Source organism: Schistocerca cancellata, chromosome 3 (genome assembly GCF_023864275.1).
Source record: "Schistocerca cancellata isolate TAMUIC-IGC-003103 chromosome 3, iqSchCanc2.1, whole genome shotgun sequence".
Classification (NCBI taxonomy): domain Eukaryota; kingdom Metazoa; phylum Arthropoda; class Insecta; order Orthoptera; family Acrididae; genus Schistocerca; species Schistocerca cancellata.
The window spans coordinates 514,473,319-514,545,407 of record NC_064628.1 but is presented as its reverse complement, the minus strand read 5'-3'; positions in this window follow the sequence as shown (position 1 = coordinate 514,545,407).

Sequence of the window (72,089 nt, the reverse complement as noted above, 5' to 3'; positions counted from 1 at the left end):
CACTAACGTCGATTTGCAGTAGGGATTTGGAACATGTACTGTATTCGAACATTATGAAGTACCTCGAAGAAAACGATTTATTGACACATAGTCAGCACGGATTCAGAAAATATCGTTCTTGCGAAACACAACTAGCTCTTTATACTCATGAAGTAATGAGTGCAGTCGACAGGGGATGTCAAATTGACTACATATTTTTAGATTTCCAGAAGGCTTTCGACACCGTTCCACACAAGCGTCTTCTAACCAAACTGTGTGCCCACGGAGTAACGCCTCAGTTGTGCGACTGGATTCGTGATTTCCTGTCAGCAAGGGCACAGTTCGTGGTAATAGACGGAAAGTCATCGAGTAAAACAGAAGTAATATCCGGCGTTCCACAAGGAAGTGTTATAGACCCTCTATTGTTCCTGATCTATATTAACGACATAGGAGACAATCTGAGTAGCCGTCTTAGATTGTTTGCAGATGATACTGTCATTTACCGTCTTGTAAAGTCATCAGATGACCAAAACGATTTTCCAAAATGATTTAGATAAGATATCTGTATGGTGCGAAAAAAAGCAGTTGACCCTGCGTAAAGAAAAGTGTTAAGTTATTCATATGAGTACTAAAAGAAATTCACTAAATTTCGATTACACGATAAGTCATACAAATCTGAAGGCTGTAAATTCAACTAAATACTTCGGGAATACAATTACAAATAACCTAAATTTGAACCATCATATAGATAATGTGGGTAGAGCAAACCAAAGACTGCGATTCATTGGCAGAACTCTTAGGAGGTGCAACAGGTCTACTAAAGAGACTGCTTACACCACTCTTGTCCGCCCTATTCTGGAGTATTGCTGCGCGGAGAGGGATCTGCATCAAGTAGGACTGACGGGTGACATCGAAAAAGTACAAAGAAGGGCATCTCGTTTTGTACTATCGCGAGATAGGGGAGATTGTGCCACAGACATGGTACATGAATTGGAGTGGCAATCATTAAAACGAAGGCGTTTTTTGTTGCGACGGGATCTTATCATGAAATTTCAATCACCAGTTTTCTCCTCCGATTGTGAAAACATTCTGTTGGCACCCACCTACATAGGGAGAAATAATCATCACGATAAAATAAGAGAAATCAGGGCTCGCACAGAAAAATTAAGTGCTCGTTTTTCCAGCGCGTCTTTCGAGAATGGAACGGTAGACAGACAGTTTGAAGGAGGTTCATTGAACCCTCTGCCAGGCACTTTATTCTGAATAGCAAAGTATTCACGTAGATGTAGATGTAGATAAATTGGATTGAATTGAATGTAACTGAAGGAAGGTAAGTAGACAAGTTCAGACTGGTTACTACCTGCTGGGAGAAAAACATATTTATGCAGTCAACAGGTAAATATTGGCATCCATTGTCAAACGTACAGGTGTTGACCTCCAGGTCAAACAAACACCTTTTTCCCTGGCTAAGTACAGCAGACACATTTGGACCTGTATAAGGGAGAAAAATCCTTGGGTGGCATAATGTCCTTTGTTCCAGAACTAGTGTGGGGGCTAGGTAATCATAAGAGACGATGGCTTTTGTCCTAGAACCACAGGCTCAGACTGGAAGTAGAAAAACATCTTTTCTCTAACAGGAATGCTTAGACCTGTTGGGAAAACAAGCATCCTTTGTCTTAGGTGATTGAAATAAGAACTCAGGAAATCTAGCAACAGCGGAAGCATGTGCTCGTATTACAGGTCATTCATCTTGGATTCCAGCAGACCAATGAGCCATCGTCGATTTGTGTATTTCCGTCGATTTATAGTAAGGACAACAGTCCTACTTCCGCAGAGAGGTCATGGAAGCAGGGGAAAGACCATGTGGCACTATAGAGCAGTTATTCAGATAAGCCTGACAGAACAGACACCACACATATACATAGCAATATCTGTAAGCATAGGTGGCTCACAGTAATTTCAGTGTGGATGCACTCTATATTCGAACTCTTTTGGTATTCAGCCAAAAGCTGCGAGGAAAGGGCTTAATGGAGAGTGGACGCTGCTAACTTGTGACAAGTAGAGAATATTATGTCAGATGGGAAGCGTGTCTGGATGGCAAAGGTGGTTAAGGCGACCGCTCGTGTAAATCGGGAAATCTGGGTTCGAGTCCCAATTCTGCAAGATTTTCACTTGTCGTTGTTGAACTTATTTCAGTGCTCAGTTGCGAACAATGTCTTCATTTCTCTTAAAATCTCTCTTAATGGGTGCTATACAACTTACAGGACAGTTTACTTAAAACAGTTGCATAACGTTGTCTTCTTTTTAAATTTATGCAGTTGGAGTTGTGCTTAAAACTTGTTATAGTATAATTGCAAAAATGAATTTTTCCTAACGTGGCAGTGTGATCGTGTGTTCATCCTTGGGACGGACTGCTTGGTGAAGGATATGATTTTTATCAAGGGTACTCATCTGTCATTTATAATTTTTATTTTTTATAATTAGCCTTGAGACACTCACTCTTTTTCTTGCTGGCGTACATGTTAGCTTCATTTTATTAAACAACAAGACATTCACTTTCCAAATGATGGATATTACAAATTTTTGGTTCTTTTTGTAAACTTCATTCACTCCTATTGACTTAAAAATTGAGTATTAATTTTCTTACTCATTTTCTCACTGGTAGCTTCGATTCAGTCATTCTTTTTCATTCTTCCTTAAAGCAAGAGTTATCGTTGTTTCACTTCAAAGCAATTTGTTTACAATTTAATTGATATATTTTTTACATATATGTATGTACTATCATGAGTGTTTTACTATATTGACCTTGTTTTAAACTAATATATATATATATATATATATATATATATATATATATATATATATATATATATATATATACACTTTAAAATATGGTAAATATAGTAAAACACACATGAAAGTTCACAGCTATGCAATAACATAATATCATAAAAACATGAAGAGTTAAGATATTTATAACACAAAATTCGACTTTACATGCAGAATTCTCATTTTATGACACTGTGCATCAAAATATTGTGTATACATCTGTAAATAGTGATACAAAAATGGTGTAATCAAACATTAAATCCTACACATGTTCTGCTTATATGATTTAGTTGAAGCAAATTTAAACAAAATTAATTTTTTCATTACATATTCAAAATAGTCAAGTTTTTAACGAAACTATCAGCCATTGACTTTACACTTGTGGATATATTATATTATAATAGTGTTTATTTTTTATGGTGAAGACCTAAAGGTCGGTCTCTGTTACACAAATTTAAGACATACAACATTTTATTCATTCATCACCAAATTGTCTCTGAAAGAAAATGCATAGGAAATACTATCGTAGGTTTGAGGCACTTCATTGGTTCGTCATACAATATCGATATAGTAACTAGTTTGGTAAGAGAGGTACGGAATTAGCTTCTGAGTTCAGGTTCACCATTTCACCATTACCAGAATAATCTGAAATGGTACACATTAAAATTAGCTTAACGAGAAAGCGTACTGGTCAAAATGCAAGGCTGTTTTCAATATAAAGTTTCTCCCTGTTGTCTCTGTAGCACGCATATATGAAATCGTTAGTTAAGGTGTTCATAGTACTGGTTACCATAACGTATCTTACAAGTCCTTAGTATGATCAGACCTGGTCATATTTTATTGTTGCAACAATAATGTAATGTCTTTTCTTTCTTCATCTGAATCATGTGATTCATCGAAATTGAGTGGTTTATTTACTCACCTGACATCCTGTATTGCTGTATTGTCATTATTGTTTATCCATGAGAAACAGGACGCCTCCTGGACTCACTCAACAAAACGTTCCTCTCTGTCCACAAGGCTCTGTAGTGTTTTCCTCTCTCACATCACATTGTGAATCGTGAATATGTTTGTGGTTGATTCAGTGTTCATTACACATAAAACAAGCACATTCAGCACATGGACAACACAATGGCTCGCTGACAGTATCTACATGCAAACCCATATGACGTCATCATTTTGTCTGGATGAGTTAACAACCACAGGTACTGTGGCACCTGCTACAGGTGACTGACCTGCTGAACTAGTTTCACAGGGAGTGCATGACACCAAATCTCTGCTGGGCAATAACGCATCTATTTACTCGTTCTTCGTGCCCTCTGTCTCATTCAGTCTGCAGCTTTTTTGTGTCTTCCTCCAACGGGTGACTGGTGTGACATGAAACAGTAAGACAGTGCATACTTTAATGTCACGCCTTAGAAAACACAAACACCTCTTTGTTGCTATCATTATTTCTTTAACATCGTTACAAATGAACATCCGGAAGTTTATGTACGAATTTATCATTACTCATTACTGTTCACAGCATTTCGAACTTTACTAAATATTTTCATTTTAACATTATTTCAACTTTTATAACATATGTGTAATTCTTTAATTATAATGTTGTGAGGTAGTGGCCGAGTTGTGGCGCCCAGGAAATAATCGAAGTTCCGAGTTGGCGTGGCCGCACGGGCCGCACAGCAAGCAGGGACCCGGCAGTGGCCACGTGGTGCCGAACGTTAGCTGAGCCACAGGGGTAGCCCCAGCGCGTGGTCCAGCGAGCACGTGGCTGGCAATTCCTTGTGTCGATGAAAGAGACTTGTATGCCGGAAGAGCCAAAGGTGGCGGACTTTGCGAAACCGTAATGGCAGACATTTCATAGTTCGTATAGAAATTAATAGTAGCCAGATGAATCATGATACCTCAAAAAGAAACATGTACATTACTATTATCTGCACGGTGATTCTGATGGTGTAATAAGATTTTTAATATCTTTGTTAGTTTAAAGCTTAATATTTGACTGTAAATTATACAAGTAGCACCCAGCAACGAATTTCCAAAATCCAAACGGTTCATCCTATTTTGACGATCGACGTGTCTTTAGAGCTATTAGTCTAAACCTAAATTGGTATAAATTACAGGCATGTAACTTGAATAGTACATGAGTTATTGGAGGTCAAAGTGGCTGATTGCTATCGATCGCGTCAGACTATAAGTACTCCACAGTTACACGAGAAAACGCTAGCAGAATGCTTATAAATATATTTAATCGTCTATATCTTTGTTTATATCCGATATATACTATTCACGAAGAAATTGGTCAAATATTTATTGTGTTTTAGAAAGCACAGAGACATTAGGCTACTGGCCTACCTTTGTTTCTATTCCTTTGATATATGTTTGTAGTCCAGCCGTAGGAATATTTATTTAATTTCAAGCTATTTAAATGTAAATCCAGTATTTCGAATGTGTTTCAAAATGTTTGTGAGTGTGCATTGACTAGGAGCCATGATGGAAGCACTATCATAGCACTCGTTACTAAGGGAGGCAGCTACCAAAGTGAATGAAGGGGGAGTTCTGAAGAGTGCGGTGCGAGGGACAGTCGCACAGGACACGAAGAAGCGCTGGACGCGACGGCGCGATGGATGCACGGTCACCAGAGAGACTAGTAGAGTGTGGAGTTTTGTGCATTGTCATGGAGGACAGAAATATTTCGGAGTGCCGACCTGTGCTCTTGTGTGATTTCCGTGGCTTCTGCAGTGAAGAATTAGTATGCGTTCAGAAGTGAACATCTTGCGAGCTATGTTGTTGTTCATAACTAATTATGTGAAGTAGGAATCTATTGTTTCCCTGTTATTCAACTTATATTTTATTTAACTGCTGGACCATCGACACCAATAAGTGTTTTGCAGAAATATACCGCATTCTCAAAAGTATTTCTACTATCATACTCATCATTTAAAGTCGTTAAGATAGTATCTGCAGATTTATTTAATTGCTAACTTCCATTTACAAATTTCTGTATTAATTCGCAATTGCTGAGTGATAAGAACCTCCGACCATTCGATTCATGTGTGTATTCACATTCTATACTGTAGACTCAGTAGTATTTGGCTTGTAATGCGTATCCCATCCCCTAGACACTGAAACCAGCCAATTTTAATATTTCAACTTTGAGTCGGCGGGTACGTAGTTGAGTGCCACCAACTTCATTTCATTTCATTTCATTTATCATTTAGAAAGCCCGCAATGTGACTTTAGATTCTTTCAAAACTCTTCTTTCCACTGTTGGAATGAAATGAAAAGAGCATATGGCATCGTTGACCGGGAGGCCCCATTCGGCGAGTTTGGCCGCCAAGTGCTAGTCTTATTTCAGTCGACGCCACATTGGCGACTTGTGCGCCGGTGATGAGTATGAAATGATGAGGAAAACACAACACCCAGTCCCCGAGCGGAGTAAATCTCCAACCTAGCTGGGAATCGAACCCGGGCTCGCTTGCATAGGAGTCGTGCGTGTTTCCACCCAGCTAAGCAGGTTGACCTTTCCTCTGTTAGTTTTACACAACAACAGTAAAATCAGAACTTCGTTTCTACTATTTAAAGTTTTCAAATTCATCGTTTCGTTTATGAATTCACATAACGATAACTGCATCAATACTTCATTTTGATTTTTATTTTAGTTGGGAACTTAGGTGAAGTTTATAAGGTCCCGTAAATCCTCAGTTTGCTAGTTTCACACGATTATCTATATTTACATGCACTACTGGTTATCCCAGAGAAGTCTGTTGATCGCTTGTAGACAACTGCCTATTACCTACGCACTTGCGTTGGCTTATATCCGTAAACCTATATTTACTACGTCCATCCTACACATTCTACAACCTTAGTATTTTACTCTTCTTGTCTTATCATTTTCTATTCTTCATCCGATGAGTTAGATATTCCCTTCTTCCATCACTTTCGGTCGCGTGAATTCTGTTTCTGTTTTATGGTGGATTCTCTAAATTGAGGTGATCGTTTTCCTGAAACATAAGGATTTGCATAACATGGTTCTTTACTCATACCCGAAAATTACGACACAAAGTTCTATTGCACTATACATTATTATCTTTGGCGGTTCACTGTTACCTTATATTTTCTCTCATCGTCACCATTGATTATACTGTTCGACATTTCACAATGGTTTGTGGTCTCTTTATCTTTGTTTTATGACCCATTATTATCTTACTCCTTTTTTCATCCTATGTCATGTCAGGTCCACCCTTTCTTCATCTCTTATTGTTTTTTTTTCGTCGTGGTCTTCTTACAAATGTTCAGCTATCAGCCCTGTCAACAGTACATGGTGATATACAAAAAATTACAGCACCATACTCTCATCAGACTAGCAAATTCTCGTGTTAAGTGAGCATATTGTTTTTAATCATCAGCTATGTTCTCTCATTGCAGGGTCGTTCTCGTCTGCTATCCTCAGACTCTCACCATCTCAGTGCTGCATAACACCTTTCTCACATAAACCCTAATCATAGAGCTGCATGTCGTTCTGCTCAGTGATTTTTCACAGCTGGCGAACATATAAAAAATAACTTTCAACGAATATGCATACCTTCATCAAAGCGAAACTGCATTCAATGATCCATTTAATGTTCCTATTCTTGGTATCTCTTACACCACCTTTCTGACTTCTTCTGATGACAGGTGGACTTGTTCTAGGTGAAAACTCTCCTTAACAACTTCATGACTCCCTTACATTTGCATGGGATTTCTTCATATTATTAATGTATCTTGTTACGACATACTTGAGACTCGATGTTAAGTATCTGTTAGTTCCTATAAAACTTCTCACTCCTTGAACATCTTGACTAGCGACTTCGTCGAGTTTACAATTTATGACCTCGTGAAGAATTGTTTTCCGCAAAATATATAAACTAAGCTGAACATCCTGCTGAGATATCTGCTCTTATGGTTCGTCTTCGCAATCGTAGAGATAATTTGTCGCCTTCAGTAAGCTTAATATCTGTTATTGCTCCTTTTCGAATATCTTTCATCTTCTCAGCTTGTGAACTCATTCATTCTTTTTTTAAATTAGTATTACAATTATTCAATATTCAGACCCACCTGTTTCTCCCATAGTTTGGCAATATGATAACATTTCCTATAAGTGGCCACACTAATGTTCATGATCTTACTGAAATTCCCAGCACGTACTGACTGTCTAGTTACCTTCATTAAATATGTTACTCCACAGATCGTCTTCACAATCACTATCGGGTTCCTCTTTGTTGTTCTTCTACTTCTTCTCTGTCCCTGTGAGTAGCACAGCCGAACATTTTCTAGCGTTCGAAACATCCTCATCTTCGCTCGCTTCCTCTTCCTGTTCTGGTACTTTTAACAGTGCAACTACGAATCCTCTAAAATTAAAAATATCGATTGTTAGACAAGTCACTTTTACTGCATTACACTCTACATATTCCGTCTCTTCCAATTACGATTCGCTGGTCCACATATCTTACCATTCTTTGTCGTCTTCACAATCCTCTACATTATGTATTTCATTATTTTATTTATTTAACCTTATTAGATTAGGATCTGCAGGCGTTCTCTCACATCAGACCAGGGTTTCACACACGCAGTACCTTTTCTACATCTTAGTTACCTAAGACATAAGAATAATATTAATATGACAAATAGTAATGAAATGATTTGAGTGTCTGTAGACAGTGTGAATGAATAGTACTGTCTAAGAATTATATAAGGTTAATATTGGCAGTACTTCTGCTACTGCTATCTCCAATAATAATAATAATAATAATAATAATGGCAGACATGAAAGAATATATGGTGTAAAAAATAAATATTTTCTGATAAATCGAGTCCTGGGGTATGGAAATTTAAGGAGACTGCACCGGCTAAGAACACAAGGATATGCGGAAAATGTGGTTGGTAAGAAAGATGCACAGATGTAATGAGTGCATCAGGTACAGTAGTAGTCGTTATTATTGCTTATGTTGTTAATTGCTTTTGGAACAGGAGGTGTTACTCAGTTTTGTAATTGAGTGAGGGAGTTTATTCCAGAATAGGGTTTCTGCTGCTGAAAAGTACTTGGAGAAAGTGGGACAGAGAGGACTTCGCGCTGATGGGAACAGGTCTTCCGGCCGTGTTGTTCAGACAAAAGTGTTAAGGTTGAGGAGAGATATGAGGGACAATGTACGTTCATAAGACACAATAGAGGAAACAAAATGTATGGAAAGATCAGTAGTTGCCTTTGTGCAGCCAGGATAGTTGTGCATTTGATGGTGAAATATGGTCAAAGATTCGAATTTCACAGATATATCAAACACAGGCGTCCATAACGTTACAGGTGCTGTGAGCTTTCTGGGTAAAGTCCTTGCAGGATAAAAACACTGTAATCAGTGATTGGAAGTATAAATGTTTGTACAAGTTTTTTTCAGGTCAAGAGGGAAGACCTTTTTAAATTTTTGTAGGACAGGGAGATATTCTGATGCTTTCTTGCGCGTTGCTGAATACAATTTAGATTTTCAACTATTTTTACTCACAGACTCTTTTCTGAGGGAGATAAGTTGATATTTGTCCCATTTAGGATTAAAGTTGGTAGGAGCTCCCAATATTTCAGGCTAATAAACCTACAAGGAACAACCAGTACCGTCTGGGTTTACTCCCTTTGATCTAAGCTGGAATCAGATCTGGTGGCGAATCACATGTTTGTACTCCTTACAATCTTTTTCTTCTTAGTGACTTACCATGCTTATTGCTTCTCTCAGCTGTTCCTCTTCTTTCCCTAACTTCGTTCCTTTTTCAGCGACAACCGGACCTAATTAGTCAATCTTCCTTCTCACAATGCTTTTGCGTCATCTATGAAACATAACCTTTTTGTTCTGGAAATTCACCATTGCACACTTCTCCTCAAGTGCAGCACTATGTAATAATACTCAAGAAAATCCAGTCATAATATGACTTTTATTGTCAAATTCTTTGCAGCTACGAAATTCACACTAAATGCATGTGACTGGCACTCAGAATCTGCTTTTGCGTACACCCTATCTCTGTATATTGTCTGTTTACTGTACCTCATATTTTCAAACCCTGAATTTTAAACAAAGGCCACTTATTTTCTCTCTCACATGACTCTCAAGACTTCCTTGTGTATTACTTGGCTTCCTGAATCTAATACATGGTGGGGCAAATAAAAGTGGCCCAGCGAACAGGGTTCCGGGGTTCAGAGAAACAGGGTACAAAGAAATACAATACTACCCTGACTCTATCAGATGTTACAAGTGACCACCATTCACCTCTTCGCACTTTTGGGCTCTGGTCAGCAAGTTGCTGAAGGCGGATCGAAGATGGTCTGCTGGAATTGCCCTGATCTCAACCGAAATGTTCTGCTGCAGTTCTTATAGACTATGAGGGTTGTTGCATTACGTCTTAGACTTGAGGGTTCCTAACACGAAGTAATCGCGCACTGACAGATTAGACGACTTAGGCGGCCATTACGACCGCGACCAGACTGGCTTGGGTTACAACTCTGTCGGGCGTGAACACTGTGTAAATATGCCGGCTGTATCTGTTGGCATTTACTCCATCCTGCTGGAAGTAACAATAGGTTTCGAAATGTTGGCAACGAAGCGCGCCGAAGTTAGCCTCTGATGAAAGAAGATGGGACCAATAATGCAGCATGCAGATACTGCAAACCAAACCCCAACCTTCTGACCATGCAGTGGTGTTTTGTAGAAGTTATGCTGATTCTGCACTGCCCAGAACCTGTGATTCTGTGAGTTGACATAACCACTCAGGTGAAACCAGGCTTAATCAGACATAAAGAACAGATCTATTTAGCGCATGCGTGACCCCTCGGAAGCAAGTAGCTCCACGAAGCCGACGACCTCTGGTGGCGAACTTGCTGCCATTTACTGGTCAAACAGCGATCGAAGTGTCTGTCCTCTCTGTTGCTGAGGTAACCGCTGCAGATAACTGTGTAGACCACCCGCTGGACGGTGGTGTAAGTGTGGTTGCGTGTAGCCGCGACAGAGAATCGATCATATACTAAAATTCATACAGGGGCAGTCTAATGATTGTACAAAAACACAAAATCTACTACAGCCATACGGGAAACACAGTAACGGCCTGTGATTATATGGAAAAACTGGACAGGTGCGAGTAGGTCTTGCACACTGAGGGTTCATTACAAACGTAATTACGTATATAGACGGTCTATGAATTCCGAGAATCGAGAATCTCAAGCATTTTGCTGGGGATTCCGACATTTTAGAGACTGTTTCAATGTCAAGTTTGATAACAAATGGAAAAAGATGTATTTTTCATGTGATATAATTACAGATTCACAATTTTCGTATTTTTTCCTTTATTTTTACAGTGAAACACTGCTAGTTGCCTATTATCTGATTGTAGACCAATTGGAGTATTCCATAGGTTTTGATGAGGAAGTTTTCGAATAAATGTCCGTATCGTTTGATTCCATTGACATAGCAGCTTCAATTTCTTACGCAGCCAAAGGACCGTAGGCCTTAGTATGTGACATAAATGTCAGCTTGGTACGTCTTCCTGTTCCTGAAAAACATGGTTTTTAACAGTCGGACAGACAGACAATAAAGTGATCAAATAAGGGTTCCATTTTTACCGACAGAGGCACGGAACCCTAATAAAACACTTTGGTTATTATCTTAAATTCATCGTACTCGGCATCACACCTTATATTTATTGTAGGTGACGAGAGATTTACCGCCATACTCAAATGAAATGAAAATTCTGAGGTTCGGATGAATCGCTGCTAAGTATCAATTTTGTCCGATATTTGTTAAGTCCAGTTTTTTAAGGTGTATCACACGGTGGCTAAACATATTTCTGACATCTCCGCTAACATTTCTGTTTTAATGTTAATTTTAGACAAGTAAAAACGCATATCTTCAGCTTTCACTCTTACGAGCCAAAGCAATACATATGCTGAGAACTGTTTTAATTTAAATTTCCATTGTGTGAGTTGTGTGGAATTCGCTCTACAGACTGCAGTGAGAAAATTTTCGATTAGAAAGCGCAAGTATGATTGAATGCGAACTATCTGCACTGAAACGTGAGAAGTATCACGGTAGTTTTCAGCCCTGAACGGTGTTTTCTGGACGGGCAGATCGATCTGCTTTCAAGTGGTTTTTGTCAGTCGGGAGGCCGACGTCAGACCTGCTTGTGGCAGATAACAGTGGACGAGAGATAACGCTTGAACCTGATCCGACACGGTAAGCAGGAGGGGAAAAGTAGCGCTGCTACACTGCGGAATAGCAAAATTGTCTGCCAACGAGGTAAGCGAATGCCTACTTGCATTGTTCTGAAGAAGAAGAAGAAAAGCAGCATTTCTAATCTGTAAGATGTACACAGCTCGTTAAGTAAGATGTATAATAAATACACTATCTGACGAAAAGTATCCGGTCACCTCTATGTAGTGTGTAATTGTCGACTATTTATGTCACGAGTGGTGGATTCCCTGATATGAAAGGCGGCTGGAAGTATTGTGTTGTCAGTAGTGAAACTGTAACAGCGGAATGGATCGGTCACGAGAGCTCAGTGACTTCGAATGTGGACTAGTCATTGGATGACACCTGACTAACAAATGCATTAGGAACATTTCAACCCTTCTATAGCTACCCAAGTCGACTGTTGGTTATGTGACAGTGAAGTGGAAATGCGAAGGGGCAACCACAGCTAAAGACATCATTTACTGACGGACAGTAATCCTTGCCCAACACTAATTTCCAAGTTTCATCACTGCAGTATACTACACTGTTATTACACTCATTATCAGCAAAATTAGAAAACTTGCTCTTGGGGAGAGAGAGAGAGAGAGAGAGAGAGAGAGAGAGAGAGAGAAAGGGGGGGAGGCGAAAGGCTGAAGGAGAGAGGGGGGGGAGGGGAGAGCGAAGAGAGCTTCTATGCACATGGAGAGTAACATTCAGGTTATCACGTGAGTAAGGTGTCGATCAACGAGCTGACAGTACTATTACGATTCGCACCGGGCATGGGGGGCTTTCCATCCTAGGTTGTGTAGGCACTATCATTTTTATCAGCCACCACGTTAAGAACGGATCGTGAATGCTTCGAAATGACGAAAACCGCCACTAGGAGAGTCAACTTTGTGTGCAACAACATGACGCCAGATGTCGTTGTCGCTTACGGCGACATCTAACACTGTTCACAGGGCAGAGCGGGGCACAAGTAAGCCGAAGCAACCGGGACATCGTGTCGAAGGCCCAGACAGTAACCAGCCCCTTTCGCTCGAATGAAAGAAACAGAAAGAAACAAGGAAAAATTAAGGTGAAAAGAAAAAAATGGAAAAATTGGTAAAATCAGTCAGCAAATGAAGTAGTCCCATGTATTGAAATATTCATCTATATCTAAACGACCATTTTGTATTTTACACTGAAATTCCTGGCTGAGGGTTCTTCGAACCACCTTCAGACTATTTCTCTACCGTTCCACTACCTAACAGCGCAGGGGAAAAATGAACTCTTAAATCTTTCTTATTTTATTATGATGATCATTGCTCCCTATGTATGTTGACGACATTAAAATATTTTCACAATCAGAATAGTAAGCAGGTGATTGAAATTTCGTCGCAAGCTCTCGCCGCAACGAAAAACGCCTTTGTTTTAATGATTGCTATCCCAGCTCACTTAGCATAACCTTGACACTCTCTCCCCTATCTCGCGATAGTACAAAACAAGCTGCCCTTCTTCGAACTTTATCGACGACCTTCCTCAATCCTACCTGTTAACCGTCCCATATAACACAGTAATACTCTAGCCGAGGACGCATAAGCGTAGTGTAGGCAGTCTTCTTAGTAGACCCGTTGCATCTTCCAAGCGATCTGCCAATGAAACATAGTCTTTCGTTTGACTTCCCTTCAATATTATCTTTGGTATCGTTCCAGTTAAAATTGATCGTATGTGTAATTCCTAGATATTTACTCGAACTATTTAATATAGTTATTATTGTTTAATTACTTAAAAATATTCTTTATTTTATTTAATATTTTATAAATAAATATTCTGTATGTCTGCTTTTATTTTATTTATTGTTTTAATTGGTTTAGCTTAGTTTTACATCTACATCTACATTTATACACCGCAAGCCACCCAACGGTGTGTGGCGGAGGGCACTTTACGTGCCACTGTCATTACCTCCCTTTTCTGTTCCAGTCGCGTATGGTTCGCGGGAAGAACGACTGCCGGAAAGCCTCAGTGCGCGCTCGAATCTCTCTAATTTTACATTCGTGATCTCCTCGGGAGGTATAAGTAGGGGGAAGCAATATATTCGATACCTCATCCAGAAACGCAACCTCTCGAAACCTGGCGAGCAAGCTACACCGCGATGCAGAGCGCCTCTTTTGCAGAATCTGCCACTTGAGTTTGCTAAACATCTCCGTAACGCTATCACAGTTACCAAATAACCCTGTGACGAAACGCGCCGCTCTTCTTTGGATCTTCTCTATCTCCTCCGTCAACCCGATCTGGTACGGATCCCACACTGATGAGCAATACTCAAGTATAGGTCGAACGAGTGTTTTGTAAGCCACCTCCTTTGTTGATGGACTACATTTTCTAAGGACTCTCCCAATGAATCTCAACATGGTACCCGCCTTACCAACAATTAATTTTATATGATCGTTCCACTTCAAATCATTCCGCACGCATACTCCCAGATATTTTACAGAAGTATTTGCTACCAGTGTTTGTTCCGCTATCATATAATCATACAATAAAGGATCCTTCTTTCTATGTATTCGCAATACATTACATTTGTCTATGTTAAGAGTCGGTTGCCACTCTCTGCACCAAGTGCCCATCCGCTGCAGATCTTCCTGCATTTCGCTACAATTTTCTAATGCTGTAACTTCTCTGTATACTACAGCATCATCCGCGAAAAGCCGCATGGAACTTCCAACACTATCTACTAGATCATTTGTATATATTGTGAAAAGCAATGGTCGCATAACATTCCCCTGTGGCACGCCAGTGGTTACCTTAACGTCTGTAGACGTCTCTCCATTGACAACAACATGCTGTGTTCTGTTTGCTAAAAACTCTTCAATCCAGCCACACAGCTGGTCTGATATTCCGTAGGCTCTTACTTTGTTTATCAGGCGACAGTGCGGAACTGTATCGAACGCCTTCCGGAAGTCAAGGAAAATAGCATCTACCTGGGAGCCTGTATCTAATATTTTCTGGGTCTCATGAACAAATAAAGCGAGTTGGGTCTCACACGATCGCTGTTTCCGGAATCCATGTTGATTCCTACAGAGTAGATTCTGGGTTTCCAAAAACGACATGATACTCGAGCAAAAAACATATTCTAAAATTCTACAACAGATCGATGTCAGGGATATAGGTCTATAGTTTTGCACATCTGCTCGACGACCCTTCTTGAAGACTGGGACTACCTGTGCTCTTTTCTAATCATTTGGAACTTTCCGTTCCTCTAGAGACTTGCGGTACACGGCTGTTAGAAGGGGGGCAAGTTCTTTCGCGTACTCTGTGTACAATCGAACTGGTATCCCGTCAGGTCCAGTGGACTTTCCTCTGTTGAGTGATTCCAGTTGCTTTTCTATTCCTTGGACACTTATTTCGATGTCAGCCATTTTTTCGTTTGTGCGAGGATTTGGAGAAGGAACTGGAGTGCGGTCTTCCTCTGGAAAAAGGTGTTTAGTATTTCAGCTTTACGCGTGTCATCCTCTGTTTCAATGCCATCATCATCCCGGAGTGTCTGGATATGCTGTTTCGAGCCACTTACTGATTTAACGTAAGACCAGAAATTCCTAGGATTTTCTGTCAAGTCGGTACACAGAATTTTACTTTCGAATTCACTGAACGCTTCACGCATAGCCCTCCTTACGCTAACTTTGACATCGTTTAGCTTCTGTTTGTCTGACAGGTTTTGTCTGGAGTGAAGCTCTCTTTGCTTTCGCAGTAGTTTCCTAACTTTGTTGTTGAACCACGGTGGGTTTTTTCCCGTCCCTCACAGTTTTACTCGGCACGTACGTGTCTAAAACGCATTTTACGATTGCCTTGAACTTTTTCCATAAACACTCAACATTGTCAGTGTCGGAACAGAAATTTGCGTTTTGATCTGTTAGGTAGTCTGAAATCTGCCTTCTATCACTCTTGCTAAACAGATAAACCTTCCTCCCTTTTTTTATATTCCTATTAACTTCCATATTCAGGGATGCTGTAACGGCCTTATGATCACTGATTCCCTGTTCTGCACTTACAGAGTCGAAAAGTTCGGGTCTGTTTGTTATCAGTAGGTTCAAGATGTTATCTCCACGAGTCGGTTCTCTGTTTAATTGCTCGAGGTAATTTTCGGATGGTGCACTCAGTATAATGTCACTCGATGCTCTGTTCCTACCATCCGTCCTAAACATCTGAGTGTCCCAGTCTATATCTGGTAAATTGAAATCTCCACCTAAGACTATAACATGCTGAGAAAATTTATGTGAAATGTATTCCAAATTTTCTCTCAGTTGTTCTGCCACTAATGCTGCTGAGTCGGGAAATTGGTAAAAGGAGCCAATTATTTACTTAGCTCGGTTGTTGAGTGTAACCTCCACCCATAATAATTCACAGGAACTATCCACTTCTACTTCACTACAGGATGAACTACTACTAACAGCGACAAACACGCCACCACCGGTTGCATGCAATCTATCCTTTCTACACACCGTCTGTGCCTTTGTAAAAATTTCGGCAGAATTTATCTCTGGCTTCAGCCAGCTTTCTGTACTTATAACGATTTCAGCTTCGGTGCTTTCTATCAGCGCTTGAAGTTCCGGTACTTTACCAATGCAGCTTCGACAGTTTACAATTACAATACCGACTGCTGCTTGGTCCCCGCATGTCCTGACTTTGCCCCGCACTCTTTGAGGCTGTTGCCCTTTCTGTGCTTGCCCGAGGCCATCTAACCTAAAAAACCGCCCACTCCACGCCACACAACCCCTGCTATCCGTGTAGCCGCTTGCTGCGTGTAGTGGACTCCTGACCCATCCAGCGGAACCCGAAACCCCACCACCCTATGGCGCAAGTTCCTTATCTCGTTTTATCTTTTCTCTCCTGAAAACCTGGAAAATATAAATAATTCGTTTTAAATACCACAGGAGTGCAAGAGATGTATTCCGCAGTGGTGGCCTCGCGGAAATTCCTCTTCGTTATCTGCTAGACATGGAATCTTTAAAGCCTTTACTCGATACGCCGGTCGTTCGGCACAACCGTGTGTTATGTTGTTTGCTGAATCTGGTTGATAGATGCAGCAATTTAGCAAGCTAAAGTTTATTAATTCGGAGATAATCTGTCGACGAATTCTGACCGTGGAAAAAGCCGTTCGCACTATAGCTCCAAACTTCACCTCCAAGCCATTTACATCTCGTAATATCTGTACCTTGATAATTAACGAATTTCGGTTTGGAGATATACACACCTTGAATACTGGATTTTATTTTGTGCAAAAAAACTATTTGAACATTTACTATATACCGTAATGGCGTCTCATAACAATACAGTCTCTCCATTTCCTTCACAAAGAGTCCCTAAAACAAAATCTTTGGTTCGGTAAGACACAGAGATGAGTTCATAGCACGGAACGTAAGATTCTCGCAGTCGGTATATGCCATTCACCACAGTATCAATTCGTCTTTAAGAACAGCAGAGCGACTGTAACACTCCTTTGAAAATTGCCGAATACAATCCGTCGTAACTTGATGTCTTTCTGTTGATTACCATGTACTACGGCCCCTGACATGAAATCACGAATCCGGTCGCAAAACTGAAGCGATTGTCACGTTATTTGATTTGAAGTCTCTCGTGAAGAACAGTGTCAAACGCCTTCTGGAAATCTAAAAAGAGCGGAATCAATCTGAGAAATCTAAAAAGAGCGGAATCAATCTGAGATTCCCTGCCGATAGAGCTCATTACTTCAAGCGAATAAAGAGCTCGTTGTGTTTCACAAGAACAATGCTGTCTCAGTCCACGCTTAATGTGAGTCAATAGACAGTTACCTTCGAGGTAATTCATAATATTCGATCACAGTTTATATTAAAAAATCCTACTGCAAATCAACGTTAGTAATACGGGTCTAGTAATTCAACGGATTACTCCTTTTTTCTTGTGTATTGGGTGACCGACCTATGCAGCTTTCAGTGCTTTGGTACGGACCTTTCATAGAGTGAGCGGTTGTATAAGATTGCCAAGTATGGAGTTATTATATCAGCATACTCCGAAAGTAACGTTATTGGTAAGCTATCTGGACCGGCAGACTTGCCTTTTAGTAAATGCTTTGCGATGCTGCCATCTTTGCGGTGAGGCATCAGCTGATGGTGGGACACTGCTGAATGTTGGTGATTTTAGGGAGCTCCCTTTCCAACACTGCTTGACATGCATGAAGGTAGCTGGATCTCGAAATCCAACAATGACCTTGTCAATGTGGCACTGCATTGTCCTATCCCTGAAAGCACCAGCCAAATAGTAGTCTAGTGCGGCCGCGTGTTGGTGAACAAGATGGGCTGCTACCGCTACACCCGGAATCAGGCGATGCAATGCTGACAGTCCACCCGGCTACATCTAGGCTAGTAATGGTAGGCTGACAGCACTGGATGAGATGATGCACACCTGTCTGAGGACAAACCTCGCAATAGTGGCAATACAATGGTGGCGTTGAGTAATTCTGAAACACACTCATCACAACAGTCTATAAGTGTCACAACAAATTTTACACACACACACACACACACACATTAGTATATTTAGTCAGCTACTTACTAAAATACTCTGTCTTGTCTGGAGGTGATAGTGCTGACACCGAGAATATAGGCTTGGGACAGTAGCCGGATGGCACCAGATGCGGTGAGACAGGCGTCGACCGCACTATCCTACTACCTCTAGGCCATTGTGACAGGCATCACTGACGCTCTAATGAATGGTCGAGCCACAGTTTTGTAAGTCTACCTTTGTAAACAGTACACATCGCACAAAGGTGGCAATACTAGGTGGCCATCGTCAAATAATGCTGAAACAAATCCATCACAGCTATCTATAAGTATCTTGTATTATTACACACACACACACACACACACACACACACACACACACACACATACAGGGTTATTACAAATGATTGAAGCGATTTCACAGCTCTGCAATAACTTTATTATTTGAGATATTTTCACAATGCTTTGCACACACATACAAAAACTCAAAAAGTTTTTTTAGGCATTCACAAATGTTCGATATGTGCCCCTTTAGTGATTCGGCAGACATCAAGCCGATAATCAAGTTCCTCCCACACACGGCGCTCACTGCAGGCCGACCCGTTGATTTCCCCTTACAGAGGCATCCAGAAGCTTTAAACTGCGCATACCATCGCCGAATGGAGTTAGCAGTTGGTGGATCTTTGTTGAACTTCGTCCTGAAGTGTCGTTGCACTGTTATGACTGACTGATGTGAGTGCATTTCAAGCACGACATGCGCTTTCTCGGCTCCTGACGCCATTTTGTCTCACTGCGCTCTCGAGCGCTCTGGCGGCAGAAACCTGAAGTGCGGCTTCAGCCGAACAAAACTTTATGAGTTTTTCTACATATCTGTAGTGTGTCGTGACCATATGTCAATGAATGGAGCTACAGTGAATTTATGAAATCGCTTCAATCATATATATATATATATATATATATATATATATATATATATATATATACGCGCGCGCACAGTAACTACTATTTATGTGCGAATTCCTCCTCTTGCAGTAACTCTGCAGCATCGAGAAGGGGTGATGGTGGCTTCCCATCATCCTCAAAGAGGGAGCACTGAACAAGCGCCATCGACACTAGTCTGCACAGAAAGTGGCATTACTGATCATGCTATTATGAGAGGGGGCCATTCAGAGACGATTAGACACAGCAAATGCTTGTGGTTACGGGTGCATGCATACTGTGGGATAAATCATCAGGCAAACTAATGTGCTCATATGAATCTAGCACAGCACTGACGTTCTTGTTTTTCGTTCGAGTGAGAGGCGAATGAAGTTCGAGTGTGAAGCCTCGTATGCTCTTATCACTAAATACACGCTATTCGTGGGAGCGATAGTGGGTTTTGGTTCACACATTCTTATTCAAAATCTAACACGTTAGAGCGTACTGTAGAGTGGTATGACATGCGTGCTGCCGATACAGCTTAGTTGCGTCACATATGATGGAGACAGCTCGTCATATTCTTCAAGAGGAGCGGAGATAAGTTAAATACTTATTTGAAGCCTGTGAATAAGGGAGTGAAAATAGGAGGTGAATAAATAAATGCCAAGTTTTTTTTTAAAAAAACGCAACGCTTTTATCTATTAGTAATCCACTTCACTAATGGTTGTATAATTTCTGAAGTGTTCATAAACCTATGTTGTTCGTATCTCTTCTTCAACATCTTGAGAATAGTACATCATTGTGTTTCCAGATTCTGGACAGACATAGATTTACAAATTTCTTGAAACTACGACATTTTCTCACGGCTTTTGACCTAAGCTATGCTCTCTCTATGATAATACGTCTGGAACGATGACACCATATCTTCATACATCACTCCTTCAACATCCCAACGATTTGCGTGGTAAAATCATGTCAATCACGCCGCTATTTTTCGACTTTTTTAGCACGCCGCACTCAATTACATGGCTTGGGTGAAGCAATAACTGCTTAGTGCTTGTCCAGTGTCAGAGAATGCAATGAACACAAAATCTTCAAAAACAAATTTTCCGCACTCATTCTAAAATTCTTGTGTGTCTGTAATGATCTTCACACTTTCAGGCATTGTTGTGCAATGGTTTGCATGCTGTGTAATATCTCTACATTCATAATTCACGTTGCACAATTCCTTAAGAGGCGAGTAGTTTATGAGATAGAAGTGTAGGTTTATTGCATACACTGCAGTGCCTGCAGGGAAGTTTTACGATGATTCAAATTCAAAAAATACATCCACAGCTCCAGTCTTCACTGCCTCACATTGAACGATCTATCTATCACCTCTACGGATGATAATTCCTTAAAAGTCTGTGGCTTCGTGTGGATCTGAAACAATCGTCACTCTCGTAACACTATGTGTAACATCTTTCGTACATGTCGTACAACAGTCCATAGGCCTTTCTGTTCCAGTCAAGCTGTAAACTGTTGTATGGAAAAAAACAGATATTAGATAAACTCTAGCATTGGTTACGTTATAGTTGTAGAATACCCTCGATTCGTTTTCGAGATACTGTTTGCAGTATCAGAATAATAAAATGAAACGTTTCTAGCTGAACGGGTCTTAATACTCTGTGCTTGGTGAGATGCTTGTTGAAAGATTGAATATGAAAATAGCTCCCATGAACAGCAAGTTAATGGCAGTTGGACTCGGAAATTCAGTACACATAGAAGTTTCAGATTTTCTTCATTTGATAGGGATAAGTTCAGTACTTATCATATCAATTTATACAGCACAGTTCTATGCGCCTCTTGTACTTGCATGGACTGTGCGAGTTACTATCAATAGCACTGCAATTTAATCAGCCTCCTGCTTAGCTTTCATACTAACGCGATTACCATCTTCAAACAAACCGATTAACATCTTGAGTGGAACGCACACACTGAAGGTGTTATCTATCGATCTGCCCACGAACCATCCAGCGTTTTGTAGGGCATTCATATAAGATGTCGAAGCAGAGACGAATGTCTTCGGAGACTACGTGATACCAACATTTATGGTATGGTTGATTTATTACATTACGTGTAAGGTGCGATGCTGATGATTTTACGAAAGCGTTCTTAGGTGTAAATATCCTTGCCAAATATATAGGAAGCTCTTGCTTGGTGTGTCTATCCATCTTGATGTTGAATAATAATTCGTATCTCATTAATATTACTGAACGTTGCTGAGGCAAACAGCTTGTGGGGAAAATATTCCTGGCTAAAGGTTCTGAAACCTCTCTCCGTTTGAGAGGAGGACGTACAAGGGTTGTATGATACCTTGGAGATGGTGGACTTGGACAGATGAGTCCAGAAGCGGAAAGTTCCTGGACAATTTCTAGCTAAAAGAATTATTTAACAATCACGGTATACACAGCTTGTTACTGAGAAATAGAATCTCTTAACAATCTTGATGGATAAATAGCTTACCGGCACTAACCTAACTAAAAATACACAAAAACCTTTACAATACAGATTATCTAAAGGGCTGTCAGCCACATGAAAATACAAAATGGAATTGTGGATCAAAATACTTAGGAAACTGAAAGGACAGAACTCAACGTATACAACCAATAGTTAATTTATAGAGACAGTACGGGATAAATGCTAACTCCAAATGTTGGGCAGGTGTCTGCTTTTAAAATATAACTAGCAAATTTCAAATGGCTTACAAGCACTAGCCCGCATAGAAACGGTTTTCATTTTACTATTCAGCTATCGGTTTGTTGCGCTTTTGCAACCAATTATTTCCTATGAGCGTTCGTTGATTAAAAAAAAAAAACACAGCATAAGTAGAAGTAACTCAAAATCTTGAGCAATAGACAGCTCTTGAAAATTAGATCAGCAAAAAGTAAACAGTTCAAGTAAATAGTTCATGTGTACCAGATCACACAAAAACAATTAGATTTCTTAGTCAGATACAAGACTGTTGCCCATTTGCAAACAATTAAGTCCTATGAGAACTAGCTCATTTAAGAATACACAGAACAAATAGATTTTGCTCAGGTTCTCAGGTGGAATCCCCCTCTTGAAAATTACACTAGCTACAACCAAACAACTCACGCGTGTAGCGCACTCTAGCACAGTTAAGTTTGTTATTCAGACACTGGGTTGTTGCCCATTTGCAATCAGTTAATTACGACAAGTACTAGCTGATTTCAAAGAACACAGCATAAGTAGGAGTTACTCAAAATATCTGGCGGTAGCCCATTCTTGAAAATTATATTAGCGACACGTAAACAGCCCATGGACACTAGCCCACTCAAACATAGTTAGTACTCAGTTTTTAATGTTGATGAGCAAGTCACACAATCTTTTTACAGGAACACTCCGCCATTTGACTTTTTTACTGTTTATTTAAGTACAACCCAGGCCTTTTATGCCATTTTCAACTATTTGCTAAAAGCAAAAATTGCCTTGCTTGTTATTTTTGTCACCGAATTCAGACTTAACTACAGTCCATACTGTCGCTAAGAACTTCCAGCATGCTGGAGTTGCCTGGTGTATAGGTACATAAGGAAAGGCCCCAACACGCTAGGATAAAAGTTAAAAACCAATGACAATAAACACTAGCGCGGCCACTGTAAGCGTCGGCAAAGATGTATTTTGCTGCGGCGGAAGGCGAATGACAAATGATGGAAATTTTGTTCGATTTGGTAGAAGTCTCTGTCTTTAGTTCCCGTAGGGAGAAGACGTATTCTTGTGAGAAGTGTGTAGTACACATTGTGTTATCTGAATAATAATTTTTATGAAAATGTGAGAGTTCTTTTTAGTGCAAAACCACGAACATTTTTTTATTTCTTCCACGCATTATGCTAACGTTATGTCACTTGTCACTGCAGCTGCCTGCATCCGAAAAGGAAGTCCGATAAAAATCAGCATTGCATTCACGGTCAAAAATGAGAAGTAATTATAGCGGAAGAAGATATATATATATATATATATATATATATATAATCTACGTAAGTTGACACTACTACTGAGTTACAGTGTACAAGAGTTGTAAATTAGGACCGAAAGATAATCCATTCGATTCAATTCATTCACTTCAAAATTTATAAAAATCAAATTTGATATTATTGTAATAAATTTATTTATGGCATTGTATGAAATTTTTTTCATGTACTAATTATATTTAAATTTTCATGTGCAACATCACGACTGGGAGAAAAATAATCAGAACCAAAAATTCTTGTGAATAAAGTAACCAATTCAAAAAGGAATCAAAAGTGAAACCGGAATTTAAGGAAAATTTTGAAAATGAGCTGTTTGTTTCATTGCAGCAAAGGTAACACGCTACGCAACCGCTTGCTTAGCTATGTTTGGTAGCGTCCTGCGTTGTAATTAGACATCCTTTCCCTTAATTTTCCTTTCCTAAATGTACTGTAGAGAATTTTTCAGGAATTTTCACGTAATGATTAACTAGAGAAAAGTTTGACGTTTTTGTGTCATAACATTTCGTGCGTCATAGAAGTAGCGAATTAATGCTTGACGACACTTAAATCGTATTTTTCAATTTCCAAAAATAATATATTTCATTTTCCTATTTTTCAAAATTTTAATTGCAATATTCAGTCACAATGGTACAAAAATCAGTTTCCATTATTGTTGACAATGGCGAAAACGCAATGAGCCAAGATGCCGTACAATTGCAAGACAGAACATCTGAAGTACCAGCGCTATATCTTCCACACTCAGAAGTATTAAGTAGTTCAGAAATGAACATAACCGAAGTAACAAGTGTTAGTGAGCTTTCACAGAGCTCTAATTTTGATGATACGTTGATGACAATAGATGAAACTACATCATGTATCTCCGCGAGCAACACTCTGCTCTCACAGGAAAACATAGAAAGCGAAGATAACATGATTTTTGACGACACTTTACTGTCACCCATCATACGAAATCCAAATGTTAATTTGAAGTGTACAGTCGACATAAATTATATTGAAAAGCACAGTTGTTAACAACCAAAGTACATTTGATACCAACCAAAATAGCGCACTTGCCGCGATACTTCAAAAACTCGATAGCTTGAGCACCGAAATAAAAAATACAACCATCAATTTGCGTACAGACATAAATACAAAATTTGACAGTTTGTCGCAAAACCTTACCATAGTCACACAAGATATAAACAACATAAAGCAAGAGCAGAAACAAGTTTTAAAAGATTTTCAGGATACAGTCATACAACAGATCAGTGATTTGACTAAGAATTTTCACGAGGAAATGAACGTAAAATTTAAAGACATGGAGAAACAGCTAAAGCAAGATGTACTTTCCGAAGTATACAATGACATTACGGAAATAAAAGAGAAATTAGACACTCTTAACGAGCAGACTGATACAGTAGAGCAGCAAATAAACGCGATTAAAAACACATAAACAAACCTGGAATCCACACAAACACAATTAACTTCCATAGTAAAGAATATCACTACCATAGTGAACAAACTGCATAAGGATTACGAAAATATACCAACAGCAATTGAAGAACTTACTTTAAAGACAGCATCACTTGAAATCGAATCAGTCTCTTCAAAAAAGAAAAGAGACAAAATTAGTGAAAATTTATCTGATGTAATTTCACAAGCTGAAACAGGTACTTTGGACAAAACCAGCACTGTAGCGAAAACAGCAGTGAATGAATGCAGATTAATCACTGATATAGTTGAAAAAGGTATTCAGCAAAAAGGAAATGACATTAACGACAAAGTAAACACCAATTTGCAAGCTACAGAGCAGAGGATACGCAACTACTTAGGTGAAAGTGTTACAGAGAGACAAGTTGTACACATAAACAAAGTGCCATCCACAGCAAACCAAAGTAATGTATGCACACAGATCATTGCAAATCCTACATACAATGCCAGTAATAACAATAAGTTTACATGGCATAACACCAGTACCTATGAGAAATGCAAATAATTATGACAGCTGTGTAAACACAGCACAAAATGCAAACAGAATGTCCACTATATTTGCTGACGAAGGTCTATTAAGACACCGTCAATTTCCAACGCTTACGAGTGAAGGTAAGAGGATGAATCCTGTTGTAGTTATTGCTGCTTTTCGACATGTGTTTCCTAGAAATTAAACGGAAGCACAGAAGATCAGGTTTGTTTTTGGGTACACGCAAGGCGATGTACTTTTGTGGGCAACCGAGGTAGCCGAGCGTTGTACCGCATATTTTCTATTTGAACGGGCATTTCTTGACAAATACTGGTCAGAAGCCGTATAGGAGAGACATAGGCGAGAGGTTTTCAACCCCGCTCCTTTTAATAGAAAATATACTAGTTTGCGAGGGTATTTTGAGAAGTATCTCATCAAAACGCGTTATTGGACGAATCCTGTTTCTCATGTTGATGTTTTAAAAATTTTAAAAAGTCGTTTGCCATCACACATTCGTGAAAAATTAGTTTCCACATCTGAGCACGACACAGAATATTTTCTATCCATTTTAGATTCAATCGACCAATATATGAGGAGAGAGTAACAACAAATAGATCGTCAGACAGCCAAGCACCACAAAAACATAATTCGAATAGTCAATACAAAAAGCCAGACATGAACATATAGCAAGGTTGGTACGCACAACTGCAAGGATATATTAACCGCGGTAATGGCTACGGAAATGGAAATGACAAGAGCAAAAGATTTAAACGAAACTTTCCGCATAACAGAAACGATTACCAACCACAAGTTAATTTCAATCCCTCGTCACAAAATTATGCACCGCGTGTAAATAAAAACAGTCAGCCGCACCAATGGCTGGCGTGCAGCAACAACAATAACATGCCACACGTCGTACCGCAGCCAACCTGTGCCCAACAAAATCACAATACGACATCATTTCACAACAGCAATATGAACACTCGAGAAATGATTAGAAAGAATGAAAGTGCAAGTGAATAAATATATAAACAAATAAAAATGAAATATGAAAAACGTCTGCGAACGAATGTGATGACCGAGTATATGAGTGGCCTGTGGGTTATGAAACACAATTAGTTTTTAAATTAGTTATACGTTTTTTATATTGCAGCGACCAGTGCATCGACATGGCGCAGAAGAAGAGATTTACGACGGGTATTAAAGGTACCAAATGAAAAAACCGGCCGCACCTCAAAGAAATGATTTAGTTATTAGTATGTCTACGTGTATATTTTGGTTATCAAGCAAATGAAGACTAAGAATATACATCATTGCAGTCGAACTACAAATCATTTACCCGTATCTACTGAATACAAAGTACACATAAACACGGAGGCATGTGACCTCAAATAAAACTAGTCAATTCCTATCGTGTCACATGTCAATATAAACGACTGCATTTCCACGTAATTGTAAAGAGATAAGCACGAGGTAATGCAAAAATTTCTGCGTTTCGAGAACAAAGCTACACGTAAGCAAATATAAGCAATGCTATCGTAAAAAAAGTGATAGTACCTGAGTAAATCGTTAATGCGTTTCGTTTCCATGAAAAAGGAGTTCCTTGATGAGTGATTTTCTCTATTCCTTCCTAGGAAAATATTAAACTCTCATAACTGATGTATGCATGACTGCAATGGAAAATGTAGATGCATAAAATGTATATATAGTAACACAATGTAATGATATAAAATTAATGTGATTCTTCAGTTTCTCCACTCCACTGTACTGCAGTACATCAGCGCACCTGATGATGGCAGCGTGGTCGATTGCCGAAGTATTGCGTCCCATGCAAACTCATACCAGGCTGTTCACCTGAGATTTATTTCGTCGAGATATAAATAAGTTATATGTATTTGTGTACGAAGGAATTTTGAAGTTAACAAACTGTATTATCCAGTAATTACAATTGAAGAAGGAATTTTTTAATGTTTTACTATTTAAGAATTTTCTACGTCTAGTACAAATAATGGATGGAATGTCGGCCTTAGATGTAAGGCATTGTAATATGCAGTGTTATGTCAAAATGTTTATGTGCATTTTAATTAAATACCGAGCCATATGTATAAGATGAACTTGAAAAACTAACAAATTGTAAAAAAAAAAAAAATCCCTGGAAGACTAAAACGATTCTCACGACGAAGTGAACAACGAAATATATAGTGGTATCCAAACGCGTGTGCAATAGTGCAACGACACAATTTTGGTAATGTTAGGCTACGCAATGTGTGATATGTTAATCAGCAAACTACAATTGTGTAAGAATCACTTACCTTGACGTCGGGTGTTGATGTGCAGTATTCACTCCACTGAAAATGTAGTATGACGGAGAAGATTTCTTCCCGGGCCATATCAAAGGTGAATTATCTTCCACAGCATCGGCTCTTGAAGAACAAACGCACATGCACCGCACTCACAATGGAAAACAACGCCACAGCAAATTATTCGACGGATATTACGACACTTAGTGTGAAAATGACACTAAAAGCGCGAGTGGAAACGCGAACGACCGTACAGAATAATACGGGGAATACTAACGGCTCTTGCCCAGCCAACAAATATTTTTGTGCACATGTGCAGAGTCTGGCAATGTTGCCGAAAAGACAAGTAGCCACTCTTGCAGCACTCTCATGTAAATACTTATTAATGAATTATCATTCCGTGTGTGAGAGTTCTTTTTAAAGTGTTTTTTTTCTCCCATTGTGCTAACGTCATGTCATTGTGGCTACCTGCATCTGAAGAGGAAGTCCGATAAAAATCAGCATTGTATTCACGGTCAAAAATGAGAAGTACTTAAGTTGCAAATCTGTACTTTTCAATCATTCAATGACTGGTTTTGGGCCAACATCCATTTTAAAATTGTCATAACTAAGTCGAAAATGCCATTTCCAAAGATATCAAAAATGTTCTATGCATATTTTTGACATCTACGGAAATGCCATTTTCGACTTTTTTATGATGATTTGAAAATGAGTCTTGCCCTGAAACTAGTCAATGAATGAATAAAAAATAAAAATTTGCAACTGGACTGGTTTTACGTTCTATATCTGCCCTTATTTTATTTTTTGCCTTATAATGAATTGATTATTTGCTGTTTGTTTTAAAGCTTTCAAAGCTTTTGTAAAAAAATAATTGTATAGTTCTTAACATACTTACTATATCAGGTTCTTTGTTGTACTTTAGCTGATTGTGTAGCTTCCTTTTCCTCTCACTGAAAACTTTTGTTCCTAGTATGATCCATCTTATCTTACTTGATGTTTGATAGCAGTATGACCACAGAGGGGAAGTTCCATAAAATACTTCAAGAAAACTGTTTAAGAATGTACTAAAGTTTTCATTTGTTGAATCAGCATCCCCGAGAGACCACTTAACTTTACTCAGTTTCTTGCAGAATATTTCAATATTTGTTTTATTGAAAATTCTTGTGATGTAAGTTTTTCTTGCAATGTATTTATAAGTTTTTGACTGTGAGACAAACAAGACTGAATGATCAGAAAGTCCTAAGTCTAGAAAGAATTATGTACGTTATCAAAGTAGTAATTTGTGAGATTGTTATCAATACATGTTGCTGAGTGAATATTTTCTCTGGTGAACTCCGAAAAATTTACAGTAGTTTAAAATTAGCTTTTTAATTGAACCAATAAATTTAGTTGATTGTTTATTGTCATTAGCAGTGTTTATACTGAAATTAGCTGCTATTACAATTTTCTTCTTCTTTTCTTTCTTTAGTTTATTTGCCCAGCACTGGAATTTAGAGAGGAATGATGTGAGTAACACACTTTCTGGAATTCTATTTAATTGAAATGACTGACATGTTAAGGCCTTCAAGCTCTATGCAAATGCTTTCGAATGTAGAATCTTCATTTCAACAATTAAAATCTGTTTACACTTCATAGTTTATAGAAGAATCCAGGAGCATGCAGCAACCTCCGTGAGATTTTTTCTCCCTGCAATAGCTGTTTGCAACATTGAAATTTTCAATTTTATGTAAAATATTTATTGTGTCAGAGCTAAGCTAATGTTCATTTAATCAAATAATTTTTATGTTTTTACATTCTCAGAGAAGAATTAGCGAGTCTTCAAGTTTGTAGCTTAGATTGTTGGAAGATTTTGAATTTAAGCCCTTTATATTCTAGTGCATCAAACAAGAATTTCGCTTGTTTCAATGGTATTACTCATACATTTTCGTGAACATTGTTTGGCAGTTTTCTTTTCAACTAACAGGCTTTTTTCTTTTACATCCCCTCCAATTAGTTTCCCTTTAAAGATTTTAAAAACATCCATAAACATTTTGCTGAAGGTCATCGATCCTAGTCTGTTTAGATGTAGTCCATCCTTGGCCAGGCATTCCTTGCCTAAAAACTTATTTGAGTTTATAAATGTAGTACCTAATCTATCACAGCCCTCATTAATTCTGTAGTTAACTCGATCGATAGAACTGTCACTCACCGACTTCCAGTTTATAGTTCTGCTAATCACTATCCTGGAAGCAGGGTAAATTTTTCTGGCTGATCGGATTACATTTTCCGATTGGTTTATAATTTCCTGTTCACTGTATCCTCAGAGGAAATTTGTCCCATCATGGATGAAAATGCCTTCGTAATTTTCTTCACTCCTTTTTCAAGGTTTTCTCTTGAGTTTATAATGTTTTTAAAATAGTTATTGAGCTGATGGGACCTAATTCCTGGCCGACTTCTATTTCACAGGTTGACACTACGACATTTTTCAACATGGGATCGCCATTTATGAGAAATTCATTTTCAGCTACGCGTTTGATACTGTGACGTCTGTCTCCTTTGTTCTCGAACTTCCCACTTGTCCATTTATATGTAGTATTTACGCCCATGGAGTTTGCACTTCGTTTTAATACACGTGACGTGAAACGCTCGTTTCGCAGAGAGCTCATATTTGTATCCCTTCGTAAATGGCGTATTTCCTTGTTTGCATCGATCATTCTCTGGGATTCGTTTGAGTCACAGTTTTCTTCATGAATAAGTTCCACATATTCATCTCTACGTGGCAATATTTCTGATTGTCGTTGTATTTCTTCACAGACCACGTCATAATCGTTTTTTGAAACACAGTTTGTACCAGTCCGCATCCTCAGCTTTTCATCGCTACTGGCGATGTAGTCCCCGTAATCACAGTCTTTTTGGCGCATAAGCTCAATGTTTCTCTTTTTTAACGATAACAAGTCTTGTTTGAGGGATTCAGTTTCTTTTTGCAGTGTTCGAATAACACTTTATTTTGCATTAACTTCACTTTGAAGATCAACCTTTTCGTCGCATAAACAGTTACATATACAATCCTGGCAGCACCACAAGAAATCGTCATTTATGAATTTTGGTTCACTTTTGACCACTCTTCATGTAACCAAAAGCGACACTTTACATGCAGAATTCCTTTCACAACACGCTTTTTATATTCCTTGTACATTGCACTACTAAACTTTTGATTTTTTTGAGAGAGCTGCACTATTACACGGACCTGTCGGCGCGATCTTGGTGGAGTTTTTAAGAATATTAGCTCTAATAAAGTGGGCATTCTTTAAAAATTATTATTTCCAACTCGTTTTGCGTTTTCACTTAAACGTGTTGGGTACTAGCTGAAGATATGTGTTTCTGTGCTGTTAACCCATATGTTGTGTCTAGCTCAGAATTACTGTAACTGTTAATGAAGTCAGTAAAATGTAATTCTGTCGGAAACATCTCATGTTTTTACCGTTAGGGGGCAGTATGTGCAGTTCTTGGCATTTGTATCACCTGTAAACATTTCAATACTTCTGCTATGTGTCTTTACGAGAGTTGTGTAGCTACATGATGGTTCGTACAATTACGTGTGGCTAGACGCTCCGTATAATCATTATAATGTAATAGGCGATGAGACAGGTGGACGTCACAGCGAATGTCGCTGTGACGCTAAGTGATGTGCCTAGAACTCGAAACAAGTTTTTAGTATAGGATCAGTTGAGGGTCGTCACACAGGTGGCTGCGGATAAAATAGGTGTGCAAGATCTATATCTGCATATAACAGCAAGCAGAAACCCTTTATACAATGCTACACGTCTAGGACGGCAGTTCCAAACAACTACAGGAGTTAAGGCGTAAACAAAAACAGTGCGAAATAGGCTCCATGAGCAGGGATTACGTGCCAGAAGATCTCTCAAGGGTACTCCTCGAAACTGGGTTCAAAGATGGCCTCGTGTTGAATGGGCACGAAACCACTCTTTGTTCAGTCGGGAGCAGTGGCACACAACGCTCTTTTCTGATGAGACCCGTATCAGTTTCCACCCCGAAAATACTAACATTCGTGTTTGGAGGCAACGAGGAGAACGTTTACACCCATAACTGTATCGTAGTTTGTCACCATTACCAAGGCATTTCAGTCATGTTTTGCAGTGGAAATATGTATGGCCGCTGGACACCTCTTGTGCCTGTAAATGGGAAGATGACTGATGTGAACTATCGCAACAACTCCTTGCAAATATTGTGCGTTCATTTGGTGAACTTATTGGAGCGGGATTTACGCTGATGGACGACAATACACGCCACCATAGTCACAATGTTGCGAACACCTTGCATGTGATGGATGGAATCAGTCGGTTGGAATGGCCTCCATGTTCTCCAGATTTCAGCTGCATTGAGAATGCATGGGTTTTGCTTAAATGAGTCATCTGCTATCGTCCTGTCCCACCAGAAATTTTCTAGCGCATCATACCTGTAAAGGCCGCAGTGGAGGAATGGGACAATATCCCATAGGCTCATGTGGACAACGTGGTAACGAGTGTGCATAATTCCATTCAGAAGTGTCTCCAGTTACAGGAGGGACAGTTGGTTCAGAAACAATGTGTTATGCAAGCCGACAAAGAGAAGAAACTGTAGTTTCTCCAGGGTAGGGTTTTTTGTGTTTGTCAAGTAGAAAATCTTTATTTTTGTCTTATTATGACTTTACCTGACAGAACAAAACCAGTTTGTTTCCTATCTATGATGTCCAGTATTGACATTTATTTTGATCAATATACAGGGTGTTACAAAAAGGTACGGCCAAACTTTCAGGAATCATTCTTCACACACAAAAAAAGAAAAGATGTTATGTGGACATGTGTCCGGAAACGCTTAATTTCCATGTTAGGGCTCATTTTAGTTTCGTCAGTATGTAATGTACTTCCTCGATTCACCGTCAGTTGGCCCAATTGAAAGAAGGTAATGTTGATTTCGGAGCTTGTGTTGAGTTGGGACTCATTGCTCTACAGTACTAGCATCAAGCACATCAGTACGTAGCATCAACAGGTTAGTGTTCATCACGAACGTGGTTTTGCAGTCAGTGCAATGTTTACAAATGCGGAGTTGGCAGATGCCCATTTGATGTACGGATTAGCACGGGCCAATAGCCGTGGCGCGGTACGTTTGTATCGAATTGGCAGATGCCCATTTGATGTATGGATTAGCACGGGCCAATAGCCGTGGCGCGGTACGTTTGTATCGAGACAGATTTCCAGAACGAAGGTGTCCCGACAGGAAGACGTTCGAAGCAATTGATCGGCGTCTTAGGGAGCACTGAACATTCCAGATTATGACTCGCGACTGGGGAAGACCTAGAACGACGAGGACACGTGCAATGGACGAGGCAATTCTTCGTGCAGTTGACGATAACCCTAATGTCAGCGTCAGAGAAGTTGCTGTTGTACAAGGTAACGTTGACCACGTCACTGCATGGAGAGTGCTACGGGAGAACCAGTTGTTTCCGTACCATGTACAGCGTGTGCAGGCACTATCAGCAGCTGATTGGCCTCCACGGGTACACTTCTGCGAATGGTTCATCCAACAATGCGTCAATCATCATTTCAGTGCAAATGTTCTCTTTACGGATGAGGCTTCATTCCAACGTGATCAAATTGTAAATTTTCACACTCTACATGTGTGGGCTGACGAGAATCCGCATGCAATTGTGCAATCACGTCATCAACACAGAGTTTCTATGAACGTTTGGGCAGGCATTGTTGGTGATGTCTTGATTGGGCCCTATCTTCTTCCACCTACCCTCAATGGAGCACGTTATCATGATTTCATACGGAATACTCTACCTGTGCTGCTAGAACATGTGCCTTTACAAGTACGACACAACATGTGGTTCATGCACGATGGAGCTCCTGCACATTTCAGTCGAAGTGTTCGTACGCTTCTCAACAACAGATTCGGTGACCGATGGATTGGTAGAGGCGGACCAATCCCATGGCCTCCACGTTCTCCTGACCTCAACCGTCTTGACTTTCATTTATGGGGGTATTTGAAAGCTCTTGTCTACGCAACCCCGGTACCAAATGTAGAGACTCTTCGTGCTCGTATTGTGGACGGCTGTGATACAATACGCCATTCTCCAGGGCTGCATCAGCGCATCAGGAATTCCATGCGATGGAGGGTGGGTGCATGTATCCACGCTAACGGAGGACATTTTGAACAGTTCCTGTAACAAAGTGTTTGAAGTCACGCTGGTACGTTCTGTTGCTGTGTGTTTCCATTCCATGATTAATGTGATTTGAAGAGAAGTAATAAAATGAGCTCTAACATGGAAAGTAAGCGTTTCTGGACACATGTCCAAGTAACAGATTTTCTTTCTTTGTGTATGAGGAATGTTTCCCGAAAATTTGGCTATACCGTTTTGTAACACCCTGTGTATATTGGTCAAAATACTGTATAACTATTACATCCAGTATTGACTATAAATCAGTGTTGCATATTACTTTATTATCAATATTGGACATAATAGATAGGAAACAAAACTGGGTTTATTCTGTCAGTATATATATAAGGTATTTTTTTTCCAGCGTGTACAAACTCTAGGGATCTCTAGGGATTGATCGATGTGAGGATACGAAACAATAAAGGTCTAATGAACTTATGTCCGGAAATGCCATTTATTCAATCATACTTTGTTTGATCGATGTGAGGATACTAAACAATAAAGGTCTAATGAACTTATTTCCGGAAATGCCATTTATTCAATCATACTTTGTTTGTTACGGAGACTACGGTCTAATATGTACTGTATCATGCAGCCACAGTTACAGTGTGCATGGTTTCCTTCTAGAAGATCGTATTGTTCCTCATACGTCATGCCCTAGCGGGATCTCCTGCCATAGCAATTGATAATGCTGTGTCCGATTCACTTCTCTTGCTGACTCACCTTGTAGTGGATGTGATACACCGTTGTACCCAATGGTTCCGTATTCGAATCGGGAGCTTGCCGACATGGTGTTTACTTACGGAAAGGCGAACGGCAACGGGCAGCAGGTTGCAAGGTTGTATCAGGAGACCTGTCACAGCCGACAACAAGCACAACATTCAATGTCTGCAACAGTGATTCGCCGTTTGTCTTGGACAGGGTCGTTTCAGGAAGCAGGAAATCAGGCGTGGAGGAAAATGTGATTAACACTGTGGAAGGCGACTCGTGTGTCAGAAATAGGCAGTTATCCCTCCAATAAACAGACGACCGTGTGGAACATTCTCCACGACAACTGTTGCTACCCTTATCCTTTGCGGGCGAGCGGTTCTAGGCGCTACAGTCTGATACCGTGCGACCACTACGGTCGCAGGTTCGAATCCTGCCTCGGGCATGGATGTGTGTGATGTCCTTAGGTTAGTTAGGTTTAAGTAGTTCTAAGTTCTAGGGGACTGATGACCTCAGAAATTAAGTCCCATAGTGCTCAGAGCCATTTGAACCAACCTTATCGCCGGCCGGAATGGCCGAGCGGTTAAAGGCGCTACAGTCTGGTACCGCACGACCACTACGGTAGCAGGTTCGAATCCTGCCTCGGGCATGGATGTGTGTGATGTCCTTAGGTTAGTTAGGTTTAAGTAGTTCTAAGTTCTAGGAGAGCAGTTGAGTCCCATAGTGCTCAGAGCCATTTGAACCAACCTAATCACTCACAGCGTGTGCAGGGCTTACTAGCGACAGACGTTCCACATCAGGAGCAGTTCTGTCACTGGTTTCTTCACCAGGCAACCACGACTCCGGGATCAGTGTGATCCATCCTGTTCACATATGAGGCTACCTTATCTTCAAGTTTCATAACATTCATCTGTAGTATAGTATGCAGAACCCCCATGGTACGGTGTCAGTGAACCATCAGTATCGGTGCAGCCGGAATATGTGAGCTGGGATAATTGGCGATCGTATTTTGGAACCAGTCTTCCTTCCACGTCCGTCACCTAACAGGCCAGAGCTATCGACGTTTCTTGCGCATGACTTTGCCTCCTCTGCTGGAAGAAGTCCCATTGATTGATTAGGTGGCTGCTACAAGAGGGCGAACCAGACCTCTTCGCTGTTAACGTCTGGACGCATTTCAGCTGTGTCTTCCTTGGTCGGTGGATCAGACGAGGGGTCCAGCTGCATGGCCTGCTCATTCACCGGATCTCAAACCGTGTGATTTCTGGTTATGGGACCATTTCAAAAGTATCTTATATGTAGAGCCCATTCTGAACGTGGAGACACTGGAGCATCCTTTGACGCTGTTCAGATGCAGCCTGGCCGATGTGAACATGAGAGACAGAACATGCTATGGCGCATATACGCATGCGTTCAGGCACATAGAAACCATTTTCAGCACATACTGTAACTATGGTTGACGTATTTAGATTGCAGTCTCTGTAACAATGTATGACTGAATATATGGTCTCTAGCATGGAAACCATGTATTTCCGCAAATAAGTTCATTAAACCTATTTTGTTCCATATCCTCTCATCAGTCTATCCCTAGAGGTTGTACACGATAGTAAAAATCACCCTGAGACTACTGTTGATGTTGCCCGCCTGGCTAGCCGCGCGGTCTAACGCGCTGCTTCCCGAGTGGGAAGGCATGCCGTTCCTGGCACGAATCCGACGGCGGATTAGTGTCGAGATCTGGAGTGCCGGCCAGCCTGTGGATGGCTTTTTATTTATTTATTTATTTACACGTCAAGTTCTGTAGGTCCAAATTGAGGAGCAAATCTCCAAGGTCATGGAACGTGTCAGTACATGAAATTACAACATAAAAGAAATGACAGATAATAGGTAAAAATAAATGTTTATGAACCCGAAAAAAGTCAGTTCATAAGTTTAAGTAAACGCAATCAACAATACAATAAGAATCAGCTTAATTTTCAAGGAACTCCTCGACAGAATAGGAGGAGTGACCCATGAGGAAACTCTTCAGTTTCGATTTAAAAGCATATGGATTACTGCTAAGATTTTTGAATTCGAGTGGTAGCTTATTGAAAATGGATGCAGCAGTATACTGCAAACCTTTCTGCACAAGAGTTAAGGAAGTCCGATCCAAATGCATGTTTGCTATCTGCCGAGTACTAACCGAGAGAAAGCTGCTTATTCTTGGGAATAAGCTAATATCGTTAACAAGAAGTGACAGTAACGAATATATATATTGAGAGACCTATGTCAAAATACCCATACTTGTGAACAGGGGTCGACAAGAGGTTCGTGAACTTACACCACTTTTGCCCGAACCGCCTGTTTCTGAGCCAAAAATAGCCTTTTAGAATGAGAAGAGTTACCTCAAAATGTAATACCAATCGACATAAGCGAATGAAAATTAGCTAAGTAGACTAATTTTCGTGTCGAACGATCACTCACTTATGATACCATTCGAATAATAAAAATGGCAGTATTAAGACTTTGAACAAGATCCTGAACCTGGGCTTTCCACTGTAGCTTACTATCTATCTGAACACCTAGAAATTTGAACTGATCAGTACCTCTAATCGTATGCCAGTTCTGTGAAATTAAAACGTCAAGTTTTATTGAATTGTGTATTGGAAACAGTAAAAACTGAGTCTTACTGTGATTTAGTGTTAGATTATTTTCTACAAGCCATGAACTGAGGTCATGTACTGCACTATTTGAAACCGAGCCAATGTTGTACACAACATCCTTTACTCCCAAGCTAGTGTCATCACCAAACAGAAATATTTAAGAGTTACCCATAATACTAGAGGGTATATCATTTATATAAATAAGCAACAGGAGTGGCCCCAACACTGATTTCTGGGGCACCCCCCACTCAGACCCCACATCACAGACGTTATCAACATTGTGAATAATGACCTTTTGCTGCCTGTTGCTAAAGTAAGAGGTGAACCAGTTGTGAGCTAATCCCCATATTCCAACTTCTGGAGCAATATTTTGTGATCAACACAATAAAATGCCTTAATTAAATCAAAAAATATGCCAAGCCTTCAAAATCTTTTGTTTACCCCATCCAGTACCTCACAGAGAAAAGAGAATATAAGCATTTTCAGTTGTTAAACGACTTTTAAAGCCGAACTGTACATTTGATAGCAAATCGTGTGATATAAAATGATCAATTATCCTTACATACACCGCCTTTTCAATAACTTTTGTAAACACTGATGGCATAGAAATAGGTCTAAAATTATCTACATTATCCCTTTCTCCCTTATTATAAAGCGGGTTTAGTACTGAGTACTTCAGTCGCTTAGGAAACTGACCATTCCTAAAGGAATAATTACAAATATGGCTAAATACAGGGCGAACATGTGCAGCTCAGTACTTTAATATTCTGCTAGACACTCCATCATAACCATGAGAGGCTTTAGTCTTCAGTAATTTAATTATTGACTCGATCTCCCTCTTGCCTTTATCACAGAGGAGTATTTCAGACATCAACCTCGGAAAGGCATTTGCCAAGAAAGTTATGATTTCTGGCGGAAAATAAATTTTTATTTAACTAACCAGAAATGCTAAGAAAATGATTGTTAAATACTGTACATATATCTGATTTATCAGTAACAGAAATATTTTTACTGCAAACTGACTTTATGTCGTCGACCTTGTGCTGCTGATCAGACACTTCCTTCAGAACTGACCATATGGCTCAGCTATTCTATTTGGATACCATATACTCTTTGACTTCCTAATAACATTTTTAAGCACCTTACAATACTGTCTGTAATGGGCTACTGTAGCTCAATTGTGACTACTTCTAACATTTTAGTATAGTTCCCACTTTGTTCTACAAGATATCCTTATCCCACTAGTCAGCCACCCGGGCTGCCTCAAAAAGTTCTTTGTTGCTGTTGGATAACTTTCTTACATAGTTTGTAATTAAATATGACATTTGTTTGAGTACAAAAGCTTTTTAGTGTTAAAATTTGTACGTCATAGTCTGAAAGGCCATTCACGATTTTACTAACAGAATGCCTATCTAGTAATGAAGAATGAATAAAAATGTTGTCTATGGCTGTGCTACTGTTCCCCTGCACCCTATTTGAATAAAACACAGTCTGCATCAGATCATATGAATTTAGGAGTTCTACCAACATCCTTTTTCTTGCACCATCATATACAAAATTATTATTGAAGTCACCACATATAACTAATTTCTGGTACTTCCTGCAAAGTGAACCAAAAACCCTCTCTATCTTGAGCAAAAATGCTCTGAAGTCGGAGCTAGCGGACCTATAAACAACAACAATTAGAAGTTTAGTTTCACTAAATTCAACTGCCCCTGCATAACATTCAAACATCTGTTCAGTGCAGTGTCGTGATACGCCTATGGACTCAAATGGAATACTGTTTTTACGTACATAGCCACTCCCCTTTCCCGCAAGGAACTCCTTGAGAAACAGACAGCTAATCTCTATCCTGGTAAAGGAAGCCTCTGAATTGTCAAATTACTTAAGTGGTGCTCTGTGGGACGGGTGGACTGCTGTGGCCTGTTGTGGGGTTGTGAACACTGAGGGCTACAGCGGGTCGAAGCCTCTCCGTCGTTTCTAGGTCCCCAGTTCAATACACAATACACACACTGTTGATGTTGGGAGTCAAGTGCCTTTGCTGTTGTTGTTGTTGTGGTCTTCAGTCCTGAGACTGGTTTGATGCAGCTCTCCATGCTACTCTATCCTGTGCAAGCTTCTTCATCTCCCAGTACCTACTGCAACCTACATCCTTCTGAATCTGCTTAGTGTATTCATCTCTTGGTCTCCCTCTACGATTTTTACCCTCCACACTGCCCTCCAATGCTAAATTTGTGATCCCTTGATGCCTCAGAACATGTCCTACCAACCGATCCCTTCTTCTAGTCAAGTTGTGCCACAAACTTCTCTTCTCCCCAATCCTATTCAATACTTCCTCATTAGTTACGTGATCTACCCACCTTATCTTCAGCATTCTTCTGTAGCACCACATTTCGAAAGCTTCTATTCTCTTCTTGTCCAAACTAGTTATCGTCCATGTTTCACTTCCATACATGGCTACACTCCATACAAATACTTTCAGAAACGACTTCCTGACACTTAAATCTATACTCGATGTTAACAAATTCCTCTTCTTGAGAAACGCTTTCCTTGCCATTGCGAGTCTACATTTTATATCCTCTCTACTTCGACCATCATCGGTTATTTTACTCCCTAAATAGCAAAACTCCTTTACTACTTTAAGTGTCTCATTTCCTAATCTAATTCCCTCAGCATCACCCGACTTAATTCGACTACATTCCATTATCCTCGTTTTGCTTTTGTTGATGTTCATCTTATATCCTCCTTTCAAGACACTGTCTATTCCGTTCAACTGCTCTTCCAAGTCCTTTGCTGTCTCTGACAGAACCACCATGTCATCGGCGAACCTCAAAGTTTTTACTTCTTCTCCATGAATTTTAATACCTACTCCGAATTTTTCTTTTGTTTCCTTTACTGCTTGCTCAATATACAGATTGAATAACATCGGGGAGAGGCTACAACCCTGTCTCACTCCCTTCCCAACCACTGCTTCCCTTTCATGTCCCTCGACTCTTATAACTGCCATCTGGTTTCTGTACAAACTGTAAATAGCCTTTCGCTCCCTGTATTTGACCCCTGCCACCTTCAGAATTTGAAAGAGAGTATTCCAGTTAACATTGTCAAAAGCTTTCTCTAAGTCTACAAATGCTAGAAACGTAGGTTTGCCTTTTCTTAATCTTTCTTCTAAGATAAGTCGTAAGGTCAGTATTGCCTCACGTGTTCCAACATTTCTACGGAATCCAAACTGATCTTCCCCGAGATCGGCTTCTACCAGTTTTTCCATTCGTCTGTAAAGAATTCGCGTTAGTATTTTGCAGCTGTGACTTATTAAACTGGTAGTTCGGTAATTTTCACATCTGTCAACACCTACTTTCTTTGGGATTGGAATTATTATATTCTTCTTGAAGTCTGAGGGTATTTCGCCTGTCTCATACATTGTGCTCACCAGATGGTAGAGTTTTGTCATGACTGGCTCTCCCGAGGCCATCAGTAGTTCAAATGGAATGTTGTCTACTCCCGGGGCCTTGTTTCGACTCAGGTCTTTCAGTGCTCTGTCAAACTCTTCACGCAGTATCTTATCTCCCATTTCGTCTTCATCTACTTCCTCTTCCATTTCCATAATATTGTCCTCAAGTACATCGCCCTTGTATAAACCCTCTATATACACCTTCCACCTTTCTGCCTTCCCTTCTTTGCTTAGAACTGGGTTGCCATCTGAGCTCTTGGTATTCATACAAGTGGTTCTCTTCTCTCCAAAGGTCTCTTTAATTTTCCTGTAGGCAGTATCTATCTTACCCCTAGTGAGACAAGCCTCTACATCCTTACATTTGTCCTCTAGCCATCCCTGCTTAGCCATTTTGCACTTCCTGTCGATATCATTTTTGAGACGTTTGTATTCCTTTTTGCCTGCTTCATTTACTGCATTTTTATATTTTCTCCTTTCATCAATTAAATTCAATATTTCTTCTGTTACCCAAGGATTTCTATTAGCCCTCGTCTTTTTACCTACTTGATCCTCTGCTGCCTTCACTACTTCATCCCTCAGAGCTACCCATTCTTCTTCTACTGTATTTCTTTCCCCCATTCCTGTCAATTGTTCCCTTATGCTCTCCCTGAAACTCTGTGCAACCTCTGGTTCTTTGAGTTTATCCAGGTCCCATCTCCTTAAATTCCCACCTTTTTGCAGTTTCTTCAGTTTCAATCTGCAGTTCATAACCAATAGATTGTGGTCAGAATCCACATCTGTCCCAGGAAATGTCTTACAATTTAAAACCTGGTTCCTAAATCTCTGTCTTACCATTATATAATCTATCTGATACCTTTTAGTATCTCCAGGATTCTTCCAGGTATACAACCTTCTTTTATGATTCTTGAACCAAGTGTTGGCTATGATTAAGTTATGCTCTGTGCAAAATTCTACAAGGCGGCTTCCTCTTTCATTCCTTCCCCCCAATCCATATTCACCTACTATGTTTCCTTCTCTCCCTTTTCCTACTGACGAATTCCAGTCACCCATGACTATTAAATTTTCGTCTCCCTTCACTACCTGAATAATTTCTTTTATCTCGTCATACATTTCATCTATTTCTTCATCATCTGCAGAGGTAGTTGGCATATAAACTTGTACTACTGTAGTAGGCATGGGCTTTGTGTCTATCTTGGCCACAATAATGCGTTCACTATGCTGTTTGTAGTAGCTAACCCGCACTCCTATTTTTTTTATTCATTATTAAACCTACTCCTGCATTACCCCTATTTGATTTTGTATTTATAACCCTGTAATCACCTGACCAAAAGTCTTGTTCCTCCTGCCACCGAACTTCACTAATTCCCACTACATCTAACTTTAACCTATCCATTTCCCTTCTTAAATTTTCTAACCTACCTGCCCGATTAAGGGATCTGACATTCCACGCTCCGATCCGTAGAACGCCAGTTTTCTTTCTCCTGATAACGACGTCCTCCTGAGTAGTCCCCGCCCGGAGATCCGAATGGGGGACTATTTTACCTCCGGAATATTTTACCCAAGAGGACGCCATCATCATTTAATCATACAGTAGAGCTGCATGTCCTCGGGAAAAATTACGGCTGTAGTTTCCCCTTGCTTTCAGCCGTTTGCAGTACCAGCACAGCAAGGCCGTTTTGGTTAATGTTACAAGGCCAGATCAATCATCCAGACTGTTGCCCCTGCAACTACTGAAAAGGCTGCTGCCCCTCTTCAGGAACCACATGTTTGCTATCGCCTTGATATATCCATGCATATCGGTGACTTTAGTGCTTACTTCTGAAATTTTATCATCGACATATAGTTCGCACTGCTGTATTCCAACGTTCAACTCCTCATCATTTATAGCTCCCACCCCGATAAGACCTTCTAGTTCCGTTAATTTAGCGCTGATGTCTCAATTTTGCTGTCAGCGTGTAGACACATTTGCTTTGCATCCTCCGAACGAATGTGCAACACCTGTGCAAATTTGTCAATGGTCTACCGCACACAGATACAGTTCCGTTTTGATATAATGCCTTCTATGCAGAATCTCATTGAATTTTCGTCTGTATCTACCCTCATTCAATTTCCTAGTTTTATCCATAACCAGGAAGACATACTGCGAGTTATTTCAGAAATTCATTTAACGACATGTCGGTTCCTATATGTGCTGTTAAATATGCATTAAGTCCAGATTATCTTGTTTGATAGCAATAATAAGGTCCGATAAATCCCAGACCAACTGCTCCGAGATCCTTGAGTATGAATCAGATTAAATGTATTGACGTGGATATGGCGACCAAAGAAGAAATATCTCCGAAACTGATCCTGATTTTCCACTGCGACATCGGTAAATATGAATATTCTGTTTGGCTTTACTTCCTCGGACACGGGAATATCACTGCTTTCAACGAACGTCTTGTATGTTAGTCCTTCAATGCCATGAAATATTTCCTACAGTAACTCATATTTTGGTTGAATCAGTATTTTTGATCAAATATACATAAGCCCAAAGACGATTCCGTCAGGATGTGTTAACAGTGCTACAAGATACAATAATAATTCTTCTTGTTCTTCCATCATCATCATTGTAGGACCAGTCACTTACTACAAGACCCTCGTGGTGGGGTTGTTTGGTCCACTCAGTCATGGTGGTAACCATTCGTTTACAGGGGATGCAGGTGTTAAATAAGATCATAATATCGTACCCACATCTAGTAAAGTCGAATTATATGCTTCCACCTCCATTGATGCACAACGAGCATCCTAGAGTCCGTCTATGGTTTCCTCTTATGCGTGTAGTGTTTGGTGAGCTAATTCCAACATTTCTCATAGAAACGGTGGACATATGAGTTCTACCTTTGTCGACATTCTAGGTCATTCGGTGTTGCACAGCTAGCATTCCATAAACTCTTAAAAGTCCGCTCGTGTAGATGTGTGCACTCATTATCGTAAAAATTTTAACTGTTCTAGGCTAGTCCTCTACAGAAACTGTATGTTCATCCAGAATCACCAATGGAGAGTAAACGTTTCCTTGGAACGAGGCCGAAATCTGCACTGACACGTCACACAGTCGACGCCATTCATCCATCAATAACATTATCTTGATGTCACTAAATACAAGGTTTCCAAATTCTATCAGTGAGTGGAACTCTTGATTTGATATCATACTGGCATTGACACGCCTACACCCCCAGATATTAAAAAAATTGAAAATCGTTATTTTCACGTCAGGTGGCTATTGCTGGAATGATTTCGTCTAGCCTGCAAGGAAACACGCGTTATGAGTTAAAAATATTAGCTTTTTTCATGTTCTTCACTATTGGGGTTAATACTTACACTGCCTCGCAGCAGGGAACGTTGATATACGTCTTGACATCGTTGTCCTTCGACATATCTCTCACAAGCGGGTGAACTAGTTACTGATCAACCTATGAGGTTTCAGGGTTGCAGCCGGAACATCTTAACTTCTTGCCACAATATTTCAGCTGGCAACCGTTCAGACTTCTTCAGGTGTCCACCCCTGGAGACTGCTACTATAAGGTGTCGGCTTTAAAGCAGAAATTGGCGCAGAGACGCATTTGCATTGGCGGCCGTCACAGCAGCATCCTCTATCGAAATCTGCGCCTTCTGTAAATACTATTCCGTCTGTCAGGCGCAGGCGTAGGCGTAAGTAAAGTTGAAACAACATGGCCGCCCAATCTCGGAATGCGAGCTCGTGGCCCTAAAAGCAAACTTCAGTTCTTGCCAGACGTGTCATTATGAATAAAATGTTTCTTTCAGAAGAAAGGATCCCGAACCTTATCCAATTGAAAAACACCGTAGCGATATATAAGAACTTGTGTTAGAAATGAATCCCAAAAGGATCTCCCCAGGGCCAAGATTTTTGTGGTTGAATAATCCATAGTGTATCCTATGGTAATACAATGCTCAGCTAGGGCCTAGTTACTGGAGTGAGAAATGCGAGTCTGGCGCTCTTGTTCAACTCACTTTTCATGAACTGTGCGTATCGTCTGACCTATGTAAGCTTTGCTGTAAATACACTCGTGACCTCAACTGCCATTATCTTCGGTACAGTTAGCTATGTTTATGCTAGTGTGATTAAGATATTTAGGAAGATACTCTAGGCTGCATATTGAAGTCGTCGCTACAGTGATGATGTGATGACTATCACACTGCATGACTGATAAGATTCTCAGAGCCAGAGGCTTGCATTTATAGTTTAAAAGACTTCAGGTGTGTAGTACATATTTATTTACAATATCTCTCCTGATTGCTGTCAGTACCGATACGTTTCATGAAATATTACATGCTTTCTTAAGCAACAATTATTTATTTTTATTCATAATTGCTGGCTGCATCCTCATTACAATTTCTGTATTACCACAACAACAACAGCAAGATGCTTCAACCACATCCTCAGCACTGCAAACAGAATTCTTCTGCAAATCATCATCAGGGCTCCCGTCATTTCGTTCTGTGGAAAAATTAAGTAAATACAGAAAATTGATTGCTTAGCAGCGTGATGTGGGAATGGCGGACTTTTTTTTTTCAAATGCTTACAGCCCACCTCTTCATCGATCGTGGTGATTGTCAAGAATCAAATGCAGAGAGAAAGCACTGTACATGGATATTTTCAAAAACCTGCAGCCTGCTGATGTTTCTGAGAACACCTCCAATAGCAGCGCAATAGCAATAAAAAAAGAAATAAACCGTAACTATAGCTTCGTACAAACATAATAACAGTTACAGATAGATGGATACATCATGTGATTGCTTAGGCTTTTTGCGTGGTGGGAGACTGAATAATGATTTTAAAAATGGTAAACAATTCCAATATATGCAACACAGTGTACGGTGTAGATAATCACATAATGCTTCTTCTTGCCATTCTGCTGCATCGTCGTTATTTGTTGAACAGTATACCTCTTATCTAAAGTCTTAAAGCTTCTACGCTACTATACAGTTCCGTTATTGATGCAGATAGCTGTTAGTACATTTCTCCAAAAGAATGTTACAACAAACAGACTTGTTAAACTCTTCTTTGCTCAATGCAAGTGTCTAGTTCATTAAACGTACTGATGGTGAATAAATGTTAGTGCTTATGTCGACGGTATGCGGTTTTTACTTATTAAATTATTCCTGTCATTTCACAATCGCAGGCTTCTCTTTGTACGCCATTGGCTGCCGAGCGGGAGCGCTCTGGGGTGGGTCGGCTTGGTGGGAGATGGGGGGGGGGGAGGGGGGAGAATGTGGGGCGGAGTCTTCCTTCGCCCACGCAATGATGCTGATGCCTTGATTCACGGAATGGCCTTGGAGATAAGAAAATGCTGATAATGATATCAGCGGACTATAACATGCGCAATTGTCTCAGGTGTAAATGACACCACAGTCAAGAAAGAGCTAAATCTGATGTCAGCGAATTCCTGGCCGGAAGCGTCAGTGCCACATTCCTAGTAGTTGCAAAGTACTGACAAGAATTATTTACAGAAGAACGAAAAACCTGGTATAATCCGAGCACGCTGAAGATCGGTTTGGGTTCCAGAGCAATGTAGGATCACGTGGGGCAATATTTACTCTATGACGTATCGTAAAAGACAGGTTAAAGCGTTTGTTGATTTAGAGAAATATTTTGACAATGTTGACCTGAATACATTTTTTGAAATTCTGAGGGTGGAAAGGATAAAATACCGGGAGCGAAAGGTTATTTACAACTTGTGCAGAAACCAGACGCCAGTTTGTAGAGTCCAAGAGCGTAAAAGAGAAGCAGTAGTAGAGAAGGGAGTGAGGATTGTAGCCCTTCCCTGGTATTATTCAGCCTGCATAGTGAGCAAGTTCTAAATAAAACCGAAGAAGAGCTTGGAAAGGATTTATAGTTCACACAGATGACACTGTCATTCTGTCAGCGATACTAAAGCACTTGAAAGAACAGATGAACGGAATGGACAGTGTATTCAAAGGAAGACGTCAGATGAACAACAACAAAAGGACAGCAACGGTAATGAAATGTAGTCCGATAAAATCAGGCTATGCTGAGGGAATTAGCTTAGGAAATGAGACACTGAAAGTAGTACATGAGTTTTGATATTTGGACAGCAAATAAATGATGATGGTCGAAGTAGAGGATATAACATGCAGATTGACTATAGCCCGGAAAGAATTCCCGAAAAAGAGGAATTTGTTAACATCTAACGTATTTGTATGGAAGTGAAATATGGACAATAAGCATTTAAGACAAGAGGAGGATAGAAGTTTTTGACATGTGGTCCTACAGAAGAATGTTGAGAGTTAGACGCCGAATCTAATAACTGATGAGCATGTACTGAACAAAACTGGGCAGTAAAGAAATATGTGGCACAACCTGAACAAAAGAAGGATCCGTTGATAGGACACCTTCTGAGACTTCAAGGAATCATCAATATAGTACTGGAGGACTGTGTGAGGGATAAAAATTATAGAGGGAGATCAAGAGATGATTACAATAAGCAAGTTTAAATACACTACTGGCCATTAAAATTGCTGCACCACGAATATGACGTGCTACAGACGCGAAATTTAACCGACAGGAAGAAGATGCTGTGATATAAAAATGGTTAGCTTTACAGAGCATTCACACAAGGTTGGCGCCGGTGGCGACACCTACAACGTGCTGATGTGAGGAAAGTTTCCAACCGATTTCTCATACACAAACAGCAGTTTACCGGCGTTGCCTGGTGAAACTTTGTTGTGATGCCTCGTGTAAGGAGGAGAAATGCGTACTATCACGTTTCTGACTTTGATAGAGGTCGGATTGTAGCCTATCGCTATTGCGGTTTATCGTATCGCGACATTGCTGCTCTCGTTGGTCGAGATCCAATGACTGTTAGCAGGATACAGAATCGTTGGGTTCAGGAGGGTAGTACGGAACGCCGTGCTGGATCCCAACGGCCTCGTATCACTAGCAGTCGAGATGACAGGCATCTTATCCACATGGCTGTAACGGATCGTGCAGCCACGTCTCGATCCCTGAGTCAACAGATGGGAACGTTTGCAAGACAACAACCATCTGCACGAACAGTTCGACGAAGTTTCCAGCAGCATGGACTATCAGCTCGGAGACCATGGCTGCGGTTACCCTTGACGCTGCATCACAGGCAGGAGCGCCTGTGACGGTGTACTCAACGACGAACCTGGGTGCACGAATTTCAAAACGTCATTTTTTCGGATGAATCCAGGTTCTGTTTACAGCATCATGATGGACGCATCCGTGTTTGGCGACATCGCGGTGAACGCACATTGGAAGTGTGTATTCGTCATCGCCATATTGGCGTTGCACCCGGCGTGATGGTATAGTTGGTTACACGTCTCGGTCACCTCTTGTTCGCATTGACGGCACTTTGAACAGTGGACGTTACATTTCAGATGTGTTACGACCCGTGGCTCTACCCTCCATTCGATCCCTGCGAAACCCTACATTTCAGCAGGATAATGCACGACCGCATGTTGCAGGTCCTGTACGGGCCTTTCTGGATACAGAAAATGTTCGAATGCTGCCCTGGCCAGCACATTCTCCAGATCCCTCACTAATTGAAAACGTCTGGTCAATGGTGGCCGAGCAACTGGCTCGTCACAATACGCCAATCACTACTCTTGATGAACTGTGGTGTCGTGTTGAAGCTGCATGGGCAGCTGTACTTGTACACGCCATCCAAGCTCTATTTGACTCAATGTCCAGGCGAATCAAGGCCGTTATTACGGCCAGAGGAGGTTGTTCTGGGTACTGATTTCTCAGGACCTATGCACCCAAATCGCGTGAAAATGTAATCACATGCAAGTTCTAGTATTATATATTTGTCCAATGAATACCCGTTTATCATCTGCATTTCTTTTTGGTGTAGCAATTATAATGGCCAGTATTGTAGATGTGGCTTGCTTGTGCAAGATAGAGTCGCGTGGAGAGCTGTACCAAACGAACTTTCCGTCTGAAGACCACAACAACAATAACAACCTGCTCTACTTCAGTGGTTTCCAACGTTCCAGAGAGCATTACTATGAGTATAATCAGACATTAGCTACTACCCTTGACGTCCCGCTCCCCTAACTATCACCATTATTAGAAAATTCTTTGAACACTTCTATTTTTAAAATGAAAAAGGATAAATGATACGTAGTTGATTTATGTAACCACAAAATAATGAGACTATTGGTATTGCTTTTTTAAAAAAAAGTAGGTGAGTAACATTTTTTAAGTCAGTTGATTGCTCCATCCCTTACGTCTGAACTGGTAGAAACTGAAGACCTCATATGCCAGTGCTTTTTATATGACCACTGCCACTGATAATAAAGATAATAACAATAATAATAGTGTGGAGGTCCTGCAGCAATGTAGTAGCCATGACATAACAACTGCTGTGTTGTGCTCTCAGTTGCGAAATGAATAATGAAGCATTTATTTTACACAACCATGATTTCGGCTATTTAGCCGTTCTCAAGTGCATGTTGAAATATTAAAGTATGTCCGACGTGTCTATGAGATGTCATCGTCGACATGTCAAACATATTTTAATATTTCAACTTGCACTTGAGAATGGCTAAATAGCAGAAATCACGGCTGTGTAAAACAAATGAACAATTGACAGTTAAAGGGCGGATACTTCTTACAAAAAATTCTACATGACTGTGGCCCGCCACGAAGGGTATAGAATTAAAGAATGAAGCAGTTCCTAGTTTTTTGTGAGAACTACCTACAACTCGGAGAAGGCATTTTTGTATGTGATGCATAACATGAACATGTCTCAATTTGACTTTCATAAATGAGTAGTATAAAATACGTGTGTAGTGGGTGGACTGTTCGAAGAAGATGTTCATATATTCGTTTCACAAGCTGTAACCTCCACCATACTGTGTCACACGCTACTGCTAGTACTTGAAAAAAAAAAAATCTTCTTTTTGGTTAATTACGTAATCAGTTTTACAGTTTCTCGAAATAGTGTAATAGTAATGATGTTTTAAAAATAATTCAGTTTCGAGGACAAAACACAATCGAACCCTTTTGTTTTTACCCCTCAGAAAAATACATTTTACCCTCTCATGGGGTAATTTTCACCACGTTGGGAACTACTGCTCTATTTAAATAACTGAGGGATTGGCGCAATGGTAAAACGTACGACTCGTATGCCGGAGGATGTCGGTTCAAATCTCCTTCCAGCAATCCCGATTTCGATAATCGCATTTTATCTAAATCTTCGTGAAGATACCTTTATGGGTATTGCAGCGGTGCATGTAGAAAGTGGAACGATCGGTTTTTATCGGAGAAATTCGTAATGATGAAATTGTCTGGTCCCAATTCTTTTTGTTAGCAATGTTTGCAGCTTTCATCCTAGGTCAAGCTAGTCAGCCCACTTCTTTGCAGCTAAGAACACAATAACACTTCCCAGTGTACAGTGGCAACACATCCGGTTGGAGACACCTGAAAAATGCCGCAAGAAATAGTGCCCCCATACATCTTTCCATTGGAGACTCCTTTCTGGCAGCTTCTCTGAAAACTGCAACTTCCCCGTCGCACTAGTACTGTAACGTAACTTCACTACAAGAAGGAAAATTACTGTCAACCAAATGTTCTACCATATTACTTTAGTCAGATATTTTATATTCAGATAAGGATTAAGTCACATTTACGGTGATCAAATCTTTTACAGTTACAACACAAATACTATAATACGAAAGTTCCTTCCTAACGACTATCTTTCGGAACTCGCCAGCGTAACAGTTTACGTAAACTGGAAAAACTTCCTGGTGAGTTGCCGACGACGAAGTTCAATCATTACAACAGAATGAATTTTCTCTGCTGCCGATTGTGCGCTGATATGGAACTTTCTAGCAGATTAAAACTGCATGCCATGTCGGACCGGGTATCGTATCTGGGAGCTTTGCCTTCCGTGAGGAAGTGCTGTGAGAACGGGCCGTGAATCGTGCTCGGCTAGTTCATTTGGTAGAGATTCTTCCGCGAAAAGCAAAGGTTCTAGTTTCGAGTCGCGGTCAGACACACAGTTTTAAACTAACAGGAAGTTTCAGTCATTGGTGCTCGCCCTGAAGTGAATTTTTGCAAATTGTTCTCCACGTACGTCAGGGATTTTCTCTGCCTCGTGATGACTGGGTGTTGTGTGATGTCCTTAGGTTAGTTAGGTTTAAGTAGTTCTAAGTTCTAGGGGACTGATGACCATAGATGTTAAGTCCCATAGTGCTCAGAGCCACCTATCACGCCGGTAAATGGCAAACGACGTCTCGCTTGGTGTAAGGAGCGTAAACACTGGACGATTGAACAGTGGAAAAACGTTGTGTGGAGTGACGAATCACGGTACACAATGTGGCGATCCGATGGTAGGGTGTGGGTATGGCGAACGCCCGGTGAACGCCATCTGCCAGCGCGTGTAGTGCCACCAATAAAATTCGGAGGGGGTGGTGTTATGGTGTGGTCGTGTTTTTCATGGAGGAGGCTAGCACCCGTTATGGTTTCGCGTGGCACTATCACAGCACAGGCCTGCTTTGATATTTTAAGCACCTTTTTGCTTCCCAGTGTTGAAGAGGAGTTCCAGGGATGGCGACTGCATCTTTCAACATGATCGAGCCACATCGATGTGGCAGAGTGGTTACATGACAATAACATCTCTGTAATGGACTGGCCTGCACAGAGTCCTAGCCTGAATCCTATAGAACGCTTTTGGGATGTTTTGGAACACCGACTTCGTGCCAGGCCTCACCGACCGATATCGATACTTCTCCTCAGTGCAGCACTCTGTGAAGAATGGGCAGCCATTCCCCAAAGAAACCTTCCAGCACCTGATTGAACGTATGCCTGCGAGAGTGGAAGCTACAATCAGGGCTAAGGGTGGGCCAACACCGTACTGAATTCCAGTATTACCGATGGAGGGCGCCACGAACTTTTAAGTCATTTTCAGCCAGGTGTCCAGATACTTTTGATCACGTAGTGTATGTGGTCACTGCTTAATATACTATCGAATAAAAAGTATCCGGACACCTACTAGGCGACACTAACATGCGGGGTGACCACCCATCGCCTTTAAGATGTCTTGAACTCTGCTGAGTACATTTTCAGTAAGGTGTCAAGAGCCAAAATCAGAGAACGCCATGATGGACGTTGTGGTCTGGAGCGAAGTCGACGTTGTAACTCGTCCTGAAAGTGTTCCATTGGGTACACATGGGGAATTAAGGCAGACCAGTTCAGCAGTGTTTTTTAGTCTACAAACCATTACTTCACACATCCTGCTTTATAATAGGTTACGTTGTTATGCTGAAAAAAATAACAATCGTTTCTCAACTATTCCTCTGTTGCAGGCAGTTGACAATGCTGTAAAATGCGTAATATCCCTCCGCATTAAGCGATTTCATAAACGCAACAAGGGCGCCATATGTCCTCTACGAAGACCATCTCCGTACCCTGACACCTTTTCCTCCGTGCTTCACTGTTGGTACTGCACTTTATGGCAGGTAACGTTCTCCAGGTATTCGCCGAGCTCCGACGCTTCCATGGGATTGCCAGAGCATATAACGTGACTCATCACTCCAAATCACTCGTTTCCAGTCATCCCCTGCCGAATGGCGTCACTCCTTGCACCACACCAAGCGTCACTTACCACTGATTATAAAAACTTGTGGCTTACGAGGAGCTGCTCGACCACTGAACCCATTATTTTTATCCATAGTGCGCTCATTGTGCTTGCTGAACTGCTGGTAGCACTTTGTAAATCAAGAGTGGTTCATCCCGTTGATTTCCTGCAATCTTTTACGACCGCCCTCCGCAATGCTAGCGATCCCTGGACGTCTGCTTGTGAGGTCTACCTGGCCTGGGTTTAGCTGTAGTTGCACCTTCGGGTTTCCACTTGACAGTCACATCACCAGTAGTCGATTTGGGCATCTTTAAAACGGTCGAAATGTCTCTGATGGATCTGTAACGGTCGTGACATTCTACGACTAGTCCTCGATCGAAATCACTGTGCTCTCCGACTCATTATGCCATTACTACGTTTCTACCGATGTACTGGCGGGTCCAACTTTCGTGAGATGGATTACATAAGGGTGTCCGGATATTTTTGATCAAATAGTGTACATGGTGTTGCGTACCTATCCCTCTAGTGAAAACTGACTGGGCGTAGTGGCATACTACAAGTTGACTGCGTGACAGGAGTGAGGGGAGGGGAGAGGGTATCGAGCTAATGCTAAGAATTCGTTCTGTAAATTTTCTCTGATTTTCGTCGGGGAATGCAACGTACATTGCGTGATGCGATACTGCTTATAAGTTGACCGGTGACATCTCACATCCGTCAGTACCCCATGTTGCCTTCAGAGCGATGTTTGAGGCGTGCGGTGGGCTGCTCTGGGAAGACATCAGACAGCCGTATCAGCCGAGACGTAGGTTGTTTTGCCGTATTATGACGTGCTCAGACACCCATGGAAAAATCCCAAAAATTTCTTTAGATGTCAAAATGTTTCCTCTGTAAGGGCAAGGCCAATTTTCTTTCCTAGCCCGAGCCTGTGCTGCACCTGGCCTTGTCTGTTTGTATGGCTTTATACAGGAATGACTTAACTTCTTTTTCTTAACTTGCTTTACAAAAATGTACGTCTGTTCCATGTAAAAATTTCGCTGTAGTGCATTACAAAATCAAATGAAGCTATGAAGCAGGCAAACGCGAAGGTTACTAGCAGCGGTGTAGACAGCATGTTCCTCGAGTGATGTCCTGGTCAACTTATATATCGATTTAGTGTAATGCTCAGCGGGTTTTAATGTTGGCCCACTAACTCTCATTTTCTAAACTGCAACGGAATTCTTCATCAGTCACAAGCAGCACCATGCTGATCAAGTGTGAAGAGCCTCCGCGATACCTTCTGCTTCGTCTTTACAGAACTTCTGTCAAACTATGATGCACGTATAATCGAGTTGAAACATCAGCTGAAAGTGGCAATGTCGCATCTAAAAAAATGCTTCCCAGCCCGTCAAGCAGCGAGCACTTCAGATTTGGGTGTTATTCCTGTTATACAAAAATCGATGGAATCTTTCACCAAGATAACGCATTCACCATATGAAAAGTCTTTGGTTATTTTAACGACAGTACAGGGAAACCTGAGGCACCATTGTCGGTATTAGCTTTCTCCACTACAAACTAAAAACTAGGTTTTATAAAATGTCTTGCAGGGATTTATTAGAGCCCGAAATACATCAACTAAAATACGAAAAATCAGTCGTTGCTTGTGGAAAGTCATAAGAACACCTTCACTGGGTTGAGATGTTTTATATTTCAATAATTTAAAACCAGCAGTTTACGACTTTATCTGGCTGCAGTAGCCTTTATTCCTCTGTTGCATGAACTCTTTTTTGGAAACTAAGTTCAGTGAAAAAATATCTGGGGATAAGGTGTGTCACACACAATAACATGTAACAGGTAAAATAGAGCAATTTGTATTTAATTTTTATTTATTGAGGGAAACAAACCGAAAATATCGATTAATTATTAGTCGCACGGTTACAGAGACGTTTATCATTAAGCTTCATTTAACATAGATACCTTAAAAATCTAACTCGATGTGATATAACTGGCAGAAATATTATCGATTTTGAAGTGTTTTTGCCAACGTAATGGCGCTAAACACCTTCTAACTCAATGCAGCCAGACTGTGTATGTTGCCAGACGGCAATATTATGCATAAACGAATAGTTTCTTTAACATTATACTAAAATTACTGTTATGAAACTTCCTGACAGATTAAAACTGTGTGCGGGACCGAGACTCGAACTCGGGACCTTTGCCTTTCGCTGTGAGGACGGGTCATGAGTAGTGCTTGGGTAGCTCATTCGGAAGAGAACCTTCCCGCGAAAGGCAAAGGTCCCGAGTTCGTGTCTCGGTCCGGCACACTGTTTTAATCTGCAAGGAAGTTTCATATCAGAGCACATCCCGCTGCAGAGTGAAAATATCATTCTGAAAATTACTGTTTATTACCAAAAGCCAGCACCATGCGAAAGACGTTAAACAAATGTTTGACTTCGTGGTCTGTCACATATTCCATACTGATTCACAGGGTACACGACACCACGCACTAAACATTATGAAGTTAATAACGTCATGAATTGAGACTTGAGTAATTAGTAATTTTAAATAAAAATTTTTTCTCATGTATTATAGAAATATTTGCCTAGTTCTTTTCACAAGTGACAAATATAGTCCTAATTCATATTTTCTAATTCTGCTCTTGATCTGTTTCCACACGGTAAGACGATTACGGTACAGTAGAGCATTGTACCGTGACACCGGAACGGCGGCTGCCGGGTGCCGGCTATTCGCTCGTGTCGTCCGTCAGTGAGCTGCTGTGAGTGCCATCGAACGTGTGAATTTATCCGATAGGTCAGCTAGTTAGTTCCTGGTTAACCGAGTTAGCGGCAAATAGATATCAGCTCCCGGTTAACCACCCATCGTGATATTAGCGTAACGTTGCTATCTCGACCAGGGAAAACCTAAGTTTGACTCCTCCCTCGAACATGGGTATGAGTTTTGAGAGTACATCAGTCATTGTGCGTTTCCTTCACAGACAAATGATTAAACGATGGAAAAGCGAATACGTGTGTATTCGATGTTTACCGAAGAAAAAGTGTGTAGGAATGTAAATTGTTTAGTATGTAGTACGTAAACATCTCGTTGTGAAATTTTGTTAAATGGATGACGTCCTAAGCAAAGTCTACTAACATTAATGAGAATTTTAAATCTCCTTTATATTTGAAATCACCGGGTAGTTACACGAGCTTATCAACCTGTTCTTTTAGAGTGTGAATAACTAAACGCTTAATATTCAACCAATGAAATGGAAATGTAATGTCATTTTTTGAACAAACTGTAAAATTTGTTAATGTAAATGAGCAACTGGTTATTTATGCTGTTGTAGTATCATGCACAAAAGTATCCGAACCACCCGAATTGCCTTCCTGCTGGTTTGTATGCAGCCCACACAACGCAACTGTCGCAGGTTCTCTGCGCTCTTTTCGCTACAATCGTTTAACTATACAAAGTGGTTACTGCAAGAGACAGTGCTATGTATGCCTTTCAGTCCAGATGCCAATTAATACCACGATAATGTAATAATCGGAAAACTAATTATTAGAGATGATACATCCACAACGCTTGTAAATTCAAATTTATTGCAATAAATAAGACTTCAAAAAGCAACTTTCACCTTGAAATTGCGTGACGAAAACCTTTATACAGGGTGTTACAAAAAAGTAAGGCCAAACTTTCAGGAAACATTCCTCACACACAAATAAAGAAAAGATGTTATGTGGACATGTGTCCGGAAACGCTTAATTTCCATGTTAGAGCTCATTTTAGTTTCGTCAGTATGTACTGTACTTCCTCGATTCACCGCCAGTTGGCCCAATTGAAGTAAGTTAATGTTGACTTCGGTGCTTGTGTTGACAAGCGACTCATTGCTCTACAGTACTAGCACCAAGCACATCAGTACGTAGCATCAACAGGTTAGTGTTCATCACGAACGTGGTTTTGCAGTCAGTGCAATGTTTACAAATGCGGAGTTGGCAGATGCCCATTTGATGTAGGGATTAGCACGGGCCAATAGCCGTACGTTTGTATCGAGACAGGTTTCCAGAACGAAGGTGTCCCGACAGGAAGACGTTCGAAGCAATTGATCGGCGTCTTAGGGAGCACGGAACATTCCAGCCTATGACTCACGACTGGGGAAGACCTAGAACGACGAGGTCACCTGCTATGGACGAGGCAATTCATCGTGCAGCTGACGATAACCCTAATGTCAGCGTCAGAGAGGTTGTTGCTGTACAAGGAAACGTTGACCACGTCACTGTATGGAGAGTGCTACGGGAGAACCAGTTGTTTCCGTACCATGTACAGCGTGTGCAGGCACTATCAGCAGCTGATTGGCCTCCACGGGTACACTTCTGCGAATGGTTCATCCAACAATGTGTCAATCCTCATCTCAGTGCAAATGTTCTCTTTACGTATGAGGCTTCATTCCAACGTGATCAAATTGTAAATTTTCACAATCAACATGTGTGGGCTGACGAGAATGCGCACGCAATTGTGCAATCACGTCATCAACACAGATTTTCTGTGAACGTTTGGGCAGGCATTGTTGGTGATGTCTTGATTGGGCCCCATGTTCTTCCACCTACGCTCAATGGAGCACGTTATGATTTCATACGGGATACTCTACCTGTGCTGCTAGAACATGTGCCTTTGCAAGTACGACACAACATGTGGTTCATGCACGATGGAGCTCCTGCACATTTCAGTCGAAGTGTTCGTACGCTTCTCAACAACAGATTCGGTGACCGATGGATTGGTAGAGGCGGATCAATTCCATGGACTCCACGCTCTCCTGACCTCAACCCTCTTGACTTTCATTTATGGGGGCATTTGAAAGCTCTTGTCTACGCAACCGCTGTACCAAATGTAGAGACTCTTCGTGCTCGTATTGTGGACGGCTCCATCAGCGCATCAGGGATTCCATGCGACGGAGGGTGGATGCATGTATCCTCGCTAACGGAGGACATTTTGAACATTTCCTGGAACAAAGTATTTGAAGTCACGCTGGTACGTTCTGTTGCTGTGTGTTTCCATTCCATGATTAATGTGATTTGAAGAGAAGTAATAAAATGAGCTCTAACATGGGAAGTAAGCGTTCCCGGAAACATGTCCACATAACATATTTTCTTCCTTTGTGCGTGAGGAATCTTTCCTGAAAGTTTGGCCGTACCTTTTTGTAACACCCTGTATTGAACTGGGATCCGAGACAACTATTGTTCCTGTTAACTAACCACAAAATATCTTAAATATGGTCTCAATCACAAGTAACAATGTGTGCACGGTCTTCAGCACGGCAGTGCGGAATGGCCGCGCGGTTTATGGCGCTATGTCACGGACTGCGCGACCCCTGCTGCCGGAGGTTTAAGTCCTCCCTCGCGCATGGGTGTGTGTTTCATTCTTAGCATAAGTTAATTTAAGTTAGTTTAAGTAATGTGTAAGACTAGGGACCGATTACCTCAGCAGTTTGGTACCTTAGGAATTCACACACACATAATTTACCATGAAATCCCATGGCATACAGTTTTGTTTTGGACTTAGATTCGAACCCAGGATCTAATCTGATTGTTAATTAAGAACAATCACATGTTAAAAATCGTAATTTTTCACCAGTAGTGAAATGGCGACACGAAAAATGTTTGCATTACAGGGATTCGAACCCAGCACCTTTCGTCGTTGACTTCTAGTCACTTAATAGATGTTAAAAACAGGTTTATTTCACCAGTAGTGAGATATGCACATTTCTGCACCTGAAATAACGTGAGAAAAAGTTCATTGCTGACTGGGAATCCAACCCTACACATATCATCGTTTTTGACTATGCGTGACGACACATTGAATATCGAATATTTTTTCACCAATAACTAGGAGTGTCATTTTTGAACTTGAAGTGATATGACGAAAAGTTCTGTGTCTGACTGAGAATTGAAACCAGTACTCGTCATAGTTGTTGGCAACGAGCGGAGAGACGTTAAAAATCAGGATATTTGTCTCCTGTAGTACAGTGTGCGCGTACAACAACTTAAAGTGACAGGATAGAAACTTTTGTGCCAGACCAGGATTCGAACCCGGACAGGCGGCAATCATGGAGACCCTGAGTAGTTCGTAATCACGGGCAAACAATGAAACGGTCGAAATGTATCATCTCGAAGGGGTCAAACCTGGTGAAAGAAGAAATGTTAGTGCGAGTCTAGTCCAGCATCATTACTTTCAAAATCTCGTGTTCCAATACGATAACAATACATTAAACATGAAGTCGCTACCTATTGGAGATGAGTCCGTGTAGATTGGACCACGCCAGGTTGAAACCCTGTCACCTGTAAGCTTGGTTACACAGGAGTTCTCTTATTAATGAGCTAGTCGTCATGTACGGTTCAGTAACAGTTATAAAATGTTTGTTAAAAAGTTCTGCAACACTATACACATCTGTCACCAATGTATCATTTACTCTCAATGCTATTTGTTCCTCTTCATGTCTGGTTCTACCGGTCTGCTCCTTCATTATATCCCATATTGTCTTTATTTTGTTATCTGGTATGACTATCTTTTCCTTGTAATATATTTGCTTTAATGTCCGTATTACAGTGTTTAATATTTTGGAGTATTTCTTGTAATGTGCTATAGCATCAACATTGGAACTGTTTCGGATTGACAGATACAGTGTTCTTTAGTTTTACAAGATACCCCTATTCCTTGAGTAATCAATGGCTTCTTTGTAGACTTTGCTCTAACCTTGATAAGTTTTGGGTGAAAACAGTGTTCGTATAAGATAAGCACTTTATTAGCAAAAGTGTTATATTTTTCATTCATGCCATGAGCACTGTAAACGTCAGTCCAGTGAATGTCTCTGAGAAGTGTCCTAAAATAATCAATTTTTGGCTTATTGATTACCGTCTTGAGCTCAGATTTAACAGATTTTGTATCCTGTTCAGTATTAACATTTAACAGAAGGAACTGCATGTCATGGTCTGAGAGGCCATTGACTATTGGTTTTGTAATATAATTTTGTTCATTGGACTTTTCTATAAAGATATTATCAATGGCTGTTTGTGAGCAATTGGCTACCCTAGTGGGAAACTTTACAGTGGGAATTAAGTTGAATGATCCTGGGATACAGTTCTTAACATAAAACATCATCTTTTCGCAACTAGATGGATAACGTACATTTTGAGTACACACACTTACCTATGCTTCTATTTTTTTGTTAGGGCCAGCCATTATTTTCTGTTCATGAGTTTAATACACAGCGTGCACAGTGGTTTTCCGTTATGTACTTAAATTTGATTCTTTTTCAGTTTGTCTGTCTGTTTGTCTATTAAGACCTCTTTTTCTCAGGAATGGTAGAGGTATCGAGTTGAAATTTGTCAGATACTAATGTTTACAATATTTGATTCTACAGTCAAAGCATACGGCCATGTATGTCAAATATATTGATACTCGAAAACTCAATCATCTAATCCGAGAGATGAAGGTCTATTTACCTATGTCGGTCTGCTAGTCTAGCGCGCAACGCCACGGTAGCTCAGCGTGTTCGGACAGAGGGCTGGTTCACACGGTAATAAAAGAAACGAGTGGAACATTCAATGATCATCTTAAAGGGGTGTCATGTGACGTCCGCCCAGACCCAATGAGAAGAATAATAACGAACAAAGTGGACGAAAGACGAAAAAAAAGTGCGGCAAAATACATTCCTGCAACACGAAAGGGCGCGGGATCGAGTCCTTCACGGATTACGGGTTTTTCAGTCTCCTTTTTAACCTTAACTGTTTTTTATTCCAGTCACAATATCAATTCTTTTGACGATGACCGGTTTCAGTCAGTAATGACCATCCTCAGATCATTTCTACACCATGTCCTAAAGCGATAAGGCGATAATGGCATCGTCAGAACATATAAATATACTCAGCACAGCATCGTCACATAGATCTAAAATAAGGTCTCGATCTATCAACATCGTGAGGACTCACCAAAAACAACACATGGTTTGAAATCCACATTAAACTGTAGGACCCCTTTTCCTAGTTGGATATCTGGGGCAGGCTAGTGGTGTCCAACAGAAAGGCTTGCACCAGGCCAATGGATCACACGAAATTATGGTTATTATTATTATCTGTATACGCAAACTAAGTTTTGACGGAATCCTCGGACCGCGAGTCCTACTCGTGCTTGTCCGGTTTTCCCTTTAGGTAAACTGTACCATGGTGGACTACATACATCAATACGCTTCACATAATATGCTGCATGAGAAAATGTTACTACGCGCTTATTACGTAATTATGAGACGAAAAGCAGTTTAAAAACGTAAAGATGAGTGTGTGCCCGATATCTGGTCTTTGCGTTTACACTGCAGCATGTCAATGATATACATCAGCACAGAATCGTAAGTGCTGAGCAGCAGTATCTGCAGAAATTACCGCGTCCTTCAATGTTGCCATTTCGTGCAGCTGGCTGTTACGTTGTGATTACACAATGAAGTCCAAAGTACACACTGGGTAGCCAAGGCAGCTAGTGAATATCGATGTGAAAGAAGACGGAAAAAGATGTTTCGAACATGTTGAAAACAACCTCCAGGGGATCAGAATTCTGCCCGCATCTCGTGGTCGTGCGGTAGCGTTCTCGCTTCCCACGCCCGGGTTCCCGGGTTCGATTCCCGGCGGGGTCAGGTATTTTCTCTGCCTCATGATGGCTGGGTGTTGTGTGCTGTCCTTAGGTTAGTTAGGCCTAAGTAGTTCTAAGTTCTAGGGGACTGATGACCATAGATGTTAAGTCCCATAGTGCTCAGAGCCATTTGAACCATTTTTTTTATCAGAATTCTCTTTCGGTGCGGAGCACCCTGCTTTACGATACAACCATGCAGCGATACTGTGTGTAGGTTGGTGGTCTCTTAGTAAGTAAGCTTGAGATCTGGGTTCGATTCTCACATCAGACAATCATATTTAACAGGCACAAGCAGCCCCTCTGGTAACACCTTTTGAACAATTTATGGTTGTACCGCGTTTCTCAATTGTATTGAACTGTTACTGAAAAGATGGGGTTGTCAGGTTCGGTAGATGCTGCTATGGAATACCTCAGGCCAGACATTTCACGTAACTTCCATAATATGAATTTGACCCTCACTACCCCAACAGAAATAATGTCCATCATAAAATCTTTAAAATCAAAACCATCTAGTGGGTATGATGAAATATCAACAAAGTTAATTAAAGAATATGATTCTGAGCTAAGTAATATATTAAGCTATCTGTGTAACCAGTCGTTTATCAGTGGAATATTTCCTGAATGGTTCAAATATGCTGAAGTTAAGCCACTGTTTAATAAGGGAGATAAAGAAATAGCATCAAATTTCCGTCCAATTACACTGTTGCCAACATTCTCAAAAATTTTAGAAAAAGTAATCTACAGTCGGCTTTATAACCATCTTATCTCAAATAACATACTGTCAAAGTCACAGTTTGGATTTCTAAAAGGTTCTGATATTGAGAAGGCTATCTACACTTACAGTGAAAATGTGCTTAATTCATTAGACAAAAAATTGCAGGCGACTGGTATATTTTGCCATCTGTCAAAGGCATTTGACTGTGTAACTCACAATATCCTTTTAAGTAAATTAGAATATTATAGTGTAACAGGAACAGCTGCACAATGGTTCAAATCTTATATCTCTGGCATGAAACAAAGGGTGTTATTAGGAAAGAGACATGTATCAAGCTATCAGGCATCATCCAACTGGGAACTAATTACATGTGGGGTCTCACAAGGTTCCATTTTGGGGCCCTTACTTTTTCTTGTGTATATCACTGACCTTTCGTCAGTAACATTACCAGATGCCCAGTTCGTTTTGTTTGCCGATGAAACAAACATTGCAATAAATAGCAAAACAAGTGTAGTCTTAGAAAGATCAGCTAATAAAATATTTGTGGACAAAAAAAAATGGTTCAAATGGCTGTGAGCACTATGGGACTCAACTGCTGAGGTCATCAGTCCCCTAGAACTTAGAACTACTTAAACCTAACTAACCTAAGGACATCACACACATCCATGCCCGAGGCAGGATTCGAACCTGCGACCGTATCGGTCACGCGGTTCCGGACTGAAGCGCCTAGAACCGCTCGGCCACTCCGGCCGGCTATTTGTGGACATTAATCACTGGTTCCTAGCCAATTCTTTGTCACTTAACTTTGAAAAAAACACACTACATGCAGTTCAGAACTTGTAAGGGGTGTCCCACGAGTATATGTCTAACATACGATGGCAAGAAGATAGAAGAAGTGGGCAGTGTTAAATTCTTGGAATTACAGCTAGATAATAAATTCTACTGGGAGGCGCACACCACAGAACTGCTGAAGCCTCTTAACAAATCTCTGTTTGCAATGCGAATTTTGTCAGACATAGTGGATATAAAGATGAAAAAGCTGGCATACTATGCTCACTTTCATTCCATAATGTCATATGGGATTATTTTTTGGGGTAATTCATCAAGCCAAGCTAAAATTTTTCGGGCACAAAAACGTGCAGTAAGAGTTATATGTGGTGTGAACTCGAGAACATCCTGCAGAACCCTTTTTAGGGAACTAGGGATACTAACTACTGCTTCCCAATATATTTATTCCTTAATGAAATTTGTCATTAAAAATATATCACTTTTTCAAACCAACAGCTCAATTCAAGGAATCAATACTAGAAATAAGAATAATCTTCACAAGGATTTAAAGTCACTTAGTCTTGTACAAAAAGGTGTGCATTATTGAGGAACACACATTTTCAATAACTTGCCTGCAACGATAAAAAGCTTAACAACCAATGAAATTCACTTTAAGAGAAGCCTAAAGTGCAGTAATGTGTTCATTGTAAATATGTGTGTGTGTGTGTGTGTGTGTTTGTGTGTGTGTGTGTGTGTAAGTTAAGTACAATCTAACTTCTGCACCATTTCAATGAAGTAATATGTTCATTGTAAATATGTATTATAGTACTTGTATTACATGTTTATTACCTTACAAATAAATAAAAAACTTTTTAATTTTAAATTGAGTGCATTAGTATTTGTAAATTGGCTCTTTCATATAGTGTTCATTACAAAAATGACGATCATTCCACTTGGGACCTGTGGAATGGTACATTAGCTTATTTGTTTTAGTTGTAAATATTTGTCATGTATTGTTGTTTTTCTGACATGTTCCACATCCTGGAGGACCTCCTCACTACGGATCAATTGGAATGAAAGTAAATATAATCTAATCTAAAAAAAGTGTGTCCATCGTAGTGGTGATCTACTGTCGACAACGGAGATGTCACGCGGTCGCAACATACGACAAGCGACCAAGTAAACTGAAGCTGGTGTTGCTACTGTACGAGAACGCTCGTCCACACTCTGCTGAGTTCACAAAAGAAGCTATCTAGGAGATTGGCTGAAAAGAAATCAACAGCGCACTACATCAGATTTAGCGCCGTCAAGCGGTTACCTTTCTCGCTCCTTATCGAACAACCATCAAGAACACGTCTTTGCGGACGGAAATGCAGTTTACTCTTGGATTATCGACTTCCTTATCTCCAATCCAGTAGCTCTCTACAGAGGTGGATTCCGAAAACTGCCTGACCATCGTCTGACTGTTTTGGTAAACGGGTGGTGGGAACATATTGTTGATTATTAATTTCTCTCTTATATTTTTCTGTTATATTCCAGAACCCCACGAGAAACGCTATAAAAGTATGCTCTGTTCTAATTCAAATGAACGCCTGACATCTAACTTAATAGAACAAAAAGCATTGTAACAAGGGACTTCCCAAAATATCGTGCATTAGCCAGATATTACACACTTTTGACCCCACATTGTCTGTGACTACGTGAAGTCGTGTGTACTACCCAAGAAACATTTCAAGATTACCACAGAAATGTGTAAGCCTTCCAGCGAGAGTAGACCTAATAATAACCAGACTATCAACTTATTCAATGTCACATATCAGTTGAATTGTGTACTAAAAAAATTAAGATAGGCGTCGGTAAAAGAGGAAATATTAGTTTCAACAAGGGTGCGAGGTCACAATTTCTTAAATATTCACCTTTAGATTTGCAGGGTGCTAAATCGAAATTGCTATGAGACTTAAGATGGTGAAGTTAAGATTTTCATCATGATTTTCCATCTACAAGCTTATAGCTCGGTAAGAGAAGTAAAAACCCGACAAAACGTCTAAGCGTCTAGCGAGATTAGAACGTAGAGCAACGGTAGCGCTTTCTGCAGAAAGCCGTCACGTTACCACTTGCCTAGCGAGCGAGTACTGCTACCCATCTGCCCTCAGTATAGTGTTCTTCAGTAAGAAAGAGACTTAGTAATGTTAAATATGGGGCTTAGTTGTAGATTATGTGCGGAATGACCTTTATGTAATCAAAGAAATATATTTGATTCCGCAATGTTACACCTTAAATGAGAATCAGCCAGATTATTTATCGGGAATTGCAGCGAAATATCAAGTGAATTTACCAGGAGAAGCTTGAACCACGCCAGGAAATAAATTGGTGGTCACCTAGTTGCCATACGAATTCTACAGCGTTGCCAATTCTCCATTACAGTAGTGACAGTAGGAATACGTTGGCTCAGCTGGCTAGCATATGGGAATCTCTCCTTTCGAAGACGCGGCGAAGCCTTCTGCTAACGCGTTGACTGGCAGATGAAGTATCTGAAGCACAGCCCACGCGCGTCTTTTTTCATTCCTGTAACTATGATTTTGATCTAAACTATAATTACGAATAATTTCCAAATTCACCCACTGTAAGCCGAACATCATAAAAAAGTAGCGTGAATTATTTGGATGGCCCTACTCTTAAGAAGCTGCTGTAATTATTTTTTTCCGTCAGACTGAGAAATTCATTTACCAGACGCGTTTCACTTCGTTTTATTTCCTAGCATCAGTGGTTAAACCGTAAATTTAATGGGGAGACGACCCCTTTTATTATTTTGATCATTATCAACTTCAAAACAAAGTTTCGCAAGAATACTTTCATTAGTATGTACGGAAAGCTACGAGTGACATAAGGCATCAGATCAAGGAAGTGAAGTGGACTCACAGACTCGCAAAGAAAAGGATCCAGCGAGCGTGTGCAGAGAAAATCTGATTTGCGCCTCTGCTGACACGAAGAGAGAAGCTGATATCATCAGGACATAAAAATAAGAACACAAAACGCTGACGGTATTGTCTGAAATACGTCTTCCTTAAGCGAAACTATCATTCAGTTTGCAATAATCAAAAAATGAATTTTATAATCTGCTCGTAGTGAATACAATGTAATAGCTCATATTACTTTGTTAGCGAAAGCCAAATGTGTCCGATGAATGGGCGAATCAACATGCAGTACACTTCAAACGGAGGGAAACCAAAATACCAGTAGGAGGTCCACAAGATGAGCGGGGGATGAATTTCTGGGAGCGCTTCGCATTGGCGAAGTTTGCTCTACAATTAGTTTCCTCAACGCTATCCTAAACTTCTTATGAGAATTAACACACCGTAATTGTTGAAGCAAGAATATTACGTTAAAGAGCACTCAGTTTATGGCTCTAATGGCATGCAGTATGAGACTGGACCGCTCTGAAAGTAATGCTACCTGCCTTGTGAAAGGTCAAAGATTGTGATTTATCGGCTGACTGTCAGAACTGGTTGCAGACACGCGCAAAAACTCTTCATTGTTGTTAGGATTCGCTCTTCTTAGCAACTTGTTGCTCACTACCGTAAATCGCTGCTTTCTTCAGCTATTTTATGAACTCCCAAGCCCCTTCTAGAATACTTTTCGGAGCAAGCAACCTTTCATTTGGGGCCAACCCTCTGTCATAAATTCTCACTCGCATAAATTTTCGCTACTAAAGGCGATAAGCACAGTATACAAATCACGCATATGGGCGCCAGGGACAGCGCATGCGTCCGCTACTGATTGTGATAAATCGTGTATCGAAACCTTCCATTTGTGGCGCCCCCCTCAGCTTGGCACCACAAGCGGCAGCTTGTGTCGCTTGGGCCTAAAACAGGCCTTGGTACTTCCAAAGATAATTTTTATAACAAATCTGATCGTCTGGTACACAGGCAAAATGATTGTCAGTGATTTTGAAATACAAGCATCATATAAGTGAATAAGTTTAGTGCAAATGGAGAGCTTGGCACAGGAGAGCAAGTCGTGGCGAGGTTCATCAAATCAATTAGAAGACCGGGGGAAAGAAAAATCACCTACTTAGAGAATTATATTTATGTCCTTTGCTGTTGTGTAGTTGTGACCTTTAGACCGAAGATTTGATTGACACAGTTATTTACGCTAATCCAACATCGTGTGCATTATCTCTACGTAACTGTTGCAACCCGCATCCACTTGGACCTTCGTACCATAGTCAAACCTCAACTGTTCTCAAGCCCCGTCCGCCGCTTACACCCCCAACCTTTACCAAATCACGACTGTGTGATGCCTCAGGACGTGTCCTATCAACCGTCCCTGATTTCAGTCAAGTTGTAAAATAAATTTCTTTACTTCCTCTCCTCATTATCCGATCTACTCTTCTAATCTTCAGCATTCTTATGATGCAGCACATTTCAAAATCTTTCATTTTCTTCTTGTCCGAATTGTTTATAGCGCGTATTTCAATTGTGTTCAAGGTCACACTCAGGCAAATGCCTTACGAAAAGACTTTTCAATATTAAAATTTGTATTAGATGTAAACTAGGTTTTCCTTTTCAGAAATGTTTTTCTTGTTGTTGCACCCCGCTTGATCTATCCTCTCTACATCGACATTTTTCGCTTATTTTGGTGCCTCAATAACAAAACTTGTCTACTCCTTTTAGTATCTCGTTGCCTAATCTAATTCCTTCAGCATCACCTGGTTTCATTCGAATACACTGTATTATCCTTGTTCCATTCTTAATTGCGTTCATCATATCGCCTGTTTTGATGACGCTATCCATTCCGTTAAACTGCTCCTCTATGTCTTTTGTCTTTACCAACAGAATTGTAATATCATCGGCAAAACTCAGCTTTTACTTTTTTCTGTGAACTTTAATATCCTTTCAAAACTGCTCCTTGGTATCCTTTACCGGTTGCTCAATGCACAGATTGAATAATGTCGGGAATAGTCTACAACAATCTCTCACTGCCTTCTTAATAACTGCTGTTCTTCACGACCTTCGACCACAATCTTGTTTTATATACAAGATGTGAATAACTTTCCGTTCCCCGTATTTTGTCTCTGCTATCTTCAGTATTTCAGTGTGTCTTCCAGTCAACATTGTCAAATGTTTTATCAGAATCAATGAATTCCAGAAACATACGTTTGCCATTCTTCAACGTATTTTCTAAGATAGGATCAGTATTGTTTCACGTATTCCTACACATATTCCACAAGTATTTTTCGTCTATACTTATAAAAATAATTCGTGTCAGTATTTCGTAACCATGACTTATTAGACTGATAGTTGGGTACGAGACTCATCTGCCAGCAAGTGCCACCTTTGGCATTGGAATTCTTGAAGGCTGAGGTTATTTTTCATATGCCATATATTTTGCTTACTCGATGGAATGGTTTGTCACGGTATTTTATACGAAGAATATCAATAATTGCTTTTTTTCGAGTTATTTGATTCAATGCCTGTCAATTGAATTATATCGTATGTTATCGGAGGAATTTTTTTATCTATCTCTGAAACTACTGTCAGTATTAAGCCTTGCAGCAACAGTTCTTAACCAAAGGTATTTAGTTGCAACAAGAATTTAAATTCAGATAAATGGACAATAGACTGTAAATAATTTACCAAACATGATGGGGCGACGGTATAGTGTGTGAGTTCATGGGGCGTCGATGCAACTTTTTCCCTGTCGGAGATTAAGTATGGTTTGGGTTGGGTTGTTTGGTGGAGGAGACCAGACAGCGAGGTCATCGGTCTCATGGGATTAGGGAAGGATGGGGAAGGAAGTCGTCGTGCCCTGTCAGAGGAACCATCGCGGGATTTGCCCGGAGCGATTTAGGGAAACCATGGAAAACTTAAATCAGGATGGCCGGACGTGGGATTGAACCGTCGTCCTCCCGAGTCCAGTGTGCTAGCCACTGCGCCACCTCGCTCGGTAGAGTAAGTGTGGGTTATAATGATGCAACAAACAGCTTCTGTTGAATTTTGTCCAGCAAAGAAGGTTTTCAGCTTGCAGCACACATAAGACAAAAAAAAAAAATAATTACGACAAAATGGTTCAAATGGCTCTAAGCACTATGGGACTTAACATCTGAGGTCATCAGTCCCCTAGACTCAGAACTACTTAAACCTAACAAACCTGAGGATATCACACACATCCATGCCCGAGGCAGGATTCGAACCTGCAACCGTAGCAGCAGCGCGGTTCCGGACTGAAACGCCTAGAACCGCTCGGCCAAAGCGGCCGGCCATAATTGCAACAGCTCCTGAAGAGTTGGGCCACACAAATAATTCCCTCTGATCTTAATTAATAGCATTTAGGCTGCATTCGATAGACCTGAAACATATTCATAACTACGATTCAGCTTCAAAAAAATGGTTCAAATAGCTCTGAGCACTATGCGACGTAACTTCTGAGGTCATCAGTCCCCTAGAACTTAGAAATAATTAAACCTAACTAACCTAAGGGCATCACACACATCCATGCCCGAGGCAGTCGAACCTGCGACCGTAGCGGTCGCTCGGCTCCTGACTGTAGCGCCTAGAACCGCACGGCCACTCCGGCCGGCTGATTCATCTTCGACTCCTGGTTACAGAAATGCTAATAAAATTCATGGCAGTTCTGTGCCTTTCAAAAGCAAGTAGGGGATGCTCATTTTACAGCTAAGCTATGGAAACATTTTTCCTGCCACTAACTAGTGATGCGACGACATCCCAGAATATATGTGACAACACTGTGACTTTCGATTTAGTTTCTGGATTCGCAGAGAATTATCCTGATATACTCACTTACATTTCCCTGTCATTTTGCTTAAGTATTCTGAATGTTTCTCACGTAAGAAGTGGCATACTGTCAGAAAATTTATGCCTTCGAGTCCAGAAAGCTCGTTTCAAGCTGAAACTACAGCCGCTCTCACGTTTAACGAGGCGTGTTTTTTAAGTAAGTACCGTTTTGAAATTAGAAAAAGACGTGCTAAGATATCTCAATAATTTTATTTTAACATGAAAGCCTGTACCTTAATCTACGCACTGACGCCATTACAGTCTGATTATTCCTTGTTAGCGTTGTGTATTGAGTGTTTAAGATGCCTCCGAAAACTGAGTCCTGCCGACTGTGAAGTACGGGCTGTTATAAGATTTCTTAGTGCTAAAGGCCTAAAAGCGATCGATATTCATCGTGAGATCTGTGCAGTTTACGGAGAAAACATTATCGGTGATGGAATGGTAAGAAAGTGGGTGAGAGCATTTAAAGATGGCCGCACAAATGTGCATGATGAACTACGGAGTGGGCGTCCTTCGGTCGTTAATGAAAATTTGATGCATAAAGTGGACAATAAGGTGAGAGAAAACAGACGCTTTACGATTTCCTTCTTGCGGGATGACTTTTCTAATGTTTCTCGTAGTGTTTTGTATGGCACAGTGACCGAGCACTTGAATTATCTAAAATTGTGCGCACGTTGGGGACCGAAAATGTTGACGGATGTGCACAAAACGAAACGTTTGGACAATGCATTGACTTTCCTTGAGCGGTACCACAACGACGGTGATGATTTCTTAAGCCAAATTGTTGCGGGCGATGAAACATGGGTGGCCTACGTCACACCAGAATCAAAGCAAGAGTACATGGAAGTTGAGCAAGGGCATCGTTTTGCTGCAAGGCAAAGCCCGTCCGCATATGGCGAATCAGACCAAAGATCTCATCACATCTTTTCGATGGGAAACTCTAGATCATCCTCCGTACAGCTCCGTTCTTGCGCCCAGTGACTACCATCTGTTCCTGCACTTGAAGAAACATCTGGGCGGTCAGCGTCTTCAAGACGATGACGAAGTCAAAACAGTGGTGATGCAGCGGTTAACAAGTCAGGCGGCAGACTTCTATGCGGAGGGTATTCAAAAACTGGTACAACGTTATGACAAGTGCCTCAATATTGACGGGGATTATGTTGAAAAGTAGATTAAGGTACAGGCTTTCATGTAAAAATAAAATTATTGAGATATCTTAGCACGTATTTTTTAAATTTCAAAACGGTACTTACTTAAAGAACACGCCTCGTATATTGCAAACTCTCCATCTACGCCATCACTGGGGCGAACAGAGAGATCCACGCGATAGCTGTCCCCTAGCTCACGGGTAAAGTGCTCACCCTTCAAAGGGCAGACACTTAGCAACCGTTCTTCCAACATTCCCATTTTCCAAACTTCACAAACGATTTCTTGTAAACGTCTCTGTAATAGCATTTCAGACAGATGTCTCATAGAAATGGCTAAGCTCCACAATATTGACTGTTTAATTACGATATGCTGCAACGCCAAAGTGTGTTGATGTACTGAACTTGTCAACGGTTATGTTTAAATGTTAAAAAAATGCCTCTCATTGGGAACTTCCGTAGCGGCCTTTTGAACAAACTAAGAAATTTGTTGCTTATTCTGGCTGATGACCTACTGGGTTGGAGCTGGTTGGTGGTTCTAGCATAAAATTCAGTGAAAGATTTACTTCTGTACAAGACGACTAATTACCAATCGCAGCTTGCATGCACTTTTAATAACTTTCTTGTGTCCTGACCTCAATTTTATTTTTCAATAACCTTACGCGATTTGACTTTTAGTCGTTTTCAAAAGCTAGAAAATACAACAAAACTGGTATCAGAAGATAAGAAAATATGATACATTTCACCACTGGTAAGACATATTACGACGACTAGAATATGGCTTCCTTGCTTACCACTAATAATACAGTCACATAAAATTATTAGATACATTGCACAACGTCAACATTCTCGATCACGAGACAAGTGCAAACTACTGACAAGGGAAATTTTTTTTAAGCCAAGTGGAATAAGCCGCTAGGCGGCGCTGGATCCGTGGTACACGCAGAATTTGTTTTTGTAACTCTTCAGGATTTCCCGGCGATCTAATGACATCTTGGGTTGTCGGGTGTTCTGCCGAATATCAGCGTCGTACTTGCACGATATTTCCGTCACGTAGCTCGTGACCTTCATCAGGTGCGACCTGAGACTGCTCCTCGAGTGGACCTGGTCCAGTATTTATGCCTATGGCCTTACCCCTCCACCAGCGGCTGCAGGCGCTTCCTCTGTAGTCCGCGCCCATACCCTGCGACCTGCTGGAGCGTTGCTGCTCCGTTTTCCGTCCGCTCTGGTTCTAGGTGTTCCATCTGCGGTCCGCGCCCACCAAACCCGCTCCTGGGGGTTTCATCTACGGTCTGGGGTACCAAGCGTTCCCCCTGCGGTCCGCGCCCGCTCACCACGACCTGTTGGAGCGTTGCCGCTCCGTTTTTCGTCCGCTGCGGCTCTGGATGTTCCCTCTACGGTCCGCGCCCACCAGTCCCACTTCTGGGTGTTCCATCTTCGGTCTAGTGCGCCTGGCAGTCCGTCAGGGGCTCGTTTTCCATCTCCATGTCTCTGGTTCTTCTGTTTGTGTAGTGTTGCAGCTGGCCCCATTGCTCCTTTAACAATTCCAGAGCCGGATCCCAGGCTCTGCTTAGCTGGTACCCTGTTTCACGGTTCATAAGATCGTCAGCCATTTTAATTTCTATCGATTCTCTTATAACACTGTCC